The sequence below is a fragment of the Fundulus heteroclitus genome, chromosome 15, assembly GCF_011125445.2.
Source record: "Fundulus heteroclitus isolate FHET01 chromosome 15, MU-UCD_Fhet_4.1, whole genome shotgun sequence".
NCBI classification, from domain to species: domain Eukaryota; kingdom Metazoa; phylum Chordata; class Actinopteri; order Cyprinodontiformes; family Fundulidae; genus Fundulus; species Fundulus heteroclitus.
Genome location: NC_046375.1, coordinates 16686395 through 16758483, shown reverse-complemented (window position 1 = coordinate 16758483; position 72089 = coordinate 16686395). Strand labels below are relative to the sequence as shown.

At 39.4% G+C, this 72089-nt stretch overlaps 3 protein-coding genes across 5 annotated transcripts; 1 reads left to right on the top strand and 2 right to left on the bottom strand.

The window, feature by feature from the left end:
• Window positions 1–13671: 13671 nt before the first annotated feature.
• LOC105930517 (G-protein coupled receptor family C group 6 member A) lies at window positions 13672–22869 on the bottom strand. The gene is made up of 7 exons (XM_036147609.1): window positions 22643–22869; window positions 22399–22565; window positions 21580–21686; window positions 19515–20297; window positions 18496–18708; window positions 14902–15025; window positions 13672–14780 (listed from the first exon to the last, which is right to left on the bottom strand). Exons 1-7 carry the CDS (start codon window positions 22798–22800, stop codon window positions 13672–13674), a joined length of 2661 nt encoding a protein of 886 aa, XP_036003502.1. The 5' UTR covers window positions 22801–22869.
• A 2736-nt stretch (window positions 22870–25605) lies between these two features.
• On the bottom strand, window positions 25606–35529 carry LOC105930561 (G-protein coupled receptor family C group 6 member A). Its single transcript, XM_036147686.1, has 7 exons — window positions 35369–35529; window positions 35125–35291; window positions 33489–33610; window positions 30861–31643; window positions 29822–30034; window positions 28735–28858; window positions 25606–28614 (listed from the first exon to the last, which is right to left on the bottom strand). The coding sequence occupies exons 1-7, from the start codon at window positions 35524–35526 to the stop codon at window positions 27506–27508; spliced, it is 2676 nt and encodes an 891-aa protein (XP_036003579.1). The 5' UTR covers window positions 35527–35529; the 3' UTR covers window positions 25606–27505.
• A 5132-nt stretch (window positions 35530–40661) lies between these two features.
• Window positions 40662–62656, top strand: tmem63a (transmembrane protein 63A). 3 transcript variants are annotated; one of them, XM_036147547.1, is made up of 24 exons: window positions 40707–40724; window positions 40831–40908; window positions 43953–44118; window positions 44379–44458; window positions 44608–44686; window positions 44798–44835; window positions 44964–45106; window positions 47438–47489; window positions 47597–47705; window positions 47788–47858; window positions 47956–48036; window positions 48674–48791; window positions 50729–50859; window positions 52326–52469; window positions 52851–53004; window positions 53087–53193; window positions 53289–53375; window positions 55117–55182; window positions 55462–55624; window positions 55869–55974; window positions 56079–56246; window positions 58839–58963; window positions 59072–59122; window positions 61612–62656. In XM_036147547.1, exons 3-24 carry the CDS (start codon window positions 43978–43980, stop codon window positions 61750–61752), a joined length of 2355 nt encoding a protein of 784 aa, XP_036003440.1. In that variant the 5' UTR covers window positions 40707–40724; window positions 40831–40908; window positions 43953–43977; the 3' UTR covers window positions 61753–62656. The 3 variants fall into 3 exon arrangements, with proteins under 3 accessions (XP_036003441.1, XP_036003440.1, XP_012724283.1); XM_036147548.1 differs by lacking the exons at window positions 40707–40724; window positions 40831–40908 and adding an exon at window positions 40662–40680; XM_012868829.3 differs by having other exon boundaries at window positions 40707–40908.
• The last annotated feature ends 9433 nt before the right edge of the window (window positions 62657–72089 follow it).

Sequence of the window (72089 nt, the reverse complement as noted above, 5' to 3'; positions counted from 1 at the left end):
ATTTGTGTAGATGCCAAAAAATATGCCTTTGACTCAGCTGGAAACGAACTTCAGGATTGTGTTGTTTTTATTATTTATGGATTAACTCCAACTAGGTCACCGTTTTAAACATTCCAAATTGGCAACATTAAGTCTTGCAAAATTTGCTAGATGCTGAGGAAAGAGTTGAGAAATATTTAATCTAAAACAAGAGAAAATAAATTGGGGAAAGGGGAAAATTGGACTCCAAGCCACTTGTTCTACCCGCCTTTTTCAGTCATTCCTTTCTGGTTGTCACTGTTTTGCTAGTTGCTCTTTTTTTAAGTGACTGTGATTGACAGCTTGGCTATATCCATGCAATATCACCCAGCGCACGTTCCTATTCCCTCCTGGAGCCTTCATCCGCCGGTCAAATTAACCTTCCGTGCCAACGGGAGGGGGGCCCCGCGTGGGCCAATCAGCTGGTGATTAGGCCGGGGGTGGGAGGGGTGAGGGGTCACAGCAATGGGGCCATCGCAAGCCTGATTGGTTTCAATCAGTGGCCGGCCGCAAGGACAGCTGGGAGCTGAGCCGCTGTGAGCGCTAATCAACGCATCCCACGGTGAGGCATGAACAGTCACCACACAGACACACACACATACAAACAAATACACAGCAGAAGCAGATTGATGTTTGTATACACACACACACACACTGAAATCACTTACCACTCTGCATGCACACACACTCTGAAACATGACGTACACAAACCTGCACAGCGGGACACTGGAAATAGAAATGAACAGCACAACTGATAAACAGAAAATCCCATAATGAAAGCAAGGGAAGACAGTGAAAGACAGACACACTGAGAGGAAGCACAGAATCTCACAGTAAATTGGAAGACTAATTGCATTGGATTCGTTAATTTGACTACTGGTGAATCTGGCTGGGGTCCGTGACATTGGTCTGGAACACTCAGTCATGCAAACCGCAACAACACATCTCATGTGATGTCTCAAATGTTGAACAATCCAGATTTGCTATGCTTGATGTTCTGCAGATTATTGCTGAAATGCCACTGAAGTAAAGTAGTGACCAAACTCTGAGCACATAAAATGAGAGATTCAGACAGTTTGTTATGTCTGTGCGCTCAAAATGTAGCACAAACTCTGATTTGCTCTGGTTTCTTCTTGGGATCACAAGGAAAGATAATAGCAGTGGTTTCACACTTGTAATTGTTGCCTTCGGTTTATCAGGGACCGGGTCGCAGGGGTAGCAAACTCAGCAAAGACGCCCAGACGTCCTTCTCACCAGACGTCTCCTCCAGCTCCTCTGGGGGAAGGCCGAGTGGTTCCCAGACTAGCCGAGAGACAAAGACCCCACACAGAAACAAGATTAGGCGTATCTGCAAAGGTATTCTGTCGTTTAGGCTGTGTGTCCACATGGATTCAGCATTTTGGGAGGTGGCAAACAATCAGTTTGCCATCAACTGGTGCACTGGTCGGTGCAATCAACTGCCTTCATATATAAATATATATGTATATATATATATACACACATACCATATTTTTGGACTGTAAGGCGCATTTAAAATCCTTAAAATTGATTATGCGCCTTATAACCTAGTGCGCCTTATATATATATATATATATGATTAAAGTTGTGCTCACTGACCGACTTTATGTGGTACGCTGCGCTAAAAAATCTGTTAAAATTCATAAGTACGACTTTGGTTAGAAACAAAGCCACTCCGTTCAATGGATATTCGGAGCATTACGGTACACTGTCACTAACTGATCGGACCCCTGAGCTGTCTACAAGACTGCTCCCTCTTGCTCAGATTATAAAAAACAACATCAGCTACCATAACTATGCAGATGACACACAACTTTACATCACCATGTCACCAGGTGACTATGAACCAGTTCAGGCACTGAGTAAATGCCTAGAAGAAATCAATGCCTGGATGTGCCAAAATTTTCTTTAATTGAATAAAAACAAAACAGAAGTAATAATATTTGGACCAATAGAGGAGAGATCAAAAGTTAGCACACAGCTTCAGTCGCTTCAGCTAAAAATCACTGATCAGGCCCGAAATCTGGTTGTAGTGATGGACTCAGACCTGAACCTCCAAAAGCATCTAAAGGCAGTTACAAGGTCGGCTTTCTATCACCTGAAGAACATGTTCAGGATTAAAGGACTGATGTCTCAGCAGGATCTGGAAAAACTAAGCGTTTATCTTTAGTAGAATTGATTACTGCAACAGTGTCCTTACAGGTCTGCTTAAAAAGTGGATCAGACAGCTGCAGCTGATCCAGGACGCTGCTGTCCGCGTCCTCACTAAGACAAAGAAAGTAGAGCATATCACCCCAGTTCTAAAGTCCTTACACTGGCTCCATGTATCTCAGAGAATAGACTTTAAAATCCTTCTGTTAGTCTATAAATCCCTGAATGGCTTAGCACTTAAATACATCACAGACTTGTTATCAGTGTATCAACCATCCAGACCACTCAGGTCTTCTGGCTCCAGCCTGCTCTGCATACCTAGAACCACAACTAAACAAGGAGAAGCAGCATTTAGTTCCTATGCTCCACTTATCTGGAACAAACTTCCAGAAAACTGTAAAAGTGCGGAAAACCTGAGTTATTTTAAATCAAGATTAAAAACACATTTGTTTAGGACTGTTTTTGACTGTTCTGGTTAAACTGTTCTACTGAAACTGCATTAGTTCAGATTTTTTAGTCCAACTGTTTCTTTTTTGTTTCTACATTTTATTCCTATTTGCTTATATTCTGTTCTATTTTCCTGTATTTGAATCATGTAAAGCACTTTGCATTGTCTCTGTACTGAATTGTGATATACAAATAAATTTGCCTTTGCCTTGCCTTGCCTTGCCTTGCCTGACTGTAATGTTGAAACAAGAAGTCCTACACTTAGGTTAGCTTTTCATTTTAACCAGTCAATAAATGTACACCAAAAGCATAACATTACATGATAGCTAAAATAGCGTGTAGGGCTAATTTCAGATGCGTATACACTCCTGTTTGGCAGGGAATAAATGGGAAAACATCAAGTGTCAAAGTTCACTTCTGGAGGTATCCCAAAATAAGAGTCGTCAAGAGTAAAGTGGCATGGATGATGTCTAATTTCATCTTTTGTTAGCTAACAAGTTAAGAAACTAAAATATCTGATTTCTAATCAGATATGGTCCAGACACGGACGTTTAGGTGATCAAAACATAGGATATCCATCCGTGGGTGCTGGTGCTTATCTCCAGCTGTCAATGGGCAAGAGGCGGGGTACACCCTGGACAGGTCGCCAGTCTATTGCAGGGCAACACAGAGACAAACAGGACAAACAACCATTCAAGCACACACTTACAACTAAGGAGAATTTAGAGGGGCCAATTAACCTAACAGTCATGTTTCTGGAGTATGGGAGAAAGCCAGAGTACATGCACAGGGAGGACATGCAAACTCCATGCAGTAAGACAAGTTGGACTCAAACCCAGCACCTTCTTGCTGCAAGGCAACAGCGCTACCCTCTGTTTCACTGTGGAGCCCAACATTTCTCTTTCTTTAATTACTTACCCAAGACGAAAGTTCTTCTCTCTACAGACTCACACAGCTACGTACTTTGCAGAGTCTGGTGTAAATTTACAATTTTAAAAACATGCCTCTAAGCCGCTTATGTTACGCAGGCAGTGTATTTTCTCCTTAATCTGACCAGATTTGATTTCTCTAATGAAAACTGATTTTGTTAAGCACAGAATCTCTACCTGGGGGTTGGTTTGTTTTGGCTGAACTGCAACGCCGACGGGGGGTGGGGAATGTGCATTCAGCAAAGCTCTACTACGTCAGGACAGCAACAGGACCAGATAAATACCTTGTTGCGCTAAACTATTTTTTACCCAATCATGATACACTGAAATCTGGGACATTTCCGGGGACAGCTTTTGTAGGGGACATGTCATCCAAAACGTGGTCTGTCCCCGGAAATCGGGGACATCTGGTCCCCCTAACAGAGGGCGGAGTGATATTACACACTTGTGAAAAATATGTAATGATCTTTATAATCCAGTGCATCTAATACATAGACAGAGACACACATAGACAGGTAAATACATGGTGCGCCCTATAATCTGGATCGCCTTATAGTCCGAAAAATACAATATATATGTTTATATATAAAATAAAAACAGCGTAAAAATATGTCTGTTTAGTGTTTCCCGCAGGAATTTGCTTAGGCGAGGCGGTGAGTTGGGGGGGGGGGCGTATCCATGTGTTTTTTCCCTGCCATTCAGTATATGCACGCGCAAACGCAGCAACCAAAAAACGTGTGTTAACGTCAAATAAACATGCAAGCATATCGAGTTCGTTTGGTTTTTTTTGTGTTTTTTTTTTTTTTTTTTGGAATGTTGGCGAGGCGGTACCGTGAGTTTGCCCAGGCGGCCGCCGCGCCAAGACAGCGCTGCGGGAAACCCTGCTGTTGTGTCTGCGTGTTATGTTATCTTTGAACATCCTAAGTCGTAGTCTGTCTTTGTCTGTTCATGGTAGCACATGGTGACAGTATAGATTCTTGATTCTTAATTTATCCAAATATAATTGGAGATGAATTGTGGGTAACATACCTTAGTGGAAAAAGATTACTTGTTGCATTGTCCATTGGCTTTCACACATTAATTTACTGGGAACAATCCTCCAATAACAATCTCCCATGGAGCTTTCTCTTCATGTTGGCATACAGTACACCAAAAAAATGTCCTCAAGAAAAGCTAAAAATTAAGAAATGTATCATCATGTTATTTATTAAGTTCACTTAAGGTTGCCTTAAAATCTCTCCCATTAAACAGGTCTTAATTCAGGTGTGACTGCAGAAGAATGAGCTTGTTAATTTCCTGCCACTGGAATCTAAAATATGTTAACTCTTCTTCTAATTTAAAAGGTTATTGATTGATTATTCTTGTTTGATGAAGGTTCTAAACAGTATGACTTAGACAACTTTATTTGTCATTTTGTATGCACAGAGTGCGTACAGAACGAAATTTAATTTGCACACAGCTTGAAGATTTTTGTGAATTGCAAGTAGATGGGCAATATACTGCAATATGGAGTAAGGAAGCTGTCAAAAAGATATGTGCAGATTCTACCACTCCTTACTTCATACTGCAATACCTCGGTTTTCAGCTCAACAAGCTGAACTGGCCCAAACACACCTACGTCTTGCATAATCATGGCCAACGTTGCCTCCACCTTTTGAGGAGACTAAAAAACATATATTCATCTTCAAATAAAACAATATATGCCAAGTGTTTGGCCTGATAGTGTTTCCTTAGTCCTTTCTCGAGCATGAAAAGAACTTTGCATTGGGCGCGATCAGCAGACATAAAACATTGTTGTACCATCTGCCACCAGTACCGGAAAACTATCAGAAAGCAAGATGGCGAAAACTGACCCAGCTACTGTAAGAGCCGATAGACCGCCGTGCAACGCCTCGCAGTAAAGTGATAGCTCGGCATGGTTGAAGACTAACGTGATCAGAGTTAGGGTTACTTAAGTTCTTTCTTTTCTAACCATTGGACATTGCTGTGTCGCTCAGCTCTATTGCCTCTCCCCCGTTTAGGTAAATATACCCGGATATTTACCCGTTATGGTAAATACACATAAAAACACTTCATTTACTAACAAGTAGAGCAAAAACAAAGTGTAAAGCACAGAAATAGAATATAACAAACTGCCAGGGCACTATAATTTATTTGGAAAAACTTTGCATACAACCAAAGAAAGCTATTGCCGTGGAAATTTGTAAAGACTAGGCCCCTTTAACGTGTGCCCTTACCAGAAGGTTCCACAATGCTGTAAACAGCCACCTGCGTTCCAGTTTACTAATCTGAGTCCTGTCAACACACTAATCTCCGGCTGATGAAAGGTATCAGCTACCTGCGTTTCAGCTCACTTAAACCTGGCAAGACACCATTGCTATGGTATTCCCCAAGACGCATATCAACGCTTCCCTGACAAGATAAAGGAAATGAAACTAAAACTCCCACATTCTATTTTTAACTTTACTGTTACCTCTATATATCTTTCCAAAAACAACTGAACTAAGGAACATTTGACCATTAAATTCATACAAATGTCTTTTTAAATGAAAATATGGTATAACATGTTAGACCTAACCAAGACATCTAAATACTATAATATTTAAAATGTAAAGAAATAGCTTGGATTTATTTTTCTTCAGTGAGAATATTTGTGTAGATTATGAGTCAGTATCTCGCCAGCTGTACAAAACAGCTAGACTGACTTCCTTCTGACTAGATAGTGGGTAGTTTCCCCAGAAGCTTGACGTAAACGCTAATCAGAGTGATGTCAACCCAAAGATTTATGCTTCTGGCTCCATCCTACTCTGCAGAACCAGAACCAAACACAGAGAAGCAGCATTTAGTTCCCATGATCCACTTATCTGGAACAAACTCCCAGAAAACTGTAAAAGTGCTGAAAGCCTGAGTTCCATTAAATCAAGATTAAAAACACATTTGTTTAGGATTTCCTTCAACTGTTGTAATTGAACTGTTTTACTGAAACATCATTATTAGTTCAACTTTGTAGTCCAACTGTTTTTAATGTTTGCTTTTAGTTTCTATTCTCCCATGTTCTATTTTGTTTCTACATTTTATTCCTACTTGCTTTTATTCTATTTTGTTTTCCTGTATTTTAATCATGTAAAGCATTTTGCATTGTCTCTGTAGTGAAATGTGCTATACAAATAAATTTCCCTTGCCTTGCCTTGCCTTGCCTAAACAAGTCTGCCTGTTTCCCCATGAGCTCCACCCGCTCACTCTTATTCATTACAAAACCCTTTCAGCCACTGTCACTTTGATTGAGGCTGCTATTTATACAAAATGTAATGCTTATACTCTGAGTATGTGTAAGTCTTTGGTCTAGTAGAATGTGAGCTTGGAAGATGAGTTAACATAAGAACAAGTAAAAGTATTAAACAAAAATCAATAGTTTACCCTAAACTGTTAGGTTTCTGTGACTTTACTTTTTGTGACTTTTTGTGAAATTTACTGCACATCTGGTTCAACTCTGAGTAGCTATACTATAAAAACTAATTTTGTAGGGTATTAAACATTAGTCATTATAAGTATTAATAATTCAATCAAACGTGTTTGTAGTTGTAATTGTCTGTCATGGTAAACCAGAATGGATAATGGGGTTCATTTTACTTCACCAACTTATAAGAAACATTAGAAAAAATAAAAACTGATCCAACAGAAACTAACAAAAATACAAAATTAAAAATCCAGGCAAATGAGAAAAAAACTTTATAAATAGTGCAGTCGTATATCGGGTTATTTTATAAGCTGTTCACTGCAGTGATTTATGAATAGCAATAGTATTTGGTATTTAACATTTTGCACTTCCTTTGATTAATAGAATATACAGTAAATAATGATTTTTTTTTTGTCTAACGTTTGAGTCAACATATTCTGCATATCTTCATATCAGGCAGATTTTATTATGTATTTATCTGTATTATACTATTTACTATTACTATTACTATTTTGTATAATTCCTTGACTCCTCTGGTTATTTTTAAAGAAAAAAAGTATATTATTCATGTTCACTTAAAGGTGATGTATAAATAAATTACCAAAGACTTTTGACTGTAAAATAGGTACTTTTTGCTGTTTTCTCTGTTCCTTGAGAAGTCTGGGTTCTTCATCCCTGAAAGATTTTGCAACAAAAATCTGTATGAGTCACTGATGGTCATAGGTGATGCAGCATTATCAGGCTGGCTTTCAAGAAAGTCTCAATGATTTAAAAAAAACTATATTTTGGCTTGATTTTAGTTGCTTAATTGCTACTCCAAAACCTAACAAAAGAATATTTTTACATCATCTACAAAACACTTAGGGCCTGATCCTCAAAGATTCCAAATAAGGAGCGCTAAACTGCAAGTGCAATGAGTAGGCGTGTTGCAGATGATCTTCAAAGATTGCGCTCTGCAATGGAAAAGACGTGGAAAACCGCCCCATTTGTGCATTTGCGTGAGTGCAGTGAGGGATAATAAAACCATTTACAAGCTGTAGCAACAGCCTGTAAAGTATTGTATTAAAGTGTCACAAACAGCAATGCAATTTTTCAAATACTCGCATGAATTACTAAACTTGTTATATGTAAATAACCTTATAGATGGTGGTTTTAGCAACCCGCTGAAGACTTTGATGCAGACTTGGTTTTTTAACTTCATCCAGGCATAAGTACAATAACAGATCTAAGCATTGATCCTGAGAAATCAAAGCAAATTGTAAACTTTTTCCTGTTGATCCCTAGACAAAGCCTCTTTTACAGACTTCCAAACAATGCCAAGCATATGGCTAAGCATATGGCTCTAGCTACATGCACAATATTTTCATACACATACATGCCAGAAGTCACTGTATCGTCAGACACCACACTATGACTCGAAAAACAAAGAAACCAGAACTTACCCTGCTGTCCTGCAGCCGTGTAGGGGTATAAATCCCCAGCTTTATCACAATGCGATGCTATATTGATGTAGTTGAATGACAATATGATGCAGATATCACAAAGTCTGTTATGATTTCCAATAAATTTAATTCACAAGCCTGCGAGTGATATGATGTGATAGCCTCTGCACATCTAACACTATTTACATTGATGTCAAATCACAAAAAAAAAATTCCAAATATGGTTTGACCATTTTATTTCTTAGATCTTATAGGCACGAGACATTTAAGTAAGTTGGCTTCACTTTGTGAACCAACTTACTTACTTAGAACATGGTGCCAGTTGTGAACTGGCACCATGTCCTCCCACAGGTTAGACGACCATGGCCATTTCTTTGTGGCTGCTGTTCTGCATCGAAGATGAAGCAATGTTTTTAAAAGCTCAAGCCCTTAGTGCGTAATAGCAGAAGGGTTAGCATATTGTACAGTTTAAAACCATAACCCATATACACCAAAGAACCAGATGAAAAAATGATGTCAGATCTAAACTTGCTTGTTCTTTACTAATTGAATTTGTTCGATAAAGGACTTTTGTCATTTGGTATGTGATGTTGCTGCTGTTAAAAAAGCTCCCCCATTGTTTTCAATACAGTAATTGAACTTTTAATAATAACTTTTATTATTTCATAGAAGTGAAAAGTTGGATTTCGGGACCCAGCTCTATGTGTTATTTCCGCATGTGAATTAACTTCCTCCTTATGGATTACTTAAGGCTTGAGGATTGATGGAATCCCAGGAATGAGACTTACGGGTACTGCTTCTGTGCAAGCACGCAACAATGACAAAGAAGGAGTCCCAGGTGCTTCTGTTAATTATAGAACAAGGAAACGTCCTTCTCGTTAAAACCAAGGCTTTGTACTGATAGGATTGTCTGCATTCCAGGAAACGCTGAGATGATTTGTCAAAAAATATATGATTAAGTAAGTTGATCCAGTTGCGTAAGCGGGTGTGAACAAATTCTTGCTTGCTCTTGCTCACCCTTAACTTTTATAGTAGCTTCTGTTCATATTTTAATCCGGTTGTTTTATTTCACAGCTGTCCATATACAGTTTGTAGGTGACTCTGTGCTCAATTGATGTTAATAATCATTTCAACTGTTTAGTGCCTGGAAATGTTCTTATAGATACTTAAACCAAATTGAATTTTGATGAGCAGCAACATTGGCTTTCTGTTGTCCATTGGAAGTCCATTTTTACATTCTGCATAAAAACAACCAATCCATTTTTATTCTGTTAAGTAAAATCTAGTACAACCAAACATAGTTGTTCTTTTCGAATGCTCTCCATCAAGTCTAACTGAGCTTGAGCTAAACGTGAGAAGCTGGTAGAGACGTGCCCTAAAAGAATAGCAGCTCTAATTGCGGTAAGTTGGCTCTACATAGAATTGTCTCGAAGGGGTATAAAAAACAGTGCCAGCCAAAAGTTGTTTGGGGCCTTCAGCTAAATTTGATTTGGGGGCCCTCCTCTTGGTTAAATTAATACCACCACTGGTAGCATTTCAATACATATTTGGTGGAATGTGAACTTAAAAACATTTGTGGATAATTGGTCAGGTGTGAACAAACCATGCTCAAACAAAAATAAAAGACTAAACTCATAGCCCCTGGAAATTACTGTGTTGAAACAACATTCACAACAAGTATTCATAGTATTCATTTTTACATTTTTACAAAATAAACTTGAATTTTAAATCTAATCTTATTTATTATTACAACATACATTCCAATGAAATTCATCATCTACATTTATCCCATCCCTTAGGGAGCAGTGAGCTCGGGGAGCATTCTGGGGCTAAGGGTCTTACTCAGGGAACCCAGAGTGGCATTCTGTGGGATTTTAACCCAGAACCCTACAACCTCTCCAGGACACAAGCGCCCTGCTCTCTAACCACTCGGCCACCACGCCCCCAAACTTTTCTAATCTTTTAATTTATGTATGCTGAAAACATCAAATAAAATGTTATTGTATTCTCATTCTCAATAAACAAATATGGAAAAGCGCATCTATGGTCTGCGTTAAAATTCAAGCATAGGGAAACCACAATGGTTTGGGGGCCCTATGCAGGAAAAGGCTTGCTTTACTTCTGCCTTGGGCTGGTTCTGCTGAACGCATACCTTACATTTTAATAATATTAGGAGATGAAAAGCAAAATTGTTCCTTTCACTTCTCAAGTCTGTATTTATTTGTGTTGGTCTAATAAATAACATGTTTGACATAATTCTTAACATTGATTAAAATGATCAGGCTGAATACTCTTTTTCTTTTTACTAATTTTTATTGAAGTAAATAGTGAATTAATGACAATTTAAGTTCTGGTAATGTAGTTTTTTATGCTGAGAAAATTTTGAGTAGTTTTCCCAGATATCTACAGTCACGTTTAAGAAAAAAATTTACCAAGAGGTAAAACAGCACTGCAAAAACGGATCTAAAAACAAGTAAAATGTTCTTAAAGTTAGTTTATTTGTCCTTGATTTGAGCCAGTAAATAAGATTATCTGCCAATGGAATGAGTATTTTTGCCCCTAAAATAAGATAATTAGACATCCTGCACTTGAAATAAGATGATGTAGATGAATTGTTCCTATTTTAAGTGGGAAAATCTTATTCTATTGGCAAATCACCTTATTTACCTGCTCAAATCAAGGACAAATACACTCATTTAAAGAAAATGTTACTTATTTTTAGTTCCGTTTTTGCAGTGAGAACATTTTGTTTAGCTCATTTTAAAACAGTGACACCAAGATATTTAAATAAACAGAATAGTCTGACTAGCTAATGCACTACATTACGTCTTTGTAACAGGTTATAAAGATAGTGTTGCTCTAAAACCAAATTCAAAGTTGATTTAAAGATCTATTCACCACATTGCTCCACACAGACAATTTATAGCAGGGTAATGAGCCACAATGACTTGCAGTCGAATACCTGGCATTGCAGATGTAGTTAACATTGTAAATAACATCCTTCGTTCATGTAAAAAGATGTTTAGTTGTATTCATATTGGAAAGTTAAATAATTACCAAAACAAAAGAAAAAACATACTAAAACAAGATAATCTATGCTGCTTGGGACACACTGAACTGAGCAGTTAGCTGGATGCTTTTCAAAGTTTATATCAGAGCAAAAAGAAAAAAAAGAAAAAGAAAAAAAGAAAAAAACATTGTTATCAGATAAATATAAAAACAATTCTCACTGTCTGACATTAAATATGAATAAATTTTTTTTTCTTATTTGTATTTTTAGGTCAGTTGGGGTTACAAAAATTTGTCCTTTTTGCTAACTTCCCACAAAATTATAATGAAGAGGATGTCATGGATTTGATAGCTTCTTATTGGTTAATTCACAATGTTTGACTTAATTGGAGACAAACTGGTGAATGTAGATTAAGGCCAAAAGTCATACACACAGTCTTCTTGTTTGTCATCATGGAAAATTTAAATAAATTAGCCAACATGTCAGGAAGAGAACTGTGGACCTCCTCAAGCCTGGCTCCTCCATGGTACAATTTCCAGATCCTTGAAGGTAACTTCGTCATCTGTTTAAAGATTTATTTGCAAGTGAAAAAATATAGGAATGTCAAGCCATCATACGATTCAGGAAGTAGACAGGTATTACATTGTAGAGATTAATTGTTTTGGGGTAAAATGTATAAACCAACCCTAGAAAAAACAACAACAGTCCTTGTAAAAATGCTGGCTGAAGCTGGAAATAAATACCATCCACAAACAAACGAGTCCCATACCACCAAGGCCTGTTAGAACAGTCAGCATCGAAGGATCTTTTACAAAGTTTTGTGAATAATAAAGAGATAGATTTCAAGATCGCAGATGCACTCGGGATCAAAGACCTTAAATTCACGAGACATGGTCAGATGAACCTCACATTGAAACGTTTGGCCATAATTAACATTGTTACATTTAACGGGGAAGCTTGTAAGCCTCCAAATACCCTCCAAACTGTTGAGTACAGTGGTGGTAACATCATGTTGTGCAAGTGTTATGCTGCAAGAGAGAGAGAGGTGCATTTTACAAAAAAAAAATCCCATCATGAGGAAAGAATATTTATCAAAATACTGAATCAGCATCCTTAGACATCAGCCAGGAAGTTAAAGCCTCAAAGAAGTATCAGTCCCAAAGAATATAGTATGTAAGCAGAGCGGAAGATGTGTGTGGCAGCAAAATGGCCTAACTACCTGATTTAGTCTCACCAGTTCTGACAGGAGGAGAGGGGCAAAACTGAAGTGAGATGCTTGTGATTGATACCAAAATGGTCAAAAGATTTGACCCAATTCATACATTTTGAAAACAATACAAACAAGTAGACAAATGTAAACCTCCAAATTTGAAGAGATCACTAAACAAAATTCTCAAAGTATGTCGAAAAATAAAAAACTCTGTAACCCTCACTGACCTAAAAATAAAAAAAAAATCTGATAAACAGGAATCTCATTCAGTGATTGGGGTTTTATATGTCTTATTTCTTTGCTTATGTTATCACTGATTTTGCATTAATCAACAGATTATTTTTATAACTCAATCAAAGAACCAGCAATACGTTGGTCTATCAGCTTTTGCGACCACAGCTTTTTTTTCAATGGCAGAAAGCTACTCTGGGTTTATAATGTCTATACCCGCCCATCCATGCAGGATCACAGTGGGGCTGGAGCCTATTTCCAGCAATCATTGAACAAGAGCCGGGACACACCCTGGACAGGTTGCCAATCTATCACTGGGCAACACAAGAGACACATGGGGCAAACGACCATACACACACTCACACCTCGGGTTAATTTAGAGAGACTGATTGACCTAACAGTCCTGTTTTTAGATTGTGGGATGAAGACAGATTACCTGGAGAGAACCCACACATTCACATGGCGTACATGCAAACGTTATGCAGAAAGACCCCAGGCTGGGATTTGAACCCACAACCTTCTTGCTGCAAGTCAACAGTGCTGCCAACTGTGCAGCCCCACATTAGAAATTAAGCTAAATAAATAATTTACCAATTAGGATCAACTGTCACAACTGACTAAGAATGTTTTGTCAACATTTGATCAAATTGTGTAATCTTGTAATTGTTAATCATGTTTGACATGCTTTTCTTCAGCTGTAAATGTTTTTCAACAGATTCTCTAAATAATTTCTGTGCCCAAGATAATAACCTTGTATATCACGGGATCAGTTTGTTTTGCTGCTTTTCATCCTCCTGCAAGGTTGGTTTGGTATGTGAGACCGGATCTTGGTAGAATGGTTTCACAATGGAGTTTATGGACTCCCGCCGCTGAGGCTTTGATGGTTCTGGGCTTGACAGGGAGTCATTTGATAGAGCTAGATTTTCAATTCCTCTGGATCTTAATGAATCTCGGTCCTTCATTGCAAAGCTCCTAATACTCTCACGAAACTTTTCCTCTTTGTTTTCCTCCCGTCTGAACAGAATGATGTAGCATTTTGTGAAGAACTGGCAAAACAGGATGCCATAGGCCGAGATGAGGATAACGGCCATTTCGATCACTGTTTTGTACTTGCCCCGGACATACATATAAACTGGACCAAAGATGACCCAGGCAATAAGATAAATAAGCATAGAAAACGTGATGAATTTGGCGTCGTTGTAACAATGAGGCAACTTTCTCCCCTTAAAAGCAAGAATGAAGCAGATGATTGCTAAAAGGCCAATGTAGGCTAACATGGCCCCAAACGCCGGAAACAAATTCTCATAACATTTCAAGACAAGTAGCTTGTTTGAATATTTATAATCCTTCATTGGCTTTGGGGGCTTATAAAGAAACCACACAGTGATGATCAGCACTTGACCTGCCAAGCACAATGGAATAATAAGGTAAGGCTTGTAGAGCTTCTTTAGGATGTCTTGTGTTACAGGGTCAAATTCAAAGGCCATGATGATCTTAAACGACTTTACCAAGATGCAGGACACGGACAATGTGAAACTCAACCCAAATAACACCTGCCGTGCTTTGCACTGCCAGTCTGTGGGTTCACCGCCAAATATCACCACACATCCAAATGTACTCAAAAGCGAGAAGAGGAGGAGGATGGAGATGGGGCCAACAGATGAGCGTACGACTGGTGTTTTCCAGCAGACCAGGTAGATGATGCCAACCACCAGGCAGAGAAGAGCTCCGAGAGCAGAAAAAGCCACCAGCGTAATTAGATATACATCGGTCCACATCAGGAAGTCAATTGTTTTCTTCATACAGCGATAACTGCCCTCGTTTGAGTAGTCGGTGGTGTTATCACATTCAAAGCAAAGTGAAGCATCTGTGAATAGAGCATAGAAGCGTATTATGATTTAAATTTTGAATCAGTAGGACAACAGTTCCACAAAATCCCGTGTTGTTATTTGATTTTTCATTGAACTTAAGAGTTGTGTAATACAAACCAGTGGTGTTGGAGTAATAATTTTCTGGACACTTTTTGCATTCATAGCAACAGACTGGCTGGCCATGCCGTCTGACCTTCATCTCGCCTGGATAACATACTGAGCACCTTGAACTTACTTTTTTCTAGAAAGATAAAGTATGTTTTTTCTTGTAAGTAATCATGTATTTTCATACAGCTCAGCATAAAAAAGATCACAACTTTAGTTAAAGTAATTGATGTTTTGGGGCACAATTAAATCTTTAAAAAAAACTAGGAAACTTTGGAAATTCATTATAAATTCATAGAATACAATTTAAACCCAAATTACATTTACAGATAGGATATGTGTATTAGCATTGAGATGGGCAATGTTCAGTAAAGGTGTTTAGATTGCCATATGATGGTACTTAGGAAACAATAGCTTAGTAACACAGACTTAGTGTTAGTAATTATGTAACGTCAACCCCTTCCCTGGGCTGCCACTTTATCGTGGTGGAAGGATTTGAGTGTCCCAATGACCCTAGGAGCTATGCTGTCAGGGGCTTCATGTCCCTAGCAGAGTCACCCAAGGCAGACAGGTCCTAGGTGCGGGATCAGACAAAGAACAGCCCAAAGACCCCTTATGACGAGTTACATAAATGGACAAAACATTCCCTCGCCCGGATGCAGGTCACTGGGGCCCCACTCTTGAGCCAGGCCTGGAGGTGGGGCACGCTGGCAAGCGCCTGGTGGCCGAGCTTTTACCCATGGAGCCTGGCCGGGCACAGCCCGAAGAGGAGACCTGGGTCCCTCTTCCAATGGGCACCTGTAGGAGGGGCCAAAGGGGTCGGGTGTGTTGTGTGGCAGTCGAGCGCGGGGACCTTGGTGTTCTGATCCTCGGCTGAAGAAGCTGGCTCTTGGGATGTGGATTGTCACCTCCCGGGTGGGGAAGGAGCCTGAGCTAGTGCGCAATGTTGAGAGGTTCCGACTAGAGATAGTCGGACTTACCTCAATGCATGGATCTGGCTCTGGAACCAGTCTCCTTGAGAGGGACTGGGCATTCTTCCACTCTGGAGTTGCTCCTGGTGAGGTGAGCCGAGCAGGAGTGGTCATACTTGTTGCCTCTCATCTTGGTGCACGTGTATTGGGGTTTACCCCGGTGAACGAGAGGGTGGCCTCCCTCCGCATACGTGTGTGTGTGGGGAGGGGGGGGGGGGGTGCTGACTGTTGTTTGTGCTTATGCACCAAACAGCAGTTCAGATTGTCCACCCTTTTTGGAGTCCTTGGAGGGGATACTGAAGAGTGCCCCTCCTGGGGACTCCCTTGTTCTGCTGGAGGACTTCAACGCTCATGTGAGCAATGACAGTGAGACCTGGAGGGGCGTGGTTGGGAGAAACAGCCCACCTGATCTGAACTCGAGTGATGTTCTGTTGTTGGAGTTCTGTGCTCATCATGGATTGTCCATAACAAACACATTGTTCAAGTATAAGGGTGTCCATATGCGGCTAGTCGGAGCTGTGTCTCCAAGGTTGTTGGTGCATGTCGCAGTGGCAACCCTCTAACGCTCTGGTGGACACCAGCGGTGAGGGAAGCTGTCAAGCTAAAAAAGGAGTCCTATCATATTATTGGCCTGTGGGACTCCTGAAACAGCTGACGTGTACCGGCAGTGGAAGCAGCAGGCGGCTCGGCTGGTCGCTGAGGCAAAAACTCGGGCATGGGAAGAGTTTGGAGAGGCCATGGAGAAAGACATCCGTACGGCTTTGAGGCGATTCTGGTCCACTATCCAGCATCTCAGGAGAGGCAAGCAGTACAGTACCAACACTGTTTATAGTGGGGGTGGCGTGCTGCTAACCTTGACTTGGGACGTCGTGTGTCGGTGGGCGGAATACTTCGAAGACCTCCTTAATCCCACCAACACTTCTTCCATTAAGAAAGCAGAGCCTGGGGACTTTGGGTTGGGTTCTCCCATCTCTGGTGGTGAGGTCACCGAGGTGGTTAAAAAGCTCCTTGGTGGCAAGGCCCCAGGGGTTGGTGTAGGGGTTAGAACACACCCTACATGCTTTGTAGGGTGTGTTCTAGCTATAGAGGAATCACCCTCTTAAGCCTCCCTGGTAAGGTCTATTCCGGGGTTCTGGAAAGGAGGGTCTGTCGGATAGTCGAATCTCGCGTCTCTGCTATTCGCAGATGATGTGGTTCTACTGGCTTCATCAGGCCATGATCAACAGCTCTCACTGGAGCAGTTCGCAGGCGAGTGTGAAGCGGTCGGGATGAGGATCAGTGCCTCCAAATCCGAGACCATGGTCTTGAACCGGAAAAGGGTAGAGTACTTCTCCGGGTTGGGGAGGATGTACTGCCCCTAGTGGAGGAGTTTAAGTATCTTGGGGTCTTGTTCACGAATGAGGGGAGGATGGAGCGGGAGATTGATAGGCGGATTGGTGCTGCGTCTGCTGTGAAGCGGGCACTGTACCGATCCATTGTGGTGAAGAGAGAGCTGAGCCAAAAGGCAAAGCTCTCTATTTACCGGTCAATCTACGTTCCTACCCTCATCTATGGTCGTCAGCTTTGGGTAATGACCGAAAGAACAAGATCTCGGATGCAAGCGGCCAATTTTCTCCGTAGTGTGTCTGGGCTCTCCTTTAGAGATAGGGTGAGGAGCTCAGTCATCCGGGGAGGACTCAGAGTAGAGCCGCTGCTTCTCCACGTCGAGAGGAGCCAGTTCAGGTGGCTCAGGCATCTGGTCAGGATGCCTCCTGGACGCCTCCGTGATGAGGTGTTCCGGGCACGTCTCACTGGGGAAGACCCAGGACATGCTGAAGGGACTATGTTTCTCGCCTGGCCTGGGAACGCCTTGGGATTCCCCCGGAGGAGCTGGCCCAAGTGGCTAGGGAGAGGGAAGTTTGGGCCTCCCTACTGAAGCTGCTACCGCTGCGACCCGACCCCGGATAAGCGGAAGAAGATGGATGGATGGATGGATGGATGGATGGATGGATGGATGGATGGATGGATGGATGGATGGATGGATGGATGGATGGATGGATGGATGGATGGATCGATGGATCGATTGATCGATCGATAACGTGAAATATATGTTTACGATTGGATACCTATGATTAAAGCTGTTAAAATGCTGGCTATGCAAAAATAAACCAGTCGAAAATGTCTTTCAGTGTTTCTCTAGCAAAATAATTATCTATAATATAAACCAAATTCCCCCAGACTTGTTTGTACAACATCAGGGGTAGAATGGAAGGATTAAATATTTCCAGAAAGTGTTAATTTAGTCTTGTGCCTTTCAATGTCAGAAATTACTTTTAATTAGCCAAAACACATGAAAACAAATCCTCTGCTAAGCATTTAGTGCGAAAGAAACGTTTTTAAACCTGGAAAAATGTGATAGATAAAATTTTATTTTTTAAATAATAAATTAACAAGAATTACCATACCAACATGCTCAAAATTTTACTTATTTGTGCTGAGATTATTCACAGCATTACTTATTACCATTTTTATTTATCATTACAACGTTTTGGTCGAGAGATTTCATTTGTTTTCATGTGATTTCTTGTGAACTGATGAGAAATTGAATGCAGAAACATAAGACAAAACAACTCATGAAAAGAAGGGAAATACTCACAGTCTGATGATATAAATTGTTGATTTCTGAGGTAACCATCAGTCTGTCTCGTTTTATGTCATAATGACCAACTTGGTAGTTCATATCCAAAGTCCTTCCTGACAAGTACCTCCACATGATAATATCATAACCTGATTCGAGATCGCAGTGCTTATTAAATGAATAATTTCTCCCGTCCAAGGAGATAATTGCATTTTTCAAGGCATCTCTGAGCTGAAATGACAAAGGATCAAAAGCTGTGATTATGACCTACGTATGTCCCAGTAGCCACCTAGTTACACAGTTAACAATGAAATCAATGTTTCTTGGCATAAAATTATCAGAAAGCGCATTGTTCTTTTAGTCCACCCTCATCTTCAAAAAGTTTATTGTTGTTCTCTGGCATAGATATTCTTGTTCAAAAGGCAATGTGTTTTATTCATATTTTAAGTGCTCAACATATCACGGATAGGTGTGAAGTGAGAGAAAATTATATATTTATTTTTCAAATGCATAGAAAAGTTTTTTGAGGCCAGAATGGACTTTTAACAGAACAGCCTTAATAGACAGCCTGAGCTAAAATGAAAACATTTAAAACAAAGGATATCCATACGTTAGAACAACCCAGAGAGAGTCTCTAGATGACAACGTGAAGACATTGCCCAAAATATTTGCAGCCGTAGTTAAAGGGAATTTGGTGTCATTTAGGAGTGACCCAGGAGGGCAGAATACAAATGCATGCCACGCTCTTTATATTTTCATTTGGAAACCAACCAAGATTTGCCTTTCATTTCACAAATATACTTTCACAGAAATCTATGTAAAAAAAAACACATATGAGTTTCTACTTCTAATGTGACAAAATCTGAAAGAGTTTAAGGGATATAAATGTACGAAGCACAATTATACTAGAGTATTCACACAAAACATTGTGTACCCTTATAATGTAAACACATCATGTAGATCTCTTGTGTGTGTGTGCATGCGCGTGCGTATGTGTGTGTATGTACGTGTGTGTGTGTGTGTTTTTAGGTACATACCTCTCCAGGTTGCAGTGTAGATATGTCACACTTCTTGGTGACGCACAGGTCTTTAACAGTCTGAGCGATTGCTTTGACTGCCAGCTCGATACTGAGGACGGCGTACAGATATGTCGTGTTTACTAACCGATCGATCTTGAATTCGATGGATGTATTTGAGCCGTTGTTAGAGTCATCATTCCCTTTTAAAAACTCCATCAAAAAGGAGTTCTTGTTCTCGTACTGATCAGAGTTGTTAGTAAGATTCCTCAGGAACCGTTCAAACCTGGATGAGTTTCCAGATTTAAGGGTTACCCCAAAAACTGTTCCGACGTCTTTCAAATTCCATCTTGTTGTATTGAGACAATCAACGGCTTGTGACCAGTTATCACTGGCTATCCAAACTTTTTTTCTCCCTCTGTGATGCTTAAGAACATTGTCAAACATATACATCATGTGTCTGGGTTTGGCGAAGGAGACGATGACTGAGACATTTTGATTTTCAATGACACTTTTGACTGTGTCCCTGATGCTGTCTTCAAGGTTGCTGTCAACCAGAAACTCTGGCAAGAACTTGATGTATGCAAAGCAGATGTCTTGGCTGGCTGCATGATGTTGGAGACGTTCAACTGCATAACGGCCATATTCACCATCTGTTGCCACAATTCCAACCCAGTTCCAGTTGTGATCCTTCAGAATCTGAACGATGGCCTGTGCTTGGTGATCGTCCTCCGGCACAGTTCTCAGAAAGCTTGGAAAACGTGTTTTATCACTTAGGAGGCCGGATGTAGAACCATAACTGATCTGTATGAAAATCACAGACCTAATGTTAGGATAAAAGCACCAATTATAATAATTATAACACAACAGTGCATTTACATACTTTGATGATTAAAAAAAATATTTTTCCTCCTTGCCATGAAAGAGGTACTATACTGTGAGTATCTGCCCCATAAACTTCATGACGAGTTGTGTCATCCTTGGTGGTAACACCCTTCATCAAGCAAGTGTGATAATCGGCAACAAGTCCCCTTCATCACTGTGGAGGAACTTTTGCCTACTTGTCTTTCCAGATTTATCTTAATCCAGCTACACCTGAAGGTGTTTCACAAGGAATAGTCTTTTTAATATTATACCACAGCAACCCAATTAATTTGAGTGTGGATTTTTACCAGGCTACTCCAAAATATTCACTTTGCGCTTTTTTTATTATTATTAATAATTTTACTTTGTTTGTTAAATCATTCATAGGTGCGTTTGCTGCTGTGTCTCAGGTCATTGTCCTGCTGCGTATGCCAAATGTGCTTGAGTTTAAGGTGACAAAGTGATGCCTTGAGAGATTTCGCCTGGATTTTCCCTATAGAAGCACAGTGCATGGTTCCATAAGCTACAGCAAGTTGCCCAAGTCGTGAAGCAGCAAGGCAGCTCAGACCATCACACTACTGCCACCACATTTGACTGTCGGAACGGCGTTCTTTTTCTGAAAGGCGGTGTTAGTCTGATGGGGCTCCCAGCGCCTTAGCGAACCTTGCCAGACCGATAGGTGTCAGTGACTACTTCTTGCCAGTACTTCTTTAGGGCTGGACAAGATGTGTTGCTTTTAGAGATCTTTAGCCTACTCCCTGCTGTCAGACACATTTTGTTTGAGGCTGTTCTTGATTCAACAGGTCAGTCAGCTTTCAGGGTTGAGTGGGGCCAGTGAAATTAAACTCAGCTTTTCGACAAAGTGTGGTTCACATTGTCATGACTTAACAAAAGAGAAGGTAATACTTTTCACACAGGTTATTCAAGATGGATTTTTTTTTTTCAACAAAAACTAAATCAGTGTTTGGCATCTGCTGTTTGTGTTTATTCAGGTTAACTTTGTCAGATATTAAAATGATTGGAAATATTTAAGTATAGCAAAAAAGCAAAAAACAAAAAAAAAGCTAAAACAGAAGGAATCTTTCAGGCACGTTTCTAACTGTTCTGAAAAGATCAATTCTTCCCACATTCTAAACAACAAGGACATTTATTTATTTTGATTATTTCATGAACATATGTCAGAAAATTATGAGAGAATGGATTGTTATAATCTTTATCATACCTGAGGGATTTTCTCCAAGTTGAGTTGCCGTGTCACTGCTATAGATATTTCTGAGTAGTAATCACCTATGACGGCCATCACGGGTGGGGAGGACTGCTGTTTGCTATCTGTGTTGAAATTTCCTGTGGAAAACATGTGAACAGAGGGTCAGGTCTCTGTCTCAGTCAGGCAAGTTCAAGTATCTTGGCATATTGTTTTACTGTAGGATGGATCAAGAGGTGAACTGCTGGATTCTCATCTGCAATAAAGTGAAGCTCTTGATTTACTGGTCTGTCGACATTCTAAACCTCAGTTATGGTCATGAGATATGAATCGTAACCCAAAGAACAAGACAGCAGAAACATGCGGCTGACATGGGCTTCCCACTTTAGGGCAGCTGGACTCAGCCGGGGTATCTAAACAAGGATGCCTCCTGGTCACTTCCCTTTGGATGTTTTCAGAGCACATTCCACTGTTAGGAGACCTCAGGACAGACCCAGGTCTTGCTGAAGGGACTAAACATCCCTTCTGGTCTGGGAACACCTTGGGTATCCCAGAATGTACTGTCAGTGAAGGGAGGGATGTTTGGATTTTCTTCCTGGACCTGGTACCTCTTGGATAAGTGTAAGAAAATCAATAGATGCAACAAATAAATGCAATCACTACATCCAGTAGATTATCAAAAGTAATAATAGGAAACATTATGCTACATGCTTTGTAGAACACAGGGTTAAAATTAAGCTACTTTTTGAACCAACCACTACAAATCATCAGCCATCATTATAAACACAGACTGGTTTTTATATGAATCATGTATAGTCTGGTATTGAGAGTGCTCACCGTTCATTTTCATGAAGCGCAGACTGTTTTTCAGCGCTGTGGTAACATCCCCACAAGAATCCAAAATGTGATAGCCCAGAGTGATGTTCCCCAGCTCTCCACTCCGATTTATCTCCTCTATTGCATGCACCATTATCAGAGACTGGGTCAGCCGTGCAACACTGAACCTGATGAACAAATGTACACATATTATTTACAAACGTGATATAACCATATAACAGTATAGTTTTCAAGAAATAATTACCTGTTACATTGTCCCTTTGCATCAACACTTTCATGTATGGGAAACAATCCTCCAATAATAATGTCCCCTGGAGACTTGGCCTCTTGTAGGGATTCACTGCAGAAAAACTGCAATGAAAGAACTGCCAGAAAGAACCAAGAACTAAAAAAATGCTTCATCTTCCTCTAAGTTTGGTACACTTTTTTTCTGCCTTCAAACATCTCTTAAGCCCCGAAGCTAGGTCTGGACTCTCAGTCCCGTGCGTCTCCCTGGTGTGACTGCAAAAGAGTAAGGCATCAAACTTCCTCAAGTTTAAATAACCATAAAACTATTTTTAGCTATTATGTCATCACAAGTGTTGCCATCACTATAGCACAGGAGCATGTGGAATGCAATAGAAATGCTGGTCCTCTTCCTTGATTTAATAAAAATTCTGGTTTTCTTAATTGTTTTTACAAAAATATTTCTTAATTTTTCCTTCAACTTCTGCATTGCGGTGGTCAGACACACATGACTAAATAGCTAAAGCAATTGCCAAGTTATATACTGGTTTATCATTACATTTACCATTCACTTTGAAAACAGAAAACTGTCTGTGATTAGATGGATCAGCTACTTGCGCTGTGTCAACTGCTGTATTCATCTAACCACATGTTTTTCCTGTTTAGACACACGCAGCAGCTGTAGATTTAATTATAACACAGCTTTCAAACCTTGGTATGTGTAATAATAGTGCATTTGTACAGGAGTCATGACCTCTTTAGGCCACTCTCTCCATCATTACACAAATATACTTGATCTGATATGCTTTTAGGGTCCTAAAACACCTGTGACCCCTGTTTCCATCCAGGGGGTCCCTGTTGACACTGTGGAGGAGTATAAGTACCTTGGAGTGTACTTTAACAACAAGCTTGACTGGACCAGGAACACAGAGGCGGTCTACAAAAAGGGTCAAAGCCGACTCTTCTTCCTGAGGAGGCTGAGGTACTTTAACATCTGTGGGATGCTGTTGAGGATGTTTTATGAGTCTGTTGTTGCCGGCAGGCTCCTCTTACCCAGATGCACCACTGAGCACCACAGGAAATCATTCCTGCCTGTGGCTATCAATCTTTACAATGCCTCCCTCAGTTATTCTAACACCCCCTCTCTGTAACTGTCATTTATGCATTCTCTGCACTGTTCTTGCACAAGTCACCATCACTTCACTTGGATTCCCAAGGGGAAGTGATATGACTGTTGTGATATGGTAATACCTTGTGTGGAATGTTCAAAAATGTATATATAACAATGTGTGTACTCTGGAGCATGTAACAAAAGTAATTTCCCCCTGGGATCATTAAAGTATGTCTGAATCTGAATCTGAATCTGAATCCTCAAGGGCCAGTGTCCTGCAACTTTCCGATGCATGCTTGTCCAATACACCTGAATCAAACAGTTGAATAATCTCCTCATGAGTAGTTGAGCTCTTACTGATAGTCATTTGATTAAGCTGTATTGAAGCAGAGACAAATGTAAATGTTACGGGACACCAGCCCTTCATGACTGGAGTTTTACAGCTTTGGCTCAAATCCAATAAGCTTACAACTTTATACAACTTGGTGATGTAATGAGCATAAAAACTTTGCACATACCATACATGTGCTATAATGTTCTCACCCTATGTAAAAACCCCACAGTTTTTATGTAGCACAGTATGGACAAACAAAACCTATTGCTGAAAACAATACAACGTAATGATCATGACTATATTAAAAATGGTTATGAACACTTTCAAAGAAACATCTGCCAGATGTAAAACTAGTTTTCAAGTAGACATGCACATTGGGCTGAATGTTCTAGAAAAGGTTGAAAATTCAACAAAACTGCATCACAAACAGCAGCAACACTATATTGAGTCCCAGTTTGAAACATTTTTGTTGTCCCGCTTTTTCAAACCACCCCACGCCTGGCAGAGTCTGCTCTTTGTTGTCTAAAGTACATTTGAAGTTGTATTTCAAGTTCGGTAAGTATTCCTTGAACCATTGCAAGAAACGACCAAAATGCATCAGAGGTATATAGCTTGATAAGTAGTTGTCACATTAAAACTTACTGACTTGCCTTGTTGAATTGTGATAAATGCTGTTGCCTAAATTTAAATGATCTACTGCGCCACTCATCTAAGCAGCAGTGATTTTCAGTGGCGGCTTTTAAAATGGGTGGAATGGGTTTTTGCCCTGGTTGACATGGTTGCTCAGGCCCTTGATGCAATGTTCACATCGACCAAAAAAATTTCAGTTACTTTTTTAGCTTGCCCTTTCAGTGAGAATGGGAACCCTGCAGAGTGTGAGCACTGCAAGTAAAGACTGTTGTACGCCTCTGGTGGCAAGTGATGTTTATGCTTCATGTGACGTTTTTAATTCAGCATCAAACTACAGATCTGTTTAAGTGTTATTTAAAGCTGCCTGGACTGTATTTAACCATTACTCATTTAAACCTGCATATATGTTACTGACCTCAAATGGATTATTCTACAATGAACAGTCATTGAAACACAATTTTAGATTTGTGACTTCTGATAATGGATGCCACATGACTAACTCATACTTTTATTGTCAAACACAAACATTAATCCAGTTCAAATATGTTTAATATCACTTTGTTTACACATTGTAATGTTCATATACATTATTACAATCATCTAACCATACGTTCTTTTTCACGTTTAGCATCTGTGGGCACTGAGGGAGTATAACTCTCTTCGCAGCCATGTTTTTATTAATATCAAAGAAGCAGACATACTGAAGAGGCTGAAGCTGCCTGTGTTGTTAATGCTTCTCTGGGACAACTCACACAGACTTTAATTAATAAAAATATGAAATATTGCAAATTCTGGATACAAGCGGCCGAAATGAGTTTTCTCCGTAGTGTGTCTGGGCTCTCCCTTACAGATAGGGTGAGGAGCTCAGTCATCCGGGCAGGACTCAGAGTAGAGCCGCTGCTCCTCCACGTCAAAAGGAGCCAGTTGAGGTGGCTCAGGCATCTGGTTAGGATGCCTCCTGGACGCCTCCCTGGTGAGGTGTACCGAACACGAAGATGAAGATGATGTCATGGATTTGATAGCTTCTCATTGGTTAAATCACAATGTTTCACTTAATTAGAGACATATTGGTGAATGTAGTTTAAGGCCACAAGTCAGACACACAGTCTCTTTTTTTGTCATCGTGGAAAATTTTAATAAATTAGCCAACAGGAAGAGAACTGTGGACCTCCTCAAGCCTGGCTCCTCCATGGTACAATTTCCAGATACTTGAAGGTAACTTCATCTGTTTAATGATTTATTTGCAAGTGAAAAAATGTAGGAATGTCAAGCCATCATACGATTCAGGAAGTAAACAGGTTTTACGTTGTAGAGATTAATTGTTTTGGGTTAAGATGTATAAACCAACCCCAGAAAAAAACAAAAGTCCTTTGTGAAAATGCTGTCTGAAGCTGGAAAGAAAGACCATCCGCAAACAAACGAGCCCCGTACCAACAAGGCCTGTAAGATCAATCAGCACCGAAGGATCTTTAAAAAGGTGTTGTAAAAAATAACGAGAGAGATTTCAAGATTGCAGATGCACTCAGGATGAAAGACCTTAATTTCATGAGACATGATCAGATGAACCTAACATTGAAATGTTTGGCCATAATTAACATTGTTACATTTAACGGGGAAGCTTGTAAGCCTCCAAATACCCTCCAAACTGTGTAGTACAGTGGTGGTAACATCATGTTGTGCAAGTGTTATGCTGCAAGAGAGAGAGAGGTGCATTTTACAAAAAAAAATCCCATCGTGAGGAAAGAATATTTTTTAGAAATACTGAATCAGCATCCTCAGACATCAGTCAGGAAGTTAAAGCCTCAAAGAAGTATCAGTCCCAAAGAATATAGTATGTAAGCAGAGCGGAAGATGTGTGTGGCAGCAAAATGGCCTAACTACCTGATTTAGTCTCACCAGTTCTGACAGGAGGAGAGGGGCAAAACTGAAGTGAGATGCTTGTGATTGATACCAAAATGGTCAAAAGATTTGACCCAATTCATACATTTTGAAAACAATGCAATCAAGTAGACAAATGGAAACCTCCAAATTTGAAGAGATCACTAAACAAAATTCTCAAAGTGTTTAGAAAATAAAAATGTCCTGTAAAAAAAAAAAAATCTAGAGAGATAAACAGGAATCTCATTCAGTGATTGTGCTTTTATTTCATTTCTTTGCTTATGTTTTCACAGGTTTTATGTTAATCAACAGATTACTTATATAACTAATTCAAAGAACCAGCAATACATTGGTCTATCAGCTTTTGCTACCGCCAATGACAGAAAGCTACTCTGGGTTTATAATGTCTATTACTGCCCATCCATGCAGGGTCACAGTGGTCATTGCACAAGAGCCGGGACACGCCCTGGTCAGGTTGCCAATCTATCACTGGGCAACACAGAGACACATGGGACAAACGACCATACACACACTCGCACCTCGGGTTAATTTAGAGAGACTGATTGACCTAACAGTCCTGTTTTTAGATTGTGGGATGAAGACAGAGTACCTGGAGAGAACCCACACATTCACATGACGTACATGCAAACGTTATGCAGAAAGACCCCAGGCTGGGATTTAAATCCACAACCATCTTGCTGCAAGTCAACAGTGCTGCCAACTGTGCAGCCCCACATTAGAAATTAAGCTAAATAAATAATTTACCAATTAGGATCACCTGTCATAACTGACTAAGAATCATAAAAGTTTTGAAAATTCTGTAATCTGGTAATTGTTAATCATGTTTGACATGCTTTTCTTCAGCTGTAAATTATTTTTCAACATACTTTTCTAAATTATTTCTGTGCCCAAGGTGATAAGTTTGTATATCACGGGATCAGTTTGTTTTGCTGCTTTTCATCTTCCTGCAAGGTTGGCTGGGTATCTGAGACCGGATCTTGGTAGAATGGTTTCACAATGGAGTTTATGGACTCCCGCCGCTGAGGCTTTGATGTTTCTGGGCTTGTCAGGGACTCTGTTGATAGAGCTAGATTTTCAATTCCTCTGGAACTCACTGAATCTCTGTCTTTCATTGCAAAGCTCCTAATACTCTCACGAAACTTTTCCTCTTTGTTTTCCTCCCGTCTGAACAGAATGATGTAGCATTTTGTGAAGAACTGGCAAAACAGGATGCCATAGGCCGAGATGAGGATAACGGCCATTTCGATCGCTGTTTTGTACTTGCCCTGGACATACATATAAACTGGAGCAAAGATGACCCAGGCAATAAGATAAATAAGCATAGAAAACGTGATAAATTTGGCGTCGTTGTAACATTGAGGCAACTTTCTCCCCTTAAAAGCAAGAATGAAGCAGATGATTGCTAAAAGGCCAATGTAGGCTAGCATGGCCCCAAACGCCGGAAACAAATTCTCATAACAGTTCAAGACAAGTAGTTCGTTTGAATATTTATAATCCTTCATTGGCTTTGGAGGCTTATAAGCAAGCCACACAGTGATGATCAGCACTTGACCTGCCATGCACAATGGAATAATGAGGTAAGGCTTGTAGAGCTTCTTTAGGATGTCTTGTGTTACAGGGTCAAATTCAAAGGCCAAGATGATCTTAAACGACTTTACCAAGATGCAGGACACGGACAATGTGAAACTCAACCCAAATAACACCTGCCGTGCTTTGCACTGCCAGTCTGTGGGTTCACCGCCAAATATCACCACACATCCAAATGTACTCAAAAGCGAGAAGAGGAGGAGGATGGAGATGGGGCCAACAGATGAGCGTACGACTGGCGTTTTCCAGCAGACCAGGTAGATGATGCCAACCACCAGGCAGAGAAGAGCTCCGAGAGCAGAGAAAGCCAGCAGCGTAATATGATACTGATCAGTCCATCTCAGGAAGTCAATTGTTTTCTTCACACAGCGATTACTGCCCACTTTTGAGTATTCGGTGGTGTTATCACATTCCAAGCAAAGTGAAGCATCTGTGAATAGAGCACATAAGTTTATTATAGCTTTAATTTTGAGGCAGTAGGACAACATTCCACAAAATCCCTTGATGTTTTTTGATTTTTCATTGAACTTAACAGTTGTGTAATACAAACCAGTGGTGTTGGAGTAAAAATTTTCTGGACACTTTTTGCACTGGTAGCAACAGACTGGCTGGCCATACCGTCTGACCTTCATCTCGCCTGGATAACATACTGAGCACCTTGAACTTACTTTTTTCTAGAAAGATAAAGTATTTTTTTTTTTCTTGTAAGTAATCATGTATTTTCATACAGCTCAACATAAAAATAGATCACAACTTCAGTTAAAGTAACTGATATTTTGGGGCACAATTAAGTCTTTCAAAAAACTAGGAACCTTTGGAAATTCATTATAAATTCATATGAAAACAATTCAAATCCAAATTACATTTACAGATAGGATATGTGTGTTAGCATCACAATGTAATTGAGATGAGCAATGTCTAATAAAGGTTTTTAGATTGCCATATGATGGTACTTAGGAAACAATAGCTTGGTAACATATTTAGAGAGATGGATATTGTATTATAAGGATGACAGCAAAGAGGGTTACTAATTATGTGATGTGAAATATAAGTTTAGGATTGGATATCTACAATTAAACTGTTAAAATGCTGGTTAAGCAGAAATAAACCGGTGGAAAATGTTTCTTTAGCAAGTGGAAAATGTTTCTTTAGCAAACAATTATCTGTAATATAAACTAAATCCCCCCCCCCAGACTTGTTTGTACAAAATCAGGAGCAGAATGGCAAGATTAAATATTTCCAGAAAGTGTTAATTTGTGCCTTTCAATGACAGAAATTTCTTTTAATTAGCAAAAACACGTGGAAACACATCTTCGTCTAAGCATTTAATGTGAAAGAAAACATTTTTAAACCTGGAAAAATGTAATAGATAAAACACATTTTTTAAATAATGAATCATTAACAAGAATTACCATACCACCATGCTCAAAATATTATTTATGTGTGCTGAGTTTATTTACAGCATTATTTATTACCATTTTTATTTAACATTACAGCGTTTTGGCCAAGAGCTTTCACTTTACTGTTATTTCTTATGAACTGATGAGATATTGAATGCATTTAAGTGGCAGCATTTCACATCAGTAAAAGAGAAACAATTGGACATAACAATTCATGAAAAGAAGGGAAATACTTACAGTCTGATGATATAAATTGTTAATTTCTGAGGTAACCATCAGTCTGTCTCGTTTTATGTCATAATGACCAACTTGGTAGTTCATATCCAAAGTTGTTCCTGACAAGTACCTCCACATGATAATATCATACCCTGTGTCGACATCGGAGTGCTTATTAAATGAATAATTTGTCCCGTCCAAGGAGACTTTGACTTTTTTCAAGGCATCTCTGAACTGAAATGACAAAGGATCAAAAGCTGTGATTATGACCTACGTATGTCCCAGTAGCCACCTAGTTACACAGTTAACAATGAAATCAAGGTTTCTTGGCATTAAAGTATCAGAAAGCGCATTGTTCTTTTAGTCCACCCTCATATTCAAAAAGTTTATTGTTGTTCTCTGGCATAGATATTCTTGTTCAAAAGGCAATGTGTTTTATTCATATTTTAAGTCCTCAACATATCACGGATAGGTGTGAAAGAAAATTATATATTTATTTTTCAAATGCATAGAAAACTTTTTGAGCCCAGAACGGACTTTTAACAGAACAACAGCCCTTAATAGACAGCCTGAGCTAAAATGAAAACATTTAAAGCATAAAGGATATTCATACGTTAGAACAACCCAGAGAGAGTCTCCAGATGACAACGTGAAGACATTGCCCAAAATATTTGCAGCTGTAGTTAAAGTGATTTTGGTGTCACTTAGGAGTGACCCAGGAGGGCAGAATACAAACCTTTGCCACACTTTTTATATTTTCATCTGTAAAAACCATTTGGAAACCAACCAAGATTTGCCTTTCACTTCACAAATATACTTTCACAGAAATCTATGTTTTAAAAAACAAGAGTTTCTACTTCTAATGTGACAAAATCTGAAAGAGTTTAAGAGGTATAAATGTGCAAAGCACAATTATACTTTTTCACACAAAACATTGTGTACCCTTATAATGTAAACATCATGCAGATCTCTTTGTGTGTGTATGTGCTTATGTGTGTGTGTGTGTGTGTGTGTGTGTGTGTGTGTGTGTGTGTGTGTGTTTATGTGTTTAGGTACACACCTCTCCAGGTTGCAGTGTGGATATGTCACACTTCTTGGTGACGCACAGGTCTTTAACAGTCTGAGCGATTGCTTTGACTGCCAGCTCGATACTGAGGACGGCGTACAGATATGTCATGTTTACTAACTGATTAATCTTGAATTCGATGGAAGTATTTGAACCGTTGTTAGAGTCATCATTCCCTTTTAAAAAATCCATCAAAAAGGAGTTCTTGTTCTCGTACTGATCAGAGTTGTTAGTTAGATTCCTCAGGAACCGTTCAAACCTGGATGAGTTTCCAGATTTGAGGGTTACTCCAAAAACTGTTCCGACATCTTTCAAATTCCATCTTGTGGTATTCAGACAATCAACGGCTTGTGACCAGTTATCACTGGCTATCCAAACTTTTTTTCTCCCTCTGTGATGCTTAAGAACATTGTCAAACATGTACATCATGTGGCTGGGTTTGGCGAAGGACACGATGACTGAGACATTTTGATTTTCAATGACACTTTTGACTGTGTCCCTGATGCTGTCTTCAAGGTTGCTGTCAACCAGAAACTCTGGCAAGAACTTGATGTATGCAAAGCAGATGTCTTGGCTGGCTGCATGATGTTGGAGACGTTCAATTGCGTAACGGCCATATTCACCATCTGTTGCGACAATTCCAACCCAGTTCCAGTTGTGATCCTTCAGAATCTGAATGATGGCCTGTGCTTGGTGATCGTCCTCTGGTACAGTCCTCAGAAAGCTTGGAAAACGAGTTTTATCACTTAGGAGGCCAGATGTAGCACCATAACTGATCTGTATGAAAATCACAGACCTAATGTTAGGATAACAGCAGCAATAATAATAATAATATTAATAATAAGAATAATAATACAACAGTGCATTTACATACTTTAGTGATTCAAAGATACTTTTTCCTCCTTGCCATGAAAGAGGTACTATACTGTGATAAAGTATCTGCCCCATAAACTTCATGACCAATTGTGTCATCCTTGGTGGTAACACCCAACATCAAGCAATTGTGATAATCGGCAACAAGTCCCCTTCATCACTGTGGAGGAACTTTTGCCTACTTGTCTTTCCAGATTTACCTTAATCCAGCTACACCCGAAGGTGTTTCACAAGGAATAGTCTTTTTAAGATGATACCACAGCAACCCAATTAGATCTGAATCTGGATTTTTACCAGGCTACTCCAAAATATTCACTTGCCATTGTTTTATTAATTTTCCTTAGTTTGTTAAGTCATTCAGAGATGTGCTTGCTGGGGTGCTTCAGGTCATTGTCCTGTCATGATCTTGGCACCAGTGCTGGTTTGATTCCTCACCGGACACACCTGTGCAGCTCCGCCCCGCTCTCACCAACTCTTACCAGATCCACCTGCACCTCTCTCTATATAACCAGCCATCAGACCAGTCAGTAGTGCCAGATTATTACGAGCCACCAGTGAGTTTAGTCCAGCGTTCTGTTTCATGTCTTCCTGCCTGCCTGTTACTTGACCTGTTCTGCCTCTTGATTCTCTCAGCCTGCCTAACCCCTGTCGGACCTGATTGCCTGCCTGTTACCGGACCTGAATCTGTGCCCTGACTCGGCCTCAGACCCTGCTTTGGATTTTCCCTGGATCTTGGATCACCTGGCTCTGACACTAGACCTTCTCTCGGACTTTGTATTCTGGAAATTCCCCCCCCCCCCGATCATCTTGCTTGACGTTGCCATCACAGTTCAGACCCTCCGCCTGCCTTTTGACCACTGAGCTCTCGCCAAGGACCATCCTGCTTTGAATCTAAATATACTGCCTTTAAAACGCCTATTGTTTGTCTTGGTTGAATTCTGAGTCTTCTGGTTCTGGTCATTACATGTCCTGCTGTGTATGCCAAATGTGCTTGAGTTTAAGGTCACAAAGTGATACCTTGAGAGTTTTCACATGGATTTTCCCTATAGAAGCACAGTGCATGGTTCCATAAGCTACAGCAAGTTGTCCAAGTCGTGAAGCAGCAGGGCAGCTCAGACCATCACACTACTGCCACCACATTTGACTGTCGGAACGGCGTTCTTTTTTTGAAAGGCGGTGTTAGTCTGATGGGGCTCCCAGCGCCTTAGCGAACCTTAGCCAGACCGATAGGTGTCAGTGACTACTTCTTGCCAGTACTTCTTTAGGGCTGGACAAGATGTGTTGCTTTTTGAGATCTTTAGCCTACTTCCTGCAGTCAGACACATTTTGTTTGAGGCTGTTCTTGATTCAACAGGTCAGACAGCTTTCAGGGTTGAGTGGGGCCAGTGAAATTAAACTCAGCTTTTCGACAAAGTGTGGTTCACATTGTCATGATTTAACAAAAGGGAAGGTAATACTTTTCACACAGGTTGTTCAAGATGATTTTTTTTCAACAAAACCTAAATTAATGTTTAACATCTGCTGTTTGTGTTTATTCAGGTTACCTTTGTCAGATATTAAAATGATTGGAAACATTTAAGTCTGCCAAAAAAACAAAGCTAAAACAGATGGAATCTTTCAACTGTGTTTTTAACTTTACCAAAGAGATTAATTCTTGTCTAAACAAAAGGACAAGTATTTGTTTTGATTACTACGTGAACATATTTCATAAAATTATGAGAGAATGGATTGTTTTAATCTTTATCATACCTGAGGGATTTTCTCCATGTTAAGTTGCCGTGTCACTGCCATAGATATTTCTGAATGGTAATCACCTATGACGGCCATCACAGGTGGGGAGGACTGCTGTTTGCTATCTGTGTTGAAATTTCCTGTGGAAAACATATGAACAGAGGGTTAGTCTCTGCCTCAGTCAGGCGAGTTCAAGTATCTTGGCATATTGTTTAACTGTAGGATGGATCAAGTGGTGAACTGATGGGTCCTCCTCTGCAATAATGTGGTTGCTGTTCTGGCCTGTCATAGGAAATAGAAAGAGCCAAAGCAAAAAGTGAAGCTCTTGATTAACTGGTCTATCGACATTCTTTTTTTTAGACCTTTATTTCTACAGGCAAGTCATTAAGAACAAGTTTTTATTTACAATGGCAACCTGATGGTCCACGGAGTCAAAGGCTTTTGCAAGGTCAATGAAAATAGCAGCGCAGTGTTGTTTGGTATCTAACGCGGATGTAATGTCATTGAGCACTTTAGTGGTAGCTGTAACACAACCATACCCTGATCGGAAGCCAGACTATGTTCCGGAGATGATACCGTTCTCATTAAGGCAATTGATTAATTGTTTTTCCAGAATTTGTGACACACCAGGTAAGATGAAAATTGGCCTATAATTGGTTAGATCAGCCTGATCACCGCCCTTATACAGAGGGAGCAAAACTGCTGTATGGAAGGATAGATTAATGAAGGCTGTTAGAAGAGCCGCAATAACAGGGGCAGCAATTTTAATGAAAAAAGTGGCCACATCATCTGACCCAGCTGCTTTATTTGGGTCCAGAGCAGTCAGTTCCGCTGTGAGGTGATGCTAAACGGCTGCAAGTATTAAAGGTTGCAGAAGTTGTACCAATAGGGTTTAACATCTTAGAAGCACAGACAGCACAGATAATTGAATGCTTCAGCCATAGAGTTTTTATTAGTAACAACTATGTCATCCACTTTTAGGGACAATGGTATGGACCGGGGTTTGTCTTCAGGTTTTTTTTTTTACCGTATTCCAGAAAGCTTTTGGGTTCCCACCACAAAGTGTGAACTGTTCTTTAAAGAAGCCAGCTTTAGCCTCCCTCCCTGCTTGTGTGGCCTAAACCTCAGCTATGGCCATGAGATATGAATCGTAACCCAAAGAACAAGACAGCAGAAACATGCGGCTGACATGTGCTTCCCACTTTAGGGTGGCTGGACTAAGCCGGGGTATCTAAACAAGGATGCCTCCTGGTCACTTCCCTTTGGATGTTTTCAGAGCACATTCCACTGTTAGGTGACCTCAGGACAGACCCAGGTCTTGCTGGAGGGACTAAATATCCCTTCTGGTCTGGGAACACCTTGGGTATCCCAGAATGTACTGTCAGTGAAGGGAGGGATGTTGGCTTTTCTTCCTGGACCTGGTACCTCTTGGATAAGTGTAAGAAAATCAATAGATGCAACAAATAAATGCAATCACTACATCCAGTAGATTATCAAAAGTAATAATAGGAAACATTATGCTACATGCTTTGTAGAACACAGGGTTAAAATGAAGCTACTTTTTGAACCAACCACTACAAATCATCAGCCATCATTATAAACACAGACTGGTTTTTATATGAATTATGTCCAGTCTGGTATTGAGAGTGCTCACCGTTCATTTTCATGAAGCGCAGACTGTTTCTCAGCGCTGTGGTAACATCCCCACAAGAATCCACAATGTGATAGCCCAGAGTGATGTTCCCCAGCTCTCCACTCCGATTTATCTCCTCTATTGCATGAACCATTATCAGAGACTGGGTCAGCCGCCCAACGCTGAACCTGATGAATAAATGTACACATATTATTTACAAACGTGATATAACCATATAACAGTATAGTTTTGAAGAAATAATTACCTGTTACATTGTTCCTTTGCATCAACACTTTCGTGTATGGGAAACAAACCTCCAATAATAATGTCCCCTGGAGACTTGGCCTCTTGTAGGGATTCACTGCAGAAAAACTGCAATGAAAGAACTGCCAGAAAGAACCAAGAACTAAAAAAATGCTTCATCTTCCTCTAAGTTTGGTAAGCTTTTTTTCTGCCTTCAAACATCTCTTAAGCCCCGAAGCTAGGTCTGGACTCTCAGTCCCGTGCGTCTCCCTGGTGTGACTGCAAAAGAGTGAAGCATCAAACTTCCGCAAGTTTAAATAACTTTAAAACTATTTTTAGCTATTATGTTATCACAAGTGTTGCCATCACTATAGCACTGGACCATGTGGAATGCAATAGAAATGCTGGTCCTCTTCCTTGATTTATTAGAAATTCTGGTTCTCTTCCTTGTTCCTGCAAAAATATTTCTTAATTTTTTCTTCAACTTCTACATTGCAGTGGTGAAACAAATCTGACTAAATAGCTAAAGTGATTACCAAGTTGCATACTGGTTTATCATTACATTTACCATTCACTATGAAAACATAAAACTGTCTGTGATTAGATGGATCAGCTACTCTCCATCATTACACAACTATACTTGATCTGATATGCTTTTAGGGTCCTCAAGGGCCAGTGTCCTGCAACTTTCCGATGCATGCTTGTCCAATACACCTGAATCAAACAGTTGAATAATCTCCTCATGAGTAGTTGAGCTCTTACGGATAGTCATTTGATTAAGCTGTATTGATGCAGAGACAAATGTAAATGTTATAGGACACCAGCCTTTAATGACTGGAGTTTGACACCTTTGGCTCAAATCAAATAAGCTTACAACTTTATACAACTTGGTGATGTAATGAGCATAAAAACTCAGCACATATTACCGTACATGGGCTAGAATGTTCTCACCCTATGTAAAAACCCAACAGTTTTAAAGTAGCATATTATGAAGAAACAAAACCTATACTGCTGAAAACAATACAACGTAATGATCATGACTATATTAAAAATGGTTATGAACATTTTCAAAGAAACATCTGCCACATGTAAAACTAGTTTTCAAGTAGACATGCACTTTGGGCTGAATGTTCTAGAAAAGGTTGAACATTCAGCAAAACTGCATCACAAACAGCAGCAACACTATATTGAGTCCCAGTTTGAAACATTTTTGTTGTCCCGCTTTTTCAAAACACCACACTCCTGGCACAGTCTGCTCTTTGTTGTCTAAAGTACATTTGAAGTTGTATTTCAAGTTTTGTAAGTATTCCTTGAACCATTGCAAGAAACGACCAAAATGCATCAGAGTTATATAGCCTGATAAGAAGTTGATGTCACATTAAAACTTACTGACTTGCCTTGTTGAATTGTGATAAATGTTGTTGCCTAAATTTAAATAATCCATTGCGCAACTTATCTAAGCAGCAGTGATTTTCAGTGGTGACTTTTAAAATGGGTGAAATGGGTTTTTGCTCTGGTTGACTTGGTCGCTCAGGTCCTTGATGCAAAGTTCAAATGGACCAAAAAAAATTTCAATTACTTATTTAGCTTGCCCATTCAGTGAGAATAGGAACCCTGCAGAGTGTAAGCACTTCAAGTAAAGACAGTTGTATCAAACCACTGCTGAAAAAGGACAATTTATACAAACTACTACTCCAGAACTACAGGCCCATCTCAAACCTCCCCTTTATCAGTAAGATTATTGACATAGCTGTGTTTCAACTATTAAACACCTTCTTATCAATGACCAGCCACTTTGACGTTTTCCAGTCAGGTTTCAATGCTCACCACAGTACAGAGACCGCCCTTATCAAGGTGTTTAATGACATCCATATAAATACAGATTGTGGAAGAACCACAGTGCTGGTTCTATTGGACCTCAGTGCAGCATCCGATACTGCCGATCACTCCATTCTGTTAGAACGCCTGGAAAACTGGGTCGGCCTTTCTGGTACAGTTCTACACTGGTTTAAATCCAACTTTAAGGACAGGGACTTTTTTGTGTCAGTAGGTAACTTTACATCAGAGACAGCAAAAATTACAAGTGGGGTTCCCCAAGGGTCCCTCCTAGGTCCCCTCCTGTTCAATATCTACATGCTCCCCTTAGCTCAGATCATAAAAAATAACAACATCAGCTACCATAACTATGCAGACGACACGCAGCTCTACATCACCATGTCAACAGGGGACTATGAACCAGTTCAAGCACTGAGTAAATGCCTTGAAGAAATCAGTGCATGGATGTGCCAAAATTTTCTTCAACTGAATAAAAACAAAACTAAAGTAATAAATTTTGGACCGATAGAGGAGAGATCAAAAGTTAGCACACAGCTTCAGTTGCTTCAGCTAGAAACCACTGACCAGGCCCCGAAATCTGGGTGTAGTGATGGACTCAGACCTGAACCTCCATAAGCATCTAAAGACAATTACAAGGTCGGCTTTCTATCACCTGAAGAACATTTCCAGGATTAAAGGACTAATGTCTCAGAAGTATCTGGAAAAACGAATCCATGCATTTATCTTTAGTCAAATTGATTACTGCAACAGTGTTTTCACAGGCCTGCCTAAAAAGTCGATCAGACAGGCACAGCTGATCCAAAATGCTGCTGCCTGTGTCCTCACTAAGACTTAGAAAGTAGAGCGCATCACCTCAGTTCTAAAGTCCTTACACTGGCTCCCTGTATCTCAAAGAATAGACTTTAAAATACGTCTGTTAGTTTATAAATCCATGAATGGCTTAGCACCTACATACATCACAGACTTGTTATCAGTGTATCAACCCTCCAGACCACTCAGGTCTTCTGGCTCCAGCCTGCTCTGCATACCTAGAACACGAACTAAACAAGGAGAAGCAGCATTTAGTTCCTGTGCTCCACTTATCTGGAACAAACTTCCAGAAAACTGTAAAAGTGCTGAAAGCCTGAGTTCTTTTAAATCCAGATTAAAAACACATTTGTTTAGGATTGCCTTTGACTGTTGTAGTTAAACTGTTTTACTGAAACATCACTAGTTCAACTTTGTAGTCAAATTGTTTTTAATATTTTCTTTTAGTTTCTATTCTCCCATGTTTTATTTTGTTTACATTTTATTCCAACTTGCTTTTATTCTGTTTTATTTTCCTATATTTGAATCATGTAAAGCACTTTGCATTGTCTTTGTATTGAAATGTGCTATACAAATAAATTTCCCTTGCCTTGTACGCCACTGGTGGCAAGTGATGTTTATGCTTCATGTGACCTTTTTAATTCAGCATCAAACTACAGATCTGTTTAAGTGTTATTTTAAAGCTGCCTGGACTGTATTTAACCATTACCCATTCAAACTTGTACCGATAGTCTGACCTCAATGGGATTATTCTACAATAAACAGTCATTAAAACACAATCTGAGATTTATGACTTCTGATAATGGATGCCACATGACTAACTCATGCTTTTATTGTCAAACACAAACATCAATCCAACTCAAATATGTTGAATATCACTTTGTTTTACACTGTGTAATGTTCACATACATTATTACAATTATCTAACCATGAATTAAATATTACGTGTTTTTTTTTTTTTTTTTTCATGTTCAGCATCAGTGGGGATTGAAGAATAAGCAGACATACTGAAGAGGCTGAAGCTGCCTGTGTTGTTAATGCTTCTCTGGGACAACTCACACAGACTTTTTTTAATAAAAATATGAAATATTGCAAATTATCTTTTTCACATAAGTGAATTTAATTAAATTACGATATGTAACCACAGCAAATCAATAACAAGAGTGGACTGCCAAACAGAGCCAGCTTCTACCCTCCTCTCTTCTTTACTGTTCTATTGCCGAGTGAACATGCTGTTGGTTTGAAGTGACTTTACCTAATTTAACTGTAATCACTACGACAGAATCATTGGTTATAATTCTATTGCTGAAAATGCCATCTCTTTTGTACACGACAGGAACTCCTTTTCTTTGGATAGAAACACTCACAGTTCGTTAAGAAACAATTCTAATTACAGATTTACACACAGTCTGGAGTGACGGAACTTGGCTTTTAAACTATAACTGTGATGAAACAACCTTAGAATAATCCTGTATTGGTCTTACTTCACTGTTTGTTTTTCATCATGGACTCTGTTGATATCTCTGAATGGAATTAAGATCAGTTTACAAAAAGTGTTTACATTGTGAAACTGTATAAGAATAACTTAAGTCAAAAAATATTTTCATTTATTGGTGCATTAGGGCACAGTCAAAAACCATAAAATATTACTTGATATTACTTGATTACTTGATATTACTTACTGATTCTCTCTTTTTCAATAGATATTTTTAAATAGGTGTTGATTAAAGCTGCAGACTTTACTCAAAGTATTAAAAATAATTAACCCTTAGTATTTATCTGGCTGTCTGACAAAGCTATTTTTGAATGTTACTAATAATATGTAAAGTTTGTTGTTTGTTTCAGAAAGCAGAATAGGCTTCATAAGGTAAATTATTGTTTCTACTAGGGTGGCAGAACATAAGGGGGCTTGTTGAGGCCGTCGTTTCTGCAAGAACGTCACTGGTCAAAAGTTTTGTTTACAAGTTAATTTAAGTTTTTATAAGGAACATGCTGCTCGGTAAGGCTCCGTCTGTCTTAGCTGCTTTCATTGTTTGTTCGTTTCGATATTATTCTTTTACAACTTTGTATACTACAGTGGTAGCAGTAAAATGTGTAATGTGTGTGTAATTTTGCGTGCAGAATATTGTACTATTCTATCAATTACACACTTTAAAGAGTAACGCTGGGAGTATAACAAGTTGATATCAGCTGTTTTGTTAGTCTATTTGCTCTGGTAGAGCCTGCAGTCAGTGGCTTAACAGAGATGTAGCTTAACTGCACTTTCAAAATAGGAGTGATGGGCGGTGCTCCTTTAGTTTAAGCTCCATTACAAAATGTTTTGTTTCCCTTTGCTGGAAATATTTCCAAACGGTTATAGTCAGAACGAGAATGAGCTTTATGGCCAAGTAATATTTTACACGTACCAGGAATTTGCTTTGGTGATACGGCGCTATAGACAAAAAACATAACATGACACAAACAAAACAAACGCGAGTTGTACAAGAGTAATAGAAAGGCTAGATTATAATACAACTATTTGCAGAGGAAGAACAACGTGGCAAATATTTACATTTGTGTTGTGCAGACGTATTGCAGTGGGAGAGGATGTTAACCTGACTCTAGTTGTATTGCGCGCAATACAACTTTTCCACCGGAAGGGTCTGGAGCGGCTCGAGGACTGACGTTCTCCTCCTGAGCACGAGACAGACGGTAAGCGAATTCTTGCGTCTGCGCATGTGCGGAACAGTGAAAGGGTAGGAGTCCCGCAATCCTCGGTTATTTACAGTAGAAGGAAATGCACTTTCTGTTTAAATAAAAGCTCTAAGAGATATGCGTTTTTTTGCGTCATTTATCTTTCAGTCGGGTATTTACAGATAAGGAAACCAAGTTACATCAGCGGCTGTAATCCCACATTTTACTTGAGGGCGGGTTGTAAAGGTAAGCGCATTACTTTTTTTTAACGCCAACTTTTTTTTCTAACTTCCGTAACCGTTGCTCCCACTAAGTCGCTTAAACACCAAAACAACACGCTCTTCGATAAACTATTTGACCGGTTAGTGTCGATAAATTACAATTTTAAACGTTTGCTCAGTTGTGTGTTCGACAAATGTGTCAAAAAAGAGAGTATTTTTACCAGCTGTTTGACAGACACGCCGGACTGCACAAAATGTCTTTTTGCTATATGTAAATTTTTGTGCTGGTTATCAGCGCTGATCAAAGACAGTTGACTTTGTCATACTCAACAAGCCGTATGTGTTTCCTCATGACTTCTTCGTCAATTTAGGAGGAAATGGCGTGTGTCTACGGTTGACTACTTGCAGAACCGGTACAATCAACTTGATTTTGATTACACAAGCTGCTCTGTTACTGAGATAATCTCCCCCCTTGCTTAAAAAAAAAGCTCATCTTGAGGCTATACTCACCCCACCAAAACTAACAAACAAACCGCAGCCCGAATTGGTTTTTACACATTAGGCGTAACACAAATTTGCTGTAACCCAAGCCAGTCTGCATTTAATAAGTGTCTAATGCCGGCAATGAAAAGCTGGTAAGTCTATAGCAGTACTGGCTATTTTTTTTCTACTATTGCGCAATAATTGAGCTTGTCAGCAAATGCTGAGCTAAATAACAATGCATAGCACACTCTTTATAAGGATTATTACTGTTATCATATATTATGTATACCACATATTGAATTTTTTATTGCAGAGACTTAAGCAACAGGTTCTAAACGGCAGCTAAATTCAGTTCTTGTTTTCAAGCACCTATTAGACAGAATATTGTACTATTCTATCAATTACAGACTTTAAAGAGTAACGCTGGGAGTATAACAAGTTGATATCAGCTGTTTCGTTAGTCTATTTGCTCTGGTAGAGCCTGCAGTCAGTGGCTTAACAGAGGTGTAGCTTAACAACTGCACTTTCAAAATATTAGTGATGGGCGGTGCTCCTTTAGTTTAAGCTCTATTGCAAAATGTTTCGCTTCCCTTTGCTGGAAATATTTCCAAACGGTTATAGTCAGAATGAGAATGAGCTTTATGGCCAAGTGATATTTTACACGTACCAGGAATTTGCTTTGGTGATAGGGCGCTACAAACAGACAAAATACATAACATGACACAAACAAAACAAACGAGAGTTGTACAAGAGTAATAGAAAGGCTAGATTATAATACAACTATTTGCAGAGGAAGAACAACGTGGCAAATATTTACATTTGTGTTGTGCAGACGTATTGCAGTGGGAGAGGATGTTAACCTGACTCTAGCCAGATGTATTTCGCTCCGCCTAGCTTCACTCACATCCATCTGGGACCTCTCCCATAGGAATTGCCTTTTTTGAAGGCTGGGCCTTATCAAAAATTCTTGCATATGATTGGATAAGCCACTTGTCTGTCATCTTTATCGACGTGCTATTTCAACCACTCACACCGAAGCTAACCCGTGATGCTGTAAGAGCGACGCGGGAAAAAACAAAACTTTAATTTTTTTTTCAATGTGTTTGCGGTTCTAGTGGCACACGTTTTATTGACAGTGAGCTGACAGGAAGAGGGGGGGGAGACAGGCGGCAAAGCGCCGCGGGTCGGAGTCGATCCCGGGCCGACCGCGTCGAGGACTAAAGGCCTCCTAACATGGTTTGCGCTAACCACTCCGCCGCGGGCACGCCCCGGAAAACAAAACTTGCCAAATCCGGTCGGGAGAAGGGTGAAAGCATCGTTTCCACCAACAAAAGCCTTCAGAGCCGTTCTCTGATGTTCTTTTAATGAAACAATATTAGGTAGATTGGACAACACGGAAGAAATAGCAACATCAATGTTAACGCCTGCGTCCTCGATGCGAGCCGCCGTTGCTGTCTGTCTCACGTCACGGTCGCTTGTCCACTACGTCACATCTATGAAACTCCAGCCCTGCGACCTGATTGGGTAGACAATAAAATTGGTTGGAGAAATCACTCTCTATGGGAGATGTCCCAGATGGATGTGAGTGAAGCTAGGCGGAGCGATATCAATCTGGCTAGGGTCAGGTTAAGAGGATGTAGCCTGATAAAGGAAAATTTGAAACAGAAAATGCAATGTTTTTCTTTTAAGCAATAAATAGGGCTAGCTGTGGTTAAAAATTATTAGTATAAAAATACAACTTTATCAAAATCCCTAAGAGTTAGTAATTAAAAAAAAAATAAAAAACCTTGAAATCAGAGTGTTTTACTTTTTGGGGTTGAAATATGCCAGATCAATGGTCTGACCCACAAAATGTATCTATTGACCTAATTCGGATCGGACTAGTGGGCTAAAAAAGTTAAACAAAAGAACAACCTAATAATGATTAAATATTTTTGTGAAAAGTTCACAATGACTGCCCAACATGAAATAGACATAAATAAAGATTTCTATGGATGTCCACTGTTTGGAGGGTGGGTATCACTGCAAGCAAAAGCGTCATTTAACAGATGCAATGCAAAACCCCCAAATGCAAAACTGCATTTAGGAAGAAAAAGCTTTAAAAAGTTAAAAGCTGCTGAATAACAAACAATGGCAGCATCTAGGTCTTTATTCAATCATCTATTAACTGTTGTTACAGCATAGAGCTTATTATTGCACTGACAGCAAGGTGTTCATTGATTGTTTTGTAATTGCTTAAAATATATGCATTATGGAGTATTAATTTGCATGCCATTGCAACGCGTAATGGCAAATAAACTTCAGTTAGCCTCACACTGACCCTAAACACATTGTGTTTAAAGAAAGCTAAAACGCAGCCCACTGTACGCTAAATCGACAATGCTGTTTGTTTTAGTAGCTGCGGCGGTTTTACATTTATCTGTCTTATTGGAAACATTTAAATTTTTCAGTGTGTGACCAGATTTAAAAAAAAAAAAGCTCTATATTACATCTACTCTACCAATAGTTAAAACTCTGGTGCAGTTGAATATATAACCTCCATCAGGTTACGTATGTTTGAAGGTATATTTCTGTGACTCTCTGCAGGGAAAGAGCTGGCCTCGCTCCAGTGATGTCTTCCTTGTGGCCCCTACTGGTCTCTAATGGTACACCTCCTTTAAGCTGCTTCAGCTCCAACCAGAGCACTGTTCTCACAGGACTCGACTTTGGAGGAGTGCCAGTTGTCCTGCTGCTCGACTTCTGCGTTTTCATCGTAGGTTCCCGTCTGCCGGCCTCTTACGTAACTGTGGTTGCTTAGCGTTTAAAAGCTTGTTACCGGAAATATTTTTTTCCTTCATGACTTGCTCTGAATAGCATAACTATTTCGTTACGTGTTTCTTTGTTCTTATAGATAAGTCGACGTCTCTTTGTCTTGATAGCTTTGAGTTATTTTTTTGTCTGTGTTTATAAAAAAGTCACACACACCCTAAATTGTCTGTTTTTTTTGTTTGTTTGTTTTTTTGACACCAACAGGTTTTGCTGCTGCTCTTCTCAGTAATCAGAAAGAAGTTCTGGAACTATGGCCGTTTGGCTCTGGTGGCGGACAATGAAGGGTTAGTTGCTTTTTTCACAGCTGTTAAAACTAGGTGGTGCAGCAAACATACTGATAACAACATGATAATCTAGCATGGCAGCTGAATTTGAACATGGTTTTAGGATAAAATATGACTTAAAAAAATTAACAGTGAACTTTGTGTGGCAGGTTTAACGAATCAGGACATCGGCGTTATGGACGCATGCCATCCACTACGTCCAATGCGGAAAACGCTGATTATGAGTCGGTATGCAAAAAAAAAAAAAAAATCTGTTTCAGAATAAAAAAAATAAACTTAATCTTAAAATGCTGCCACCTTTAGTATTTTTTACAAATGAGTATTTCTGTTCCTATACAGGGATTCTGCTCTTGGCTGCCATACATCCTCAGAATGGAGTGAGTGTTGTTGAGCTTTGTTAATTAATTTCCCTGGATGTCTTGAACTTGAATATGTTTCATGACATGTTACAGAGGCAGAGCATTTGTCCTTTCTTTTACCTGATTTGTGTGTGTTTGTGTTGCAGTGAGGAAAAAATAAAAGAGAAATGTGGCATGGATGCTGTTCACTACCTGTCCTTCCAGCGGTATTTGATAATCCTGCTGGTGGTCCTCACTCTCACCTCCCTGGCAATCATTCTGCCAGTCAACATGTCTGGAAACCTTTTCAGTAGGTCCAACACCACGCACTGCACCCTGCCTCCCAAAGAATATCTTTCATAGGTATTAGAGTTCAACATTGCATGCAAGTGTTCAGCAAAGCGAACTAAATGTGTAAATTAGAGGGAAGTCGATCTGCAGAACTGAAAACACAATAACACCTAGGACATGGGTGGAGGGAATTTTGTCCCTTTGTTGTTTCAAGCTTTTAAAGTATGAAAATAAGCCAACACCCGGGGTTCAGTTCGTACCTGCCTACAGGCAGCGTTGACGCCAAATGATTAAAGATCATTTTTAATGATCTTAAGAAAAAAGTTTTGGGACAGGTTCAAAGCCTGCAAATGCTCGCTCAGCTTTTCTCGTTTGGTACGTGTTCAAAATCTGTCAAATTTCACAAAATCCAATTGGCCCACATGGGTTTAGAGCTACATTTAATGTATATAGGATTTAAAACCTGCAGACAATAATGTGCATGTAAATTATAAGTGAGGTTTGATCGTTTTCATGATTCTTTATTTTTGTAATTTCTCAAAATGCCTAACCAGCAAGAGAAATAAGTTTTATTTAAATGTTTAATGAAATAGGTACAAAATGGATCTAGGTTTAGACTAAAGACCAACACAAATGCAGTGTTTCCCCTAGAAATTTTGTCTTGGATTAATTACATTAATATAGTGCTCTCTCTTTTTTGATTAATATCACAGAATAAAACCTTGTATGAGCAGCCAGCTTCTGTCTCTATTAACCTTTCTTTTGGTCTCTTTATATTTCTGTGTCTATACATACCTGCTGTTTGTCATTCCTACTTTTTGTAGGAATGAAAATGTCTTTAAAAGATTTTCATTTGAAAGAGATTAAATTAAAATGAAAAGCTTTTTACAATCTACATTTGATGTATATTTTTGAGCGTAACCTTATCCAATTTTAATTTTATTACATTTGAGATCTATTTCTGATCCATTAATTGGGTCTATCTAGTTACAAAGACGTGTTTTTCAAGAACTAAGCCGCCATCTTATTTCATAGATGGACTCAGGTAGGTGGATCTTTGTTTCCGACACAAAGACTTTTGGTGATTTGCGACAGTCAAAGCAAATGGTACTTTTGTAGGACATCTGAAAATGACCATAGAGCCGCTTACTTGTTGAGAACGTGCTGTATTGAGCTTTAATGTTTATAACAGTCGAGTTTAAACAGACATGATCGCCATCACATTTGTATTAGGTAAACTTTCTCGGTATATTAACGTAATTGGGGCAAAACCTGAAATAAACGCATTGATCCCTGTTGTATCCCGCTCTCCTGTCACAAGCGATACCAATTCTGACAGGATAGATTCTTGGTCTCTCTTTAATAAACGTCCCGTGTTCTCCCATCAGAACAGCCTCCACTGATGACTTCATGGCCAGCAGACGCTCAGTGCTCTCGACTCCGTGGGAGTTTTTAGTGCAGCCATCCTCAGAAATCGGGCTTGTTTACAAAACGCAGAAATATTTACCAAGGCAGGTAGAAATAAATCGCGACTCTCACCGTTCTCTCTCCTGGCGAGAGTGTGAGGGTGTGGTTGTAGCACCGGGCACCGCACAGACTATCAGCGCACATTTTAAACTTCATAGTTGCACTAATTGGCTACATTTCTTGTGACAAACTCCTACATTTCCCTCAGCAGACACCTGTCGGTTCGTGGTGCAGAGAAGCCGACGTCGCAGGTGTTTGCAAGTCGAAACCGGCTCAATGAGAAGACTTCTTCCCACCGAGCAGTTTATAGTGTGACGTCATGTACGCGCTCGTAAAATTGAGCTCTTTATGTCTGCCTTATTATGTGGAAGCCTTGAGACAGCAAAATCTGGCGCTGTTTAGAAAGGGTAATTTTAATAAAATTAAAAGTGAACACAAACAGACGTATAATAATTTACGACATGCCATGACTTTCTTGGGGAGGCGGGCAACTTTGTTGGCGGGGCGGGGTGCCCCCTTGTAGAACAATAGGGGAAACACTGCAGATGTATGTATTGGGGGTTATGAACAGGCAAAGAGCTAAATTGATGAGAATCCGGCGCTACTGCTTGGAAGATACACAACAACACAGAATGAAACCTAAAAGGAGAACAGAAAATAACTCTGTGGCCGAAGGCATATATTCAAGCCAATAACATCCCAGCCACATCAACAGCATAATGGGAGACAAGAATTTTCAGAAAAAGTTAAACATTTTCAATGAAACAATAACTTAAGGGGGAAAAAAGTCAAACTACACCAAAAAATATATATTTTTTGCATTAAGATCTATAAAAATATTTTTATTGTTTGACAAAATAATCGTATGACTTCTTTCTTTAAGGAAATGATCCTCAGAGTTTCGGAAGGACAACTATTGCAAATCTTTCCACTCAGTAAGTATGAATGGAGATGAATAATCCATCACTATGTGGTCTGCTGGGGGAGCGGTATACGGTGCAGTGTCACGGTTCTTCATGGCTCCTACCGTTTGTGATTCTAGAAACAATCTGTTATGGCTCCACACTGTGTTTGCCATTATCTACCTGTGCCTGACGGTTCTGTTTCTGCGATTGCACACGTCCCAAATGCAAGGCATGCCCAGAGAAAGAGTGAGTCTCCTGTTTAATAGCTACACTAAACAATCTATGTGAGGTTTTTCATCACGTGTCTTTGGCCTCATTGTTTGTGTAGGCCAGAAACACCCTGTTCGTGTGTTCGATACCCAAAAGAGCAACAGAGGAACAAGTAAAAACTCACTTCACGTATGTAGGAGGACTTTTTTTTTTTTTTTTTTTTGAAGCAGCGATTTTAATCGTTGTGATTACCGAATTCCTCATCTGCTGCTGTGTTTGTCTATAGGGAGGCATATCCTTCTTGCCAAGTGTGCGCAGTGACGCTGGGCTACAATGTGGCCAAACTCATGTACCTTGATAAGGAAAGGTAAGACTTTAGAAGTGGCTGGCAGATGGTTATTTTTGCATGAATCATATTTTTCTCTTTAGTACTGTTATTGTTATTTATGTTAGCAGTCTAGCACATAATTTTAATGCATGGTTCAATCGTCCTATCAAATATAGTCGTCTCCTGATGAGACGATTTTGCATGGACCACGCAAAGGTGTCTTCATGAAGGCTCCAAATGGCTGTCAATACTACAAAAACCTAGCTGACAATATTCTCATCAACATCAACATCGTGAAATTGCATTCTCACACAATACAGCGTATTTCCTCCCAACTTTTTTTTTTTTCCCACATGACACTCAGCTGTCTATTATCAGTGGACTATTCCATACCTCTCTGAATGCTAAAGACGCTCTGTGGAAAAACACGACGGCTGTCAGTCCGAAGGGAGTGGCTGTGTTTCTGTGTTGTGTTTGGAGGCGGTAAATAATGATTTAAGGCTTTTAAAGTCTGAGAAAAGTGTTAACATATTTGCTGAATGTATAAGAGGTTAAACACACCCCCAGAGAGGGGATATCCAGTCTGAAAGTAAAGCGGTTAATGAATGGTTAGTTTAGCTTTACTTTTAAGCGAGAATCCACTGTCTGTGCTTATGTTGTTGTTTTTACGACCCAGGGTGCGAGCTGGGAAAAACCTGCGGTATTACGAGCGTGTCCTGGACAAGACCGGCGTGCGTGAGCTGATCACCCCTCGTTTATGTGGCCACCTCTGCTGCTGCCCCAGCTGTGAAAAGGTGAGCTGAATCAAGGATCCGACTCAGTTGAGGACAAACATTCCCCAAGAAAAACTCTCAATCCAATGTACATCATTTTAAAGCACAATTAAATAAGATATTACTCTTTGTCAGCATTACATCATCTACGTTAGTATTTTGATTATGCTGCACTTATGTTATTCACCAGTAACATTCAGGACACCACAGTCTCTGGTTTTGATGACAGCAGCAGGTATTTTGTTCCAGCAGAAGTTTCTGCTGGGCAGCTTTAACATGCTGCTCCAACACAGGATTAAATAGCTGAAAAAACAACTTCAGGGATGCCGCATGACTCTGTGGAGGAGGAGGCAACATATACAGAGGTCCTTGATATGGCTGACTGATTAGTTTCATTTAAAGCATGCCTTCCCTCTCTCTCTCTCTAGCTCTCTTGCTCTCTCTTCTGTTCTTCTTGTGAAGCAGCTATGAATAAAGGCTCATGCATCTATAATGTTAAATAAAGTCACACGTTGCTTCTGTCGACCATGTCTTTGTCCAGAGAAGTTTGCTGAAGTGCTGGCCGAATGCTAACCTGTCTGCTCTCCGTTGTAATGGGGCCTGATTTGACCGAGACAAAACTGGTTGTTCTCCTGCTTCATGAACTTAGAGCTTTGCTAAACATTAGAAAATTTTATGACCAGTGCTTCAGCAGCTCTCTCGGGATATCAGGGTTTCTAGCCAGTCTTGGGTAGTCTAATTTTACAGGGTAAGTGTGAAAAAAATTAAATTGAGTTTGGAAAAAATGTCTGTTCTTCCAAAAAATTTTCCCCCACTTCAATTTTCTAAAGGACAAACGTTCCAAAATGTATCTAATAATAAATAAATGTAGCTGAGTTTATGTTAATTTACATTTAAATTATATCCTTTAATCTTTGAAGGCCCAAATGTTCACAAACTATACTTTAAATAATCTGCATTTTTGGTGAAGGATACACCAGATTTACGGTTCCTTACAAGTAAAGGGGGTTATGATTTTTCAAAGCATTATAAAACTTTCTAGTTTTGTTTATGATCAGATGCCAAAAAAGCCATGAAATGATCCTATAGCATTCATGGTTCATATTTTTTCAAATGACCAAGCTTTTTCTAAAACTCCAGAAAAAAAAGGAATGCTACCAATGCAGCATCTCATTTAGGGATGTCCCAATACCTGTTTTTCCCAGAACGAATACAAGTACGAGTACTTCCGTTTAGACACCTGCTGATACCAAGTACCGATACTGAGTACTTGATAAAGTGGTACTTATAGATCACAAATAATGTAACTATATCATTGACCACTGAAGGCGATATATTTGGTTAGAGCTTCAGTTATCTTTTCTCCTTATTTTCTATTTTGGACAGTCAGCAAACAACCTGTTGGTGTACAGCACCATTACCTGGTATAGAGTGACATCTAGCCTTTGAGTTGCAGCCCCGCCCAGGAGGAAAATCAAGCACAGAATTGGTATCGGTTCAGAGTATCAGGTTGCTTTTACAAGTATGAGTACTTGACCCTTTTATCGGGTCCGATACCAGTATCGGTATTAGGCCACCACTACTCTAATTTATTATGAATATATTTGTAAAGGATGAAAACCCCTTAGGAGAAACCCACAATCTATACATAAACAAAATAATGAGCACAAATAGGCTGTGATATTTAAAAAATACCGGCTGTGCATATTACTGGGGGTGCAGCTGATGTGTACAACATCACAAATATGACGTTTCATCAGGGACTCTGATAACAATAGTGTAAAAATGCCTTGATTGGGACAATTACCTGATACCTGGGATTGCAAGGTCATTTGCATTTTAAAATAACCTATAGAAAGATAGTTTCCTGCAATAATAATAATAAAAAAGATCATCATTACAAACAGAAATGAAAACAAAAACAAAATTGTTTTACCTTCACATTTGTTTTCTCTCAGGTTGATGCCATAGAATATTACAGGCATAAAGAAAAGCTGCTGCTGGAAGACATGAGACGGCATGCAGAAGTACCACAGGAGCCTCTGGGCATCGCTTTTGTCACAATGCAGAATGAGGCAATGGCAAAGTAGTGAGTATCAGTTCTTCAGTCAGTGTTTGCAATAACCAACTTGTTTATAAAAAGCCTTGAAAAAGCGTTTTGCTATGTTACAAACACAAACTTCAAGTAGTGCTAGTAGTATAATGGAAATAATATATGGTTTATAAACTTGTTTTTACGTATAAACATCTGAAAATGTGTGCTTTTGTAGTCTTTTAGTTCTGTTTTGTAGTCTGTAAGGGTAATTCTCTAGCAGCTTCGTACCTCTGCAGATACACATTTGTTCGTTTGTGAACAGCAGTTTTTCAAGTCTTTCCGCAGATTCTTAGTTAGATTAAATATAGACTTTGGGCCATTTTAAAAGGCGTGCTCTTTTAAATGAACCGGTCTATTGTTGCTCAGGCTTTATGTTTAGGGACATTGTCTTGCTGGAAGGGGAACTTCCTTATCGGTGGTATTGAAGGACAGCCCACAGCACGATGGTGTCACCGCCATGCCTCACAGTGGGCAGTGTTGGTTTTCTGCCACATACTGTTTTACTTGTAGGCCAAAGATTTTAATTTTGATCTCATCTGACCAGTGCACCTTCTTCCAAACGTTCTCTGTCTCACTTCTGTGGCTTGTGGCAAAATTGAAAAGGGAGTTGTAAAGGTTTTCTTTTAACATTGGCCTTCTTCTTGGAGCACATGACTAATAGATGTCATGTGAACGGATTCTGCTACCTGAGCCACGGATCTCTGCAGCGGCTCTACTTTGCCAGCCAGGTCGTTTAGGTGGACAGTGATTTCCTGGTGGTTTTGGAGTGTTGCCAGAGGGCAGATTAAACAGAGCTGTGTGAGATGCTCAAAGCTCAGGATATTGTTTTATAAACTAACCCTGGTTTAGTCGTCATCACATCTTAATCTGTGACCTGTCTGTTTGTGCGTGTGTTGTTCTTTAACAACCCACTGAGGTCACCACAGAACAGCTGTGTTTTTACTGAGATTACATCATGCAGAGATGGACTCTAAAGTATCTAGGTAACTTTTAAAAGCAAAAAGGTTGCACTGGAATTAATGTATGACTATCACAGTAAAATGTCTATACACACATGCCCCACTTTTCAGATATTGCTCTAGTTTGTGATGGTTTATTAAATCAGATTAAAAGCAAAACACATTGAAGTAATTCTAGGGGTATGAATACTTCTATAATGCACTGTAGTGCACCTTGTTAAAATGTGACTACAAACAATTAACATATACATTAATTTAAACACAAATGCGTAGATATTTACAGGGCCGTTCAACTGTAATATATCTGTCATAAGCGCAAAAATGAAGATTATCTAGGTGACGGTTTTTAGAAGCAGTAGTCTAGTTTTGGCATTAACAGAATCATCCTCTTCCTGGTCTTATAAATCTCAAATTCACAGTCACTGCATACGTTTTTTTATTGAAAGGTCTCTGCCGCCATCGGCGTGAAAGCATGGCTAACTCCTGTGTAATTCGCTGTAGCATCCTAAAAGACTTCAATGCAATCGATTGCGGAGGGGCAACGTACTGCTGCGGGAAGGAGCCTCAGCCGTCGTCTGTCAGCAGAGATCTGAAGGTGAAGAAGTGGCGGGTCAGCTTCGCTCCACATCCTAAAAGCGTGTACTGGTAAGACCAGAAACAGCAACCCTCCACAAACTCTGTGTTCCCTGTAGATCTTAGCAGGAAGTTAAGCAGATCTGCTGGAACAGGAATGGAAGCTAGTTTTCAAAATGTCTTTAAATTAGATTAGGTAAAACCATGTGTTTGTTTTTTATAGTGAAAAATACAACAGAAAAGAGGGGTGTTTAATTTAAACATACATTTACAACACTTAATTGTTTTAAACAACAATCCCTATTATCACCAAATGCACACGGACACACAGTTCGATTTGATGTCACTAAAAGATTGAAAACATCCTCATATTCAGCTCGCATACAATAATCTCTGAAGATTTTTTTTTTTCTTTGAGTGTAACTTCCTTGTTTTGCTTTCCATGACCATCAGGGAGAACCTTTCGGTGCGCGGTTTCTGCTGGGTCATCCGCTGGGTGGGAATAAACCTCCTCCTGTTTATCCTGCTCACCTTCCTGACGACTCCCACCATCATCATTAACGTCATGGACAAGTTCAACGTCACCAGCCCAATCCACAATCTTAACGTGAGTTCTGAACATTCAAAAGCACATAAAGCTATCAGGGTTTCGTTTTCAGTGACCTGTAAAAATCTTTTTTTCCGTCCAGAGCCCTATCATTAGCCAGTTCTTCCCAACTCTTCTGCTTTGGTCTTTTTCTGCATTGCTGCCTACGATAGTGTACTACTCTACGCTTGGAGAGGCACACTGGAGCAGGTATTACAAACACATTACCCACTGTTGGTAGATGCATTGAATAGTTTCTGCTGACAGGGGTAAATTGTTTTATTTCACTACCCTCTGGGTCCTAGGTCCAGTGAGCAGCTGAGCATGATGCGCAAGTTGTACTTCTTCCTGATCTTCATGGTACTTATTCTTCCCTCGCTGGGACTCACCAGGTAATTCAGGCCAAGCAACGGCCTATTAGCGAAGTAACTAGGCTTAAAGTGGCAGAATCACTTTGCTATTATTTTTTATTGTGAGTGGGAAAAAGAAAACTGTTAAGAAAAGAGGAATAGTTTCATTTTCTGTCATATTAATATGTAACTTTTTATAGTGGATTTAAAATGTGTACTTAAAACTGTAGGAGAGCGTACTTTTTCCTTTCATGCCCCATCTTTGGAACAATCTCCCTCTAGACATTTGGCAGGCATGTTCTGTGGAGGTTTTTAAAGCCAAGCTATCTTACCTTATCTTATGCAGCCTAAGTTGATGCCTAAACTACATTGTTTTAATATTGGTTTTTGCATTTTTTTATGGTTTTACCTCTTTTTTAACTATATTGTTTCATGTCTTGTTTTACAATTTTTATCACCTGCTTTTAAGCACTTTGATTGAAAGCACTTTATTAAAAAAAAAAGATTATTATTATTATTATTATTATTATTATTATTATTATTATTATTATTATTATTATTATTATTATTATTATTATTACTTTTCCATGCCTTGCAAAAGTATCCAGACCACTTGGACTTTTTCATACTTTGGTGCATTGCAGCCCAAAACTTCAATGTATATTATTTGGATTTTATGTGCTGGACCAACATAAAGTAGTACAATATTGTAAAGTGAAACAAAAAGGATAAACAGTTTTGATTTTCATTTCATATTCGTTAAAGTATAGTGTGCAATGCTGCATATCACCCTGAACATACCACCGCCATTGGGAAGCATGGAGGTGGCAGCATATTGCTGTGGAGTTTAGGGATAGACAATATGGACTTGAATGTTTTAAATTATGTTTAATAGTATTTAAAAATAGTTACACTGGAAAGTATTTAGAAAATCTTTTTTGCAGTAGATCTGTGACTGAGCTGAGTTGAAGGGAACTAATCGTACAAGAACACCTGTTAGTCTGCAAAGACGGAAGCACAGGTTCACCTTCCAGCAGAACAGCCACGCCACACATGCAGCTGGTGCTGCAGTGAAATGGTTTAGGGAAGAATATTGATGTGCTGCAATGGCCTAGTCAAAGACCAGACCTAAATCACACTGAAAATCTGTGGCAAGAATTCTTTTTCAAAGATTATCTCCATCTAACCTAACTTGAGCTATTTTGCGAAGAAGAATGGGTCTTAATTTTAGTCTGTGTAGCAAAGCCAGTAGAGAGATACTGTAAAATATTTGCAGCTGTAATGGCAGTGAATGACGGTTCCTCAGGGTATTGACTGACGGGAGCTGAATGCAAATAAAGCCTTTCTAGATGCTGATTCGTAAAGCTCTGAAAACTCAATTTTCCTTTAAATTTACATCTGGCTATTACTTTATGGTATGATGCAGAAAATCTCAAGGAACTATAGTAACGTTTGTGGTTGCAGTATGACAAAATGTGAAAAAAAGTTGCATGAATTACTTTGCAAGGTACTATTTTCCAAACCTTAGATGAGTGTGCAACATTCTACAATTGAGAAGAAATAACTTTAAGAAAATTGTCTTTTATGGGAAATCCTGGTGTAGTTTTCATATTACTTTGTTAATGATAGTTAATATGTGTTGTGCACTTCCTTCGGACATACTGACTGTTTTATTTTTACATACATATATTAACCAGCTGCATATCAGATAAGATAAGTGGATTGTTTAGCATTTGGCATTGCTAGCCTTAAGTAACTAAGTTATGTCTCTTTTTCCTTGTAGCCTTGCATGGTTTTTCCGCTGGCTGTTTGATAAAACATTTATAGATCAAGGGAAAACAAGATTTGAGTGAGTATTTTTCAATTGATTGTTTTATGGCTGATTTAACAGTAGAAAGACATGCACAAATATAATAAAATTACATTTTTTTTAAATTAAGATTAAGTGAAATGGAGGTATTTGTAGGTTTGTGTTCATTTTAGGTTTTACCTAACTCAAGCAATCCTTTTCAGATTCAGGTTTCTATTGATGTTCCTCTTGGGGACAAAATGTATACATTCATTCACAAGTTATCAGTCATCATGTTGATGGTCCCTTTTCCGTTTTCTCTTTAAATTACTCCTCAAGGTGTGTGTTTTTACCGGATCAAGGGGCGTTTTTCGTGAACTACGTGATCGCGGCCGGCCTGGTTGGCTCTGGGATGGAGTTATTGCGGTTGCCAGGGTTGCTGCTTTACGCCATACGTTTGATGGTTGCTCGCTCTGCAGCAGAAAGAAAATATGTACAACAGGTTTGTAATGCCATTTCATGCTGTGCCTCTTTTTGTTTATTCATATTTTATTAGTTATTCTAATACGTTATGCTAAATCACAACCAAATTTAGACAACAGTGTCTTAAAAGGATTCAGAAAGCTTTGGCCTTTTATTTCACATTTTAGGCTAGTTTAAAATAAGATATGTTGTCACCTGTGGTGTGTAAGGAATATATTAACAGCTTCAATGAAAAGTAAACTTTGATTTTTCTCTTTTCACAGCATCAAGCGTATGAGTTTGAATACGGAGCGATGTACGGTTGGAGTCTGTGTGTGTTTACTGTCATCATGGCTTACAGCATCATTTGCCCCATCATTGTGCCATTTGGTAAGGAGCTAAATAGTTAGCGTCCAATGTCATCGTTATTCTGACTGATTCCAAGTAACATGAGTGTTTGTGTAATTTTGTAACTTTGTGTTTGATTCAATTAGGGCTCCTTTACATGTTGCTCAAGCACCTGGTGGACAGACACAACCTGTTCTTTGCATACCTACCTACTCGCCTTGACCGCAAAGTCCACCTTGGAGCTGTTGATCAAGCTCTAGCGGCGCCGATCATCTGCCTGATATGGCTTTACTTCTTCTCCGTCCTGAGAGGAGGTGAGAAATAAGTGTTAGCACAAGGTTCAGCGTATTTTATTGGGATCTTATGTGACAGACCAACACAAAGTTGCACATACTTGTGAATTTGAAGGAAAAATATATTTGTTTACAGTTTGAAAAGCATGACATACATTTTTATTCAGCACCTCTAATTCAATATTTTGTTTAATCAAATTCTGCTGTAACTGCAGCTGCAAGTCTTTTGAGATATGTCTATCAAATGTATCTAGAGACTGAAATGCTTCCCATTGTTCTGGTCAAATAGGTCAGGCTTTGTCAGATTGGATGTAAAGCACCCATCACCATCAATTTTCAAGTCTTGTTACAGATTCATAGTAGGTTGTTTTAGGTCTAGACTGTGACTGAACCAACCTAACAGATAAATATGCTTTGATCTAGACCTTTAAATTGTACATCCCTGGGTTTAGTTTTATTGTCCAGCTCAAAGGTCAACTTCCATCCTGGTCTCAAAGTCTTTTGCTGCTTTAAAAATGTTTTGTCCAGTATTGTGTTTGTTTTAGCTCCATCCACATTCCCAAGATCTTTGACCAGCTTTCCTACTTCTACTCCATAAAAGCCTTCCCACAGCAGTATACCACCACCATAATGTTTTACAATGGGGGTTGTCTGTTCAGGATTAGATCTCCTATAAATCAACATTTTGCATGTTGTGCAAAAAGTTACATTTTGGCTTAATTCGACTAAAACATCGTATCCTTGCATGACTTTTGCCAACCTGCAAATGTGGCGATCTGCCAGTTTAAGTGGACGGCCATGTTTCCATAGATTCGTTTCACTGGCCGCTGGCCCAGTGCCTCAAGGCACGCTGTCCTGCGTGTTTTAGATGTGCCTCTGCTTTAGCATCTGATTCTGATGATTGATCTTCAGCAGAAGTCTGTTAATCAGCCATCAGCTAAAATCAGGTGTGCTGAAGCAGAGACAAACATCTAAAACATGCAGGGCCGTGTGCCACCAGGGCTGAAAAACACTTGGCTAGCCAGCATTTAGCGTTTTTACTGAAGAGAGACAAAATTACACACAGATAAACTTAATTTACTAAAAACGTGTGTTTCTGAAATGGTTGGATTTTTATTTTAAAGTAAAGGGACCTTAAATTAAAAAAATGCAAGCTGGTTTTCATATTTTTATTAGGCGTTCTGATTTTTAAGACACTGAACACTGCAATGCATTTAAAAGTTGGATGTGTTGAAATCTTGTTTTGTGATTTAGTGTTCTTTAAACCCTAAGGGGTCGTTTTTAAACTGAGGTCATGTTGATAATTCTACTTAAGTGCTGATATTTTATGGTGAACTCCTAAAAAGAAAGAAAAGCCCAGATAAGATGCGTCCCTCAGCAGCCAAAGTTCACAATAAGAATTCCTCCACGTGACGCATAACCAACACTAAAGACTTGTAAACAATATGTAACCTACTTGTTCCTTCACAGATTAAACAATGTGTTCCCGTACTGCATGTCTCTTACTGGCAAAGGTGTGAAAAGCAGGTTTAGTGTGGCAGCAATTTGAGTTTGAAATTGGAGTCTGAAGTTTTCACTCTGTGGGATAACAAGCAAGGATGTGTGGCCTCTAATCTTGTTTTTTTTTAAAGAAAAAACAATTCCAAGGTGCTGATTAAAGCTTTAAATCCAAAGTTCAAGTTAGTCAAAATATCAGTTTATTGAGGGTTTATATCTTCTTCAAAATGCTGCCTTTCACAGGCCTCGGTGAGGAGTACAAAACATTCTGCATATTTTAAAGATCAGGAAGTCCCTATTCCTACAGTGACGGTAAAAGAAGAAAATTTTTTTCCAACGGATATAATGAGTTTCCATACATACCACTGTGTTGTGCAACATATCATTTGACTTTAATAAAGGTTGGTCTTTTTGACAGCTCACCTGTCTAGCTAGAAGGAAAGTTACCCTCTGTAATTTACTGTGATATTCCTTTTTCTTGTGCTGAGAATAAGTATCAGCAATAACTAAGGAATGATTTACTGTTGGTCTCACATGTGTTATTGCGGGCATATATTTTGCTGTTGTAAAAGCTGTAGTACTGCAAGTGTTGGGGGAAAAAAATCAAGGATTGTCTTATCCAAGCAGCTGTAAGCAACAAACACAACCAACAGGGCCGTAAGCTGTCAAACCTGTTCCCTTGTCAGTAAGGAGTCAGTCCTACGTCATGATATAATCGTTTGTTTTACCCACCCTGTTGTTGTTTACTCTTGGCAATTAGTCATGTTATTTATGAAAGAACTTGTAAAACTCATGTATCATCATAAAGTGTGTAGGGATGAGTACATAATTTGGTACTTTTATAGGTACCAAATAAATTATTTAATGAGGTTCATTTGTAGATCCAAACAAGTTTATCTATTGAGAAATAAATGTGTTAATTTGACAAATTTGGAGACTTTATTAATAAACTAACATTTCTTACTACATAAGCACATAAAAGTACCTTTAAGTACCGGCATCAACTCCCAGGTACCAGGTATTGGTACCGTATAAGTCCAGATATGAAAGTTATCCATCCCTAATAGTGCATTTAAACTATGGCCCGCTGTTTAAAAACATTGTTTGGTCTTTCAGGTCCTTCAGGTTTCAAGACCCCTTTGTCTATATTCACCCTAGCCGTCCTGTGTTTCACCATCTTCATCTGTTTGGGCTTCACGTGCTTCGGCAACTTTAAGTACCTCAGTCCACATAACTATGCGGTGAGTCCCCCCCAACACACAAACACACACACACACACCTGGGTTTGAGTGTGCTGTTGCTTTGCCATCATCCCTCACGCTGACCATTTTGTTTGTTTTCCTTTTCAGGTCAAAGAGGAGGACGAGGATACAGTAGAGGGAGTGGAAGAAAATTCTAAGGTGGTGTACTTCAGACTGTTCTTTTAAAAGAAAAACAAATTCCATCGTGTCAGTGAGGATCATACATGTTGAGAACATGTTTCACGTTGACCTGAAATTAACCTCGTGGCTTGTTTGCTGAGCCTATCGGTCATGTTTCTGGTGTTAGTTGTTAACTAAGAGACCACTATCATCATGACTGAATGTTTCTGTTTGAACTGTTTAAAGACAACACAACAAAAAAAAGGAGATTAGTTGTAGGATAGACAAAAACGGGGGACTCTACCAAAGTCCTTTTAAATCATAATTAGGCTAGGGCTGGGCGATATGGCTTAAAAATAAAATCTCCGATTTTATTATACCAAATCCAATTAATTGATTTTTTTCCCCCTCATTTTAGTTGCACAATAAGAAAAGTTAATTATTTTGAATACCTCCTTTTATGTCAAGCATTTTGTCTCGGAGTTGACCTGAATTCAAAGCACAACTAAATACAAGCTGTGAAACATGCTTTTAACACAAGATGGCGGCCCTGCCATTGTAAACAATGAAAATATATCTAAATGTTTGCTGCTAGTGATACATAATGAGCTAATAACAGGCTTCACTTGTCTAACTTCAAACTAACTTAAAAAAAAATAAGTCAATTTAAAAAAGGGCCTTGTATTATGGTAAAAAAAAAGTTTCTTCTTCTTTAATATTTTGACAGTATATTTTCCTAAACATATATTCAGCATTGCATGCTATTCTCTTCATGGAAGTCCAATGAGTGCATTGGCAAAATAAAATCTAGATTTTCCAAAAATGAAATCTTAAAAAATTGTTAATCGATTAAATCAATTTTATTGCCCAGCCCTAGATTAGGCTCTGTTGATACAACTCAGCTGGACAAGTCCTGTGTGCCACAAAGCTGGTTAGAACGTCTAAAAAAAAAAAAAAGAATTATAATATATACTATATTGTTGGAACATAAGTTCAAACACAACACATTTGCAGTTCCCATTTATTTTTATTTTCTTTACAACCTTTGCTGTGCACTGCAAAAAACAAAACAAAAGACCCATCTTGTTTTAAACTTTCTACCGTATTTTTCGGACATAAAGCACACCAGATTATAAAGCACACCAGATTATAAATTGGCAGTAAATATTCTCCCCAAGTGTGTAATATCACTCCGCCCCTTCACTTACACAGCTCTCTTCAGAGAGGGAGAGCTTTCTGTAGTTGGACTACACTGCCCTGTTTCTAACATAAGGCCAAAATAAACGTAACTTTTATATTGAATTAACTTACTAGGTTTATTATTGTAGGGGTGTACTCCGGACGAGGGTAAAGGCTCCCACATACTCAGGTGTACTGTGTGCATAGTGTGAGCTTGGTGGACTCCATGCTGACTCTCCGCGGACGTTTTACCCTTCATAGTCGAGTGTACTGTTACCTACATTTCTTGTGGCAAAATCCTACAAATCCCACACTTTCTGCCAGTGAGACGAAGCGGTGGAACGGGTGGTAAAATGTGTGATTAGCTAGCTGAGCACCTGGAGCCGTTTCTTTTCCAGTAGACCCCCACCTGTCAGTGAGAACAGAGAGGGACTGTGATGCTGCGCGTCCTTGGAACCGCCTGCTCTGAGCAGCTCAGTGTATCAAGCATAGCAGTTTCATTGCTAACCAGTCGTACTTACACATTTTAACAGATTTATGAGCATATTGTACCACATAAAATCGGTCAGTAATCATATATAAGGTGCGCCCGATTATAAACGCCATCAATTTTTTTGAAAAATTAAGGATTTTAAGTGAGCTTTATAATCCAAAAAATACAGTATTTATTGCTTTGACTGTACATATGGGCAAGTTTAGGCAACGTTTTTGTAGCCATTTCTGGACTTGAATGCTGTGACATTTTTTCATTCCTGTTTTGAAGAGGGCTTAAGAGAAATGGGCCTCTGTGTCAAGTTAGATTTATTTTAAAACCCTAATTCAGTTAAAAACCCTGACAAAATTGTCAATCATGTAAGTTAAAGACAACATCTGTGCTTTCATATGGACTATTTAACCTGTGAAGGTCAGAGAGCAGAGTTAGAAGTGACAGAATGCATTACAAGCTACAACTTATTTCATCTGCAAACTCTCACCGCCTGCAGCAGGCCTCGCGCCGACATGCTCACACAGCAGTCACCACGCTCTTACTTTTAGGGGTTAATCGTGTCACTCTTTGCCTAAAGAAGTTAAAATTTGCCTTAAACATTTGCCAGTTTAAAACTTTATTTCACTTTCAATTAAGTGATGCCAGGGAGAACGGCTCACAGTTTCAGTTCATCATGTAAAAAAACTAGCATTGTTACATGCAACGTTCTAAAATAAAGTAATTGCCACTTATGACCCCTCTAGTTTGAACCTGATAAAAGATAAATGTACTTTAAAGCTTTTTTACACAATGTTTTAAAACAATCACGAAAAGTACTGTATATATTTACACTTGTCCCACTCCTGTTGCTGCTTACTTGCAGGTTTACCTTCCCAGAGTGCTTGATACCCAATCACCAGCCAGTACCACAAAGGAACCCAAACATCAACAGTCTTATGGCTCCTTAGAAGACAGCATTCCCGAGGGCTTCAGCCCAGTGGAGAGCACCATGACAGATGCGTAACTTCACGGGATCTTCTGAGTCACACCGTAGAAACAAAGATGCCTGTAATTCCCCAGAGTCCTACATCCCTCTTGGATCTCACCACAGACTGTCCCAGTGACGTTCGCTGTACAAACAACAATCCAATGTTCTTACCGTCTGCTGTGATTAATTGCATGGACACTGTTGGTTTTAAAGTGCTGGTTTATTAGAAAGAAAATGTTGTTAGGGGTTTTATTTAATACTTGACTGATTATTTTTGCACCTGAGCGCCATAGGTCGCTCACATCCTGTTTGAGACCTTTTGGGAGAGGCCCAAATTTTTTACATTTTGACAAAAACTGCCGTTCAGAACAAGAAAAAAAAAAAAGGAAAGAACACAGTCCTTGCTACTTGCACATTTTAAACCTGCAACATAGTACCAAAGAGCTGGATGAGCACAAGTAAATAGTTTTGCCCTTCAATGGAAGGATTTTGTACTGCACTTTTTCAATCTTTTATGTTTGCTAAAATGATTGTTGTTTTTGTATAATTACTGAGACAAGGAAGCAAAGTCTTTTACATTTTCCAAGTATGCCATAAGGTTTGCAAGTTAACGTTTTGTTGCAGCAATGCATCACTTTTCTATTTAAAGGTAAAAAGCCATATTTTACATTTTAAAGAAGGAATGATTCTTTTACCCAGAGGAATGTTTAGCTGCAATGAATGTGATTGTTTTTTTTTTTATGTTTGTTGAAGGATCTCTTCAGACTTGCGTTTGCATTCGGTGAAGGAGTTCAGTGTTAGCATTTTATTCCATTTTAAACTCAAGGAACAACATAATGCGTTATGTGCTTGTCTTGTCACTGGGGGGCACTGGTGGGCTGTAGTAAAAATGTGTGTCCTCTGAAATATTCATAAAGCTGTAACAAAAAGGTCAAACCCACAATGTTGCATTGAGCATTTCTAACTTATTCTGACACTGGTATGAGCCAGTGTACTGAGTGACAACCATGCCAGCTCCACCTCCTCACCTGATCTCTTACAATTGCTTCCTTTTCTGTTCCCCTTCCTTTTTTCCGACCCTCACTTTCTCCTGGCCTTTCCCCTTTCTCACCACAGTACCTGCCTCAGCGGGGAAACACCAGTGTTGTTAAATAAAGGCCCGTCACAGAGGGGGCCGCAGCGATTAGCACAGTTGTTTAAAACAGGTAATGAAGTGCTGCACTATTACGTCGAGGTTGGTCGCCGTGGTGAAAGGAAAGGTTTGGACGAGGCTCGCCGTAATCTAATGGAGCCTTGCAGTAGCTCTAGGAGAACAAAAGCCAGTTCAGAAGCGGCAACAGTTGAAGAGGTTTTCAGTTGCTTAGAGAAAAACGACCGCTTGTTCACTCACTTTGCCGTGTCGGTGTCCACACACTCCTGTACAGCCTTTCAGACTTAAAGCTAAAACACAAGTCTGGTCATTAAATCAGTGGTAACTTTTTGTTACAAATCTGTGGGTGGAAGAAGTTTAAAAAGTTTCAATTTAGTAAAAATCTGAAAGCACACGTTTCTTTCTTTTACCCTGATAGTCAACATTTCACTTTTTTACTCTCTGGGCGATTAAGGCTCACCATCCAGAGTGCCATTTCATCTGGGGGCGACGCTCCCAAAAAACAAACAAAACAAAAAAACAGGAAGTCAGAACAAGTTGTATATTATTTCTTGCATGTCCGGAAAAATCCAGGATTTGATTTATGGGTTTTTACTCTTTTTACGCTTAATATCATTGTCATTTGTAGATTCAAGAAATAGTTTGTGAAACGACAAAATAGATAATTATCAATACTTTTTGTTTTTACATCAATATCACTTTAGATTTAGATAAACGTGAAAACTACAATACATAAACAGCTCAATTCTTGACTTAGTTATTTTATACTGATTGTATATTTAAAAAGAAGCTCTATTGTTGTGTACCCTTTTGCTAAAATGGAAATTAGGCAGAGAAGGGAGAGCTGGCCAAAAAACAAACAAAACAAAAAAACAGGAAGTCAGAACAAGTTGTCTATTATTTCTTGCATGTCCGGAAAAATCCAGGATTTGATTTATGGGTTTTGACTCTTTTTACGCTTAATATCATTGTCAGTTGTAGATTCAAGAAATAGTTTGAATGTTTGTGAAATGACAAAATAGATAATTATCAATACTTTTTGTTTTTACATCAGGATCACTTTAGATTTAGATAAACGTGAAAACTACAATACTTAAACAGCTCAATCCTTGACTTAGTTATTTTATACTGATTGTATATTTAAAAAGAAGCTCTATTGTTGTGTACCCTTTTGCTCTATTAAGGGAAAAAAAAGAAAAATGGAAATTAGGCAGAGAAGGGAGAGCGGGCCAAGTATGCCGTTCATGCAAGTAACGTAGATGCTCAGGCATGATGTCGAAGTTTGTATGATTCAGTAAAAGAAAAATACAGTTTTTACTGTTTTCTCTATTTAAGTTCTAAATATGCGTATGCCACTCCGTATGTCTCATGTTTGTAAGCCATAATAATCTGAGAAAGTCTGTCAACGTTGAAATACAAAAATGATTTGGACAAGCCTACCTCAACAAAGCCACACGACAAAGCTGTGCAGAGTCAAGATTTGGGGTCAATAATGACTCTCTGGATATTCTCTTGCGGCTCCAAGGATGGGGAGTTTGATGTTGGACACCGGATATACTATCTGTGCTTTGTGTATGTAACACCCAGCCGCTGCTGGAGAAACTTCCTCTGTGGAGCATAAGTTATAAAGATGTTACGACTCCGGGCCCCGGGAAGCAGGGGCTTCCAGCAGCTAGAGCTACACATCAAACTATACTCTGACCCAGAGTTAGACACGCCACAATTCACTGGCTCCGCTTCGGCCCACATGGTTCTCAGCTGGTTCTCGTGGGTGTGTGAAAATTTGGATCCAGTTGCATGCAAACTGGGCGTGGTGCAGCATCTCGTGTCCAAATAGATATGTATTATGTAGTTTTTACACAAAACAGCCTTGGCAATTGTTTTATTTCACACGCCTCTCATTGTTTTTGTTGGATATTTAGCAGTTAAATGCATTTAATCATCCTTTTGCTGGCTTTACTAGGTTTGTACATCCCGAGACTGAAAACAACTTCTTTTTTATTTTATTTTTTTGCAAACTAGCACAGGCTCGGTCGGATGAGATGAAGAACATCTGTAAACATCAATCATTTCAAATCTTACCACAGTTTCTCAATTGGATCTAGGTCCAAACTTTTGCTGGTCCATCCCGATCCTTTGATTGAAACTATTCCCTTGTAGCTCTGTTTGTATTTTTAGGGTCCTTGTCCTGCTGGAAGGTGAACCTCCAACCCAGGCTCAAGTGTTCTGCAGCCTCGAACAGCTTTTCTTTCTTGACCTAATCTTTATTTAGCTTAATCCACCTCTGTATTACCTCTGACAAGCTTCGCCACAACATGATGCCCCAAGTTTTACTGTAGGGATGATGTATTAGGGGTGATGCTCCATTGTATATTTATTTGTTTATTTTTTAAGGATAGAATGTGGTTTCAAACCCTAACCCTGGTTTAAAGGGGACATATCATGCTTTTCAGTTCTCCCATGAACTTTATATTTTTATATAGACCTGTTGTGGTCTATATAAAGTGGAACTTTATATAGACCCCTCCCCAACCTCCTTCAGGTTGGACTACAATATTGGTCCAAAAAATAAAAACGTCTGATTCGTCAGTGATAAACTGGGGGTCTATGACCTTGTTTAGCAGCTCACCAGCAAATTATTTGACGGTGAAAACAATAACAACGCAACAGTTCAAAAAACAATAGAAAACTGAGAAAACTGCATGCTTGAGATGCTGGAGATACCAAGTACACAAAAAATTATTTCAGGGTGAAAAAAGTGGATTTTGCATGTTATGACCCCTTTAAGGGCCTCCACAACTTTACCTGTCCCCATAATGGCAGCTGAATACAAATGCATGCCAGAGTCTTCAGAATTTTTTATTTATTTATTTTTTTGCAAAAACAGTTTGTACCATTTTTGGATAACAACTCTGTGTACATGAGTTCAGACCTTTTAAGCCCGAGGGTCTATTTTCCAAAAAATGCATTATAAGGTATTTCTCAACTTGTACAATACCTACATTGCTAATCTTGTTATCAACTAACAGAGGTTCAGGAGGATGATGTGGATGTGTAAATTTGCAAGTAATGATTCTGAGCCTGAGTAAATGAGATTTAAATGGCCAAAAAAAATACAATTGCCTTAAAAGCGGGTAGCGGTCGACCCGGGTTCAAATCCGACACACGGTCCTTTGCCACATGTCTCTCCCCCTCTTCCACCCCCATTCTTGTCAGCCTACTTTCATTAAAAAAAAGCGAGCCACTAGAGCTGCGAAAAAGCCCCCCCCCCAAAAAAAAAAAAACAAATAAAAAAAAAAACAGATGTTTACATAAAAAACCTAATACTTTTGTTGTAAAGAAGGAAATAAACACAATAAATTGTAACTACAACATCTTGGTTACATCTGTAGCAAGTTTGTGCCCACACAACAAGCAATTGAGAAGATATACATGTTTAGATTTAAAAAAAAATCCAGGAGGACCCCTATTGTATTTGTGCAATTTTGGCCCAATTTTTGAAATTTGTAACCTATTCTTGAAATTAAAATTCAATTCAATTTTATTTATATAGCGCCAATTCATGAAACATGTCATCTCGAGGCACTTTACAAAGTCAAGTTCAATCATATTATACAGATCAGTAAAAAATTTCCTATATAAGGGAACCAGTTGATTGCATCAAAGTCCCGACAAGCAGCATTCACTCCTGGAGAAGCGCCGTAGAGCTACAGGGAGAGTCGTCTGCATTTGCAGCAATCCCTCATACTGAGCAAGCATGAAGCGACATGCTTGCTCAGTATGAGGGATGCTATTATATATTTGGTATACTTTTTGTAGAGGAGTCTAAGATGAAGATCTGAACACATGATAAGTGTGTCTCGGTCTCAGTCAGCTACAACCGCATTATTGTTGCTAAACAGCTCATGCCCCCTTGAAAAAGGACTCGCGGGCTTGGGTTAAGGCAGACATGACTGTGTTGTGGTTATCACTCTAGGGGTTCAGTACCTCCTCTGTAAAATGTTGACAGTGAACAAGGTTTGTCTTCCCTTCCACACATGTAATTATAACGCCACCATACAAAGCTAAGAAAATAATAATAATAATACATGAAAGATCCACAAATGCCACCAGCCTGTCTGGGCCTGAGTTTAATTAAGATGGATCGGGTTGAGGCCGAGTTGAAAAGTTTGACGTGGCAGTGTTGTGGAAATCACTGCAGGGGCTCTGTAGAACTTCTGAAAACTGTTGTCACCGAACACAGCTTGTCTGTGCTCCCGCGAAAGCAATTAAAACGCCACCATAGAGAGCGAGAGAGAGAGAGGCAAAACACAGACCTGTGAATTCCATTAGCCTGTCTGGACCTGAGTTTGATTAAACTAGTCTGGAGAAGCTAAAGGAAGAAATATTTAGCAAGCCCTGTGGCCTGATGAATACATTTTGAAATACTTTTAAGAAGGTGTTGATAAGAAGAGGAGCTGAGGACCTAATGGAGCTGTCATCCTATCGGCAAACCCTTTAAGATGGTGTGGAGGTGCAGGAGAATTGCGGAGGCCGCAAATGCAGAGCTATTCAAACTGGTGTTGGACCAACAAATGCCTTCATTCAACTAACCTTTTAATCATTTAACAGAGTTCTGTATTTATTACGTCGGCTTGGCTTCTTAGTGCTAAGCTGGCCTGCCTGCTGTTCAGAACATTATGCTCACAAAAAAAATAACCTGCCTTGCAAAAAAAATTTTAAGTTCAATGTATTTTATATTGATTTTATGTGATAGACAAATAAAATAGTACATCCTTTTGGAGGAGGAGGGAATCAATGTGTTTATGATTATCCTTGTTTACTATGATACCCCTAAATAAAATTGACTGCCCACAATACAAATCCCTTGAAAAGTCACCTAATCACTAAACAGGCTTCACCTGCATGCGATTCAATCTGAGTAGAAATCCAGCTATTCTGTGAAGGCATCCAGAGTTTATTAGAGAACATTTGTGAACCAAAACATCTAAACTAAACTGACAGGACAGGCAAGTAATCTGAAGTAGCCAAGAGCTAACTCTGGAGGAGCAGCAGAGATCCACAGCTCAGGTGGCAGAATCTGTTGACAGGACATTTATTAGTCATGCACTACGCAAACCTGGGCCTTTATGGAAGTGTTTGCAGTTTGCGACAAGCCATGTAGTGGCACTGAAGTTTAACTTTTTGGCCACAGTAACGATGCATGTAAACCATGAACTACACCTATGGAACATGGAGGTGCCAACACTGAGGTACGGGAAGGTTTTCTTTCAGCAGGGATGGAGAAACTGGGAAGATGGATGTAGCTACATACAAGTATGTGTTTTGTGTCTGTAAATAATTGAGAAATAATGTTTATTTTCTTATTTGAGGTTGCAATATTAATAAAAATGGAGGGAATTCAAGTAACGAGAGTTTTAATTTATTAACTTTATCACTATGTTCATTTGCTCTTAAACGGTGGATTGCCCAGGTCAGGTCAAATCAAATCACAGAGCCTTAGCTGTTTGAGTATTATGAGTATACACACCAGACATCCTTCTCTAGCTGAATATGTTTATCCAGCCTTAATCCAAACCCCTGTGTGGAGGTGTGACAGCCACTGAACTCTGTGCCCTAACTGCATTTGTTATTGTTCTCATCTGGGCCTTTGTATACCAAATACGCTATTATTTAGTCACCTTCCTCCCTCATTCTCCGTATTCACTTAATTCCACACTCCCAGGCCAGCAAAGTTGAGAAAGAACCACTGTTTTGTGTGCGTGTGTATCAAGTAAGGATTAAACCCATTTAGAGTTCTGAGGTTTTAGGGTCAGATTTCCTTCTTGTCACCGCTAAGATCGATGGATGTGACCTCTGACCAATCTGCTCCGATCTGTTTATAAACATGGCGGCGGCCAATCACGGCATCGCGTGGGCTTTTGCCAACCAATAAGCAGGCCTCATGCAGTATCATGCTCTGTGGCACTCCCATCTTTTGTCCTTCAGGATTAATGCCATGGCAACGCTGGCCGCCTGGGAGCTGAGTTTCCCAGAGCAGCGGGACGAGGACAGAAACCGACTTCCCAGTCCAAGTCTTACTTCCTTCCTGGGCCAATGAGGGAACAGGACTGATGTGGTGTGTGTGGTTGTGTGTGTGTGGTGGTCTGTGAGTCCAAATCTTATTGCCAACTCTAATGAAGTGCCATCCTGAGCCACAAGCTCAAAGTTTGTCTGTGTGGGTGAGTAGGTGGGTGTGTGAGGGGCCATTCTTCTGTGTTCTGCTCTGTATGGCGTAAAGTCACACCACTGTCCCTCCCTTTTTTTGTCAATGGACTACATTAGCCAGAAGGGCAGAGGGCCAGGGAGCTGAAATCACCGCTGCTGACGAAGCATGTGACTTCAAACCGAGGCCTCTTTGTTTGGACAATTACAGCCAACACACAGAGCCCAGGAAATGTCGCGTGACATTGGAAAAGAAAAGGATGAGAATGAATGGACCTCAGGAATAAATAAAACCTGAATATGTGTATTGTGACAGCCGCTGCAGGGTTTTGGTGGCTGGAAAGTTAAAAAACCTCATCGGGTTTAACCCAATTTTTTAGCTGGTTATGCATATCCATTTGGGCATTTATCCTCAGTAGGAAAAGAGGTATTCACATGGATTCAAAAGTAGGCTATGTTGGAATTCAATGAACAAAACAGGGAATAAAGAAACTGATATCAAGTTAGAAAATTCACCGTTTCCTCTAAATCTAAAGTACGCAAGGTGTGGAGGGAAAAAAAGGATATACCTTCCAAGGATTATAGCATAAAATTTGACATGGAATCTCTCCCAACTGGTGATGTTTTGATTTAGGCCCCTAGAGGCCGCTCATGGCAGTGCAGTTTATAGTACTTGGTCTAAAATGTGCACCAGATGAAAACTTTAACTATAGAACATTGCATATCCTCCATTATTTTGGCTTTATGGCTTTTTTTTTTTTATTCTTGTTAACCTCCCAAAGCCCACAAAAACTATATGTTTTTGCCTGAAATGGGTTATTTTTTTTATGTGAACACGCTTTGACTCTGATTAGTGTGTTGTTGACTGCCTTGGGTTTAGACAGGCGGAGTGAGAAAGCCAGGCTTGAGCCGCCAACCTTACAACTGGCAGACAACGCACAACCACGCTTGCTGACTCCCTAATCATGACTCGGGGGCCAGCAGAGGTATCAATCAGTCTACAAAGCAGACATGTCTTACCGCCCAAACCTGAAAGTGGTTCATCGGCTGAAAAGAAAAACAGCACAGTAGATCTCTGTGAAAGTGTCTGATGTTGGTGAGCAGTTTGTCCCACCTGTAGAGCTGTGAGTACGAACCAGCGTATGAATTAATCCCAAAATGGTGAAATGTCCCTAAAGAGGCCATTAAAGAGTGTGATTAGCACTGATTATTACCCACTTCTGTCGATGAACAACCATGGAATATCTCTTTTTAACTTGTTACGGTTCTGCTGTTTTGACCCCTTTCACAATGAACTGAGCCCACACCATACAATTTACAGTCAGCCAGTAAGTGGAAGGTCTCCGCAGTGACCACTAGAAGATGTTTACTGAAATGCATCAGAACTCAGTGTGCTCTTCGTTATGCGTGAAAGACTTATGTGGCTGTGTAAAGCATACGCAAACCTTCCGCGGCAGCTCATTATTGTGGTGGCAGCACATCTGGGTTCTGTGTGCTGCTTGGAGGAGCCTTCAGTATTTAGTACTCATCCATGTCATGTGACGTGGCGCTATCATCAGAGAATCTGAAAGAGAGGTAGCAATGTCATCCTAAAGCCACGGCGACAAGCTAACCTTGCCCATATGCGCTGGCGATGCTCAAATCAACGTACTATAACACTGTTGACATTCCTGCAGTGCACCAGTCATCCTGTGCCCTGCCTCTCACACTAAGACCAAAAGGATTTCTCCTATTAACTAAAATGAACAAATGAATGTGCAATGCCAATAGGCATAAAAGGCTAGTGCGCTCTGAGTTGCTGGTGAAACAGGATTTATGGCCGTCTTGACGTGTGCCACACCTCCAAGAAGGACATAGGCTAGTTGACCGATGATGAAAGTAGCCAACACTCATTTTACTCATGTGGAGCACATAAATGTCGTAATTCTCCTCACCATTCACAGTTTTTTCAAGGTTTGTTGCAATCTGCATTTGTAGATATTTAGCAGACCTCTAACCTGGTAATTCAGTGTGAAGGTGAGATTTGTCATCGCTATGTACAAATTTGAAAAATTCTTTATTTTGGCTGTAGATTATAAAATGTTATGGGGTGGTCCAACCGCTTGCCGACTCTCCTCAGTTTTCAGATTGACCCATAAAGGATTTACCTGATGCCTTTTAAGTTATTTCCACAACAAAACGAGTCATTTTTACTTATTGCTCCTTTAAATCTTGTGCTCAAATAGCAAATTAAATATTTAGATTCCAATCTATGGACCTTGATATAAAAGTCAGACAGGTAGATTGTTTTTTTTATTTTTAAGTAATTGGGTTTCGTTACTTGAGACTAAAAAGGATCACAGAAATACAGGGGTAAGATTCAAAACAAAGATGTTTCTAACTAAGGAACCCTTGTATGCTTGGATTTTATGGATGTGTAGCCCATATTAAAAAAAGGTGAAATGTTTCAATGTCAGGCATGGTATAATAGGATTATCACGTAAAAGATCATTCCAGTATTGTTAGATAGTCCTCCCCAAAGCATTGTGGGATATTAACTGGTCATATATTTTTGAGTGTAACTAAAGCCAACTTCATGCTGGTTCCCCCCCAAAGAGAGACGGCTGGACTGGAGCCATTATAAACTCAATTCTTGTTGTTCGTTCACTCATTCCTTAACTTGATTAGCTCCATAAACAGTTTAGAGGAAACAAGCAATTGAATTATAGGTTTTGCAACACTGCTAAGTTTCAGTAACAAGAAAGCAACTGGTAATGAAAGGATATAGAATTCAGAAGAATTTTGAATCAAAATGCAAGTAATTCAAGTAACTTTCTTTTGGGAGGGGGTTGTGGTTGCCTGCCTAGCCCGTAAGTATGATTAGCATCTGACTAACTAGGTATAAAAGCTATTTATGTCGGTTCAGGGAGGAAGAACTAATTAATGATACATTGGAATTTTTCTGAGAAGTAGGAAATCTTGTTTTTTGTTTTTTTTTTAAATTGGGGTGAGAAAAAAAAAACAGACGGGGATGAAGTGA

Coding starts and splice junctions, on each gene's coding strand:
- LOC105930561 (XM_036147686.1), bottom strand. CDS start 35,526: ATGAAGCATTTTTTTAGTTCTTGGTTCTTTCTGGCAGTTCTTTCATTG. Junction 35,292..35,368: donor GCAAAGGAACAATGTAACAG/GTAATTATTTCT, acceptor TTTATTCATCAG/GTTCAGCGTTGGGCGGCTGA. Junction 31,644..33,488: donor ACATGGAGAAAATCCCTCAG/GTATGATAAAGA, acceptor ATTTTCATACAG/ATCAGTTATGGTGCTACATC.
- tmem63a (XM_036147548.1), top strand. CDS start 43,978: ATGTCTTCCTTGTGGCCCCTACTGGTCTCTAATGGTACACCTCCTTTA. Junction 48,792..50,728: donor GCTGCCCCAGCTGTGAAAAG/GTGAGCTGAATC, acceptor GTTTTCTCTCAG/GTTGATGCCATAGAATATTA. Junction 53,376..55,116: donor CCCTCGCTGGGACTCACCAG/GTAATTCAGGCC, acceptor TTTTCCTTGTAG/CCTTGCATGGTTTTTCCGCT.
- LOC105930517 (XM_036147609.1), bottom strand. CDS start 22,800: ATGAAGCATTTTTTTAGTTCTTGGTTCTTTCTGGCAGTTCTTTCATTG. Junction 21,687..22,398: donor GCGCTTCATGAAAATGAACG/GTGAGCACTCTC, acceptor ATTTCAACACAG/ATAGCAAACAGCAGTCCTCC. Junction 15,026..18,495: donor ACAATTTATATCATCAGACT/GTGAGTATTTCC, acceptor TTATCTTTCTAG/AAAAAAGTAAGTTCAAGGTG.